Consider the following 72,089-nt stretch of genomic DNA (forward strand, 5'->3'; position numbering starts at 1 on the left):
TTTTTTTTTTTGTTGCAGTCTACTTGAGATTTGAATATGATTCATTTTTGGGCTCATATCCTACAACGAGTTGGCAAAACAAATGGACCATATGGATATACAATATATAAATCAGAGTGGGCCCACACCACTGTTTCACGTGCCATGGTCCACTGGAGTTTTGGATTTACTAAAAATTTGGGATCAACCCGCACCATTAGGGCTGTTCATGAGTCAAGCTAGCTCGACTAACTCACTCGACTCGGCTCGAGTCAGCTCAGATTGACTCAACTTGAATGGCCGACTCGGGCCGAGTCAAGCTGTTTTTTTTTTTAGCTCGTGTTGAGTTCGAGCCAAGTTCGACCAGGTGGTATTTCAACTCAACTCGACTCGGCTCGTTATTAATTATATATATGAGAAAAGGTTCCATACAGTCAAGCTCATGGGAACTTCTCATGAGGTTGAGCTGTGTGGGCCCCACCGTGATGGGTGTTGAACATCTACCCCATCAATCAGATGCACCATTCCATGGTGGGCCTGGGGCTTAAAAATCAAGTCAATCCATGACTTTTTTGGGCCACACCACATACAAAAGTTGAAAGGGGTTACCCTCCATTAAAATATTCATAATCATTTGTTGGGCCTACTGAGATGTGGTTCACAAATCCAGCCCATCCATTATGTGTGTTCCACTTGGATGAGGAGTCAGACCAAGTTTTATATGCATCAAAATTTCAGGTGGGCCTCACCAAGTGATTTTATATGTTTTAGGCAATTCTTCACATGATTTTAGATGGTATGGCCCACCTAAGTTCCGTATATGACTGATTCTTGGGATATCCCATAATTTAAAGGGGGCCCATCAAATGCACGGTGTTGATGGTCGACACGCATCACTGTGGGGCCCACACAGCTCGACCTTGTGGGAAGTTCCCATGAGCTCGACCGTACAAAACCTTTTCCCTATATACCCGACCCCACCCAACCGTAGCCCCCTTTCCCTTGCTTCTCTTTCTCTACCCACTACACGCCTACCCGACGCCCGACCACCTAAAATCCCTCTTCTCTCTCTCTCTGTCTGTCTCGCACCCTCTCCCTCTTCTCTCTCTCTCTCTGTCTCTCTCTTCCTCTCTTTCTCTCTCTAATCTCTCCAACCTACTGTTGCTGCACGCCCTCTCTCTGTCTCTGAAGCTTGGTTAGGTATCTCTCTCTCTCTCTCAATACCGATTTAGGGATTTGGGGATTTAGCAATTTGTGGATTCCTGATTCAATGTGGACCCTCATTTAGGGATTTCTTCTTATAGAATCCATGTCCTGTTTTAAAGATGAGAGATCTTTGTTTATCATTGTCTAACAAGCTTGAAACTGTCTTACTTCTTGTTTTTGGTTGTATCCACAGATAACTATGATTTCTTTACTGATATATGGTTTTGGACTTTTGGTTGGATGTCAGCACATAAGTGCTTGATGAAATGTGTCTACATCTGAAATTTGTGGTTGACACTTTATTGCCATTTCAATGATGAAATTAATGCAAGTCCAAATCCATGATACACTCACTAAGTGTGATGTGAACTCTTCAATCTTTTATTTTTCCTTTCTTTTCTTTTTTTTTTTTTCGTCATTATCATTATTTAGAGTGTGATAGTTGTACATATCGGCACTCAAGTTCTGCATGAATGCACCATAGTTAAGTTTCATTCTTGAAACTTTCTCAATTGAGGTTCTCGAATGTGATTTTCAACTGGAAAAATCTATAACTGAACTGGTGAGAGGATTATCCATGTAGTTAAGACTTCACTGTTATCCATCGTAGTTTTTTCTACATGATTTTAACAACGTGTGTCATTATTATTACTAATTTGTATGATGTGGTCCACTTAAATCTTGAATCCCTGAAATGATTTGGAAAAAATAGATGGTCAGAGTGGATAAAACACAAACATGAGGCCTAAAAGCCTCTGCCTGCACGGGTTCGGTCCAGGCAGGGGCAGGACACCATCCAAGTCAGCTGACTCCACTGTGGAAGAGTAAGTTTTGAGTAAATAACAGTTCCCCATCTAATGGGGAGCTTCCACCACGTTGACCGTTCACATGGTACAGACAATTTTTATTTTTGAAGCGGGCCACACATGTAACCTAACTTGTCCATGGAAACAACGGGAGTGAAAGAGATGATCCATTTAGGATATTAACTACTGTCTTGTTTGCAATTTGCTTTTTGCACGTGTCAGAATCTGGCCATTTTCACTTTTCCTTGGTTCTGTTTGATTTTTTGAAAATATAATAATAACTGAACTGGAAAAGTTTCATTTTTGATATGATTTCTCTCAAATTTATAGCATGTACTTCTTGTTTTTTCTACATGTAGTTTTTTTATGATAGTCAATATCCGTAGAGAAATTCTAAAGAGATTCATTGAGTGCCTTTACATTGTAAGCCTATCCCAAAACACTACACTTAGTTTTTTTCTAATAATCTCTTCCACCATAGGGCTCCCGTTCCGAAAACATTGGCCATTCCAATCCCATCAAATTTACCAAAAATTGCCATAATAAGGAGTATCCACACTGATTTCCCATGGGGAAGTTAATTGTGGCTAGTTGATGAGACTAGACATCCATATCCAACATAATCACATTTTTGTGGAGACTAAGCATGTAGGTGGAGGTCAGACTGGAGACCTTCAAGGTTTTCAATGTATTGGATTTTACTTTACAATCATCACACAGTGAGCAGTCTCAACTCTGCAATTTACTTCTTGCAGAAAGGATATAGTGACTACCATCACAAGGAATCCATCTCTATTCGTGGTTATTAAATTGTTAGTGGGAAAGGTTACAATTGCTCAAATTTTATTGAATCCAGTGATGTTGTGAATTACTTGAATGGAAATCTGACTTTGTGAAAATTTGTATAATTATAAGCTGTGAAAAAAAAACTTTGTTCAATGGTTGGAATTGGATAATCAAATAATGTTTTCATGTTTTATTTGTGAATCAGATCATCCTCATCTATCCTACCCTCTTTTTTCTTAATCTTGTAATCAAGTATGGAATAGTCAATTGTTCTTATTATTTTCCTATTTTTTGCAAGTTTCTGGTTCTCTCTCTTTTTTGACTTCTTAACATGTTTCTTCTCTTAAACTTGCATATGGAAACTTTGGTAGTGACCATTATAGATGGGTACTAACATTGCTTGGTTGAAATGATGTGGTTGAAAAAGCAAACAGTATCATAATGCATGATTAGTTGTGTTTTCCCTTAATTCATGTCTGTGTGAGCTTATGAATGCACTACAAGAAAACCCACTTTTACTGACGAAAATTTTCGTCGCTTAATGTGATTTTTTCGTAGGTAAAAAGTTTTACTGATAAAAAATTTCATCGGTAAATTTGTCGATAAAACAGCATCGCAAAAGGTTTTTACCAACGAAAATTTCAATCGTTGGAAATGGCAAGATTTTTACCGACGAATTTTTTATCAGTAAAAAATAAACAAAAAACTTTTACGATGATCATTTTCATTAGTAAAAATATTTACAAAATTTTTACTGGCGAATTTTTTTATCGGTAAAAAATAATTGTAAAACTTTTACCGAAGATTTTTATCATAGGTAAAATTATTTACAAACCTTTTACCGATGAATTGTTTCGTCACTAAAAAATAAGTGTAAAACTTTTACCGACGATTTTTTTCGTAGGTAAAAATATTTACCAAACTTTTACCGGCGATGTTTTTCATCGGTAAAAACTGAGTAAAAAACTTTTACTGACGATATTTTTCATAAGAAAAAAATATTTTAAAAACTTTTACCGAGGAAATTGTTCGTTGGTAAAAAATAATTGAAAGCGATCGTTTTCGTAGGTAAAAATATTTTAATAACTTATACTGACGAATTGTTTCGTCGGGAAAAAATAAGTGAAAAACTATTACCTATGAAAATGTTCGTAGGTAAGAATATTTCTCGATACTTTTACCCATGAAAATCTTCGTAGGTAAAAATATTCACAAAACTTTTACCTACGAAAATTTTTGTAGGTAAATGTCTCATCACAAAATTCCTGATATACACCTGTTACAATATATTTCATCATATTCTTCCTGATATACACCTGTTATATAATATATTTCATCATATTCACATTCACATCCATCTAAACCCAAACTACGTAAATCCATCCAAACATAAACTACATTCATCCAAACATAAACTACATCTATCCAAACACAAACAATCTTATCCACATCACATTCATCCACGCATAAATACATATAAGTTTAACATCATAAATAAAATACAAAAAATTATTCATAGCCTATTTCCTCGTGGTTCTCACAAAATTCAGTGTGGTGAACGCATTGCTGACTGTGCACACACACCTAGGTCCTTACTCATGCCTTCATGGTAGATTCAACATAGTTTCAATACAAGGTCACGAGTTCAAGTACCCATTGTGGCCATAAGCGACTCTGGTGTGTGAGTGTGTGTTAAAAGAAAAAGAAAGAAAGAAAATGCTGATTTATCTTTGGGGTTGAGCTTAATGGTACTTGGTGATTTCTCATCAGGTAGAAATTATTATTAGTTGTTTTTAGAAAGGTGAGATTAGGCTACTTATAATTATATTAACATGATAAAATGTTGTACGTATATTTGAGCAAACACCACAAAATAAAAAATCTTATGGAAAAAGATAAATAAAAAGAGAGCACATATGAGAGGTGATCCTTATCTCCTTTGATGGATTCAAGCTGCATGTGCCCTACCCAACTTCCTATAAGGAAAAGTTATATGGGTCTTGGAATGATGTTGGTGACAAATCCACCTTGTCTATTAATATTATCATATTGTGTTAGGACATGACTCTAAAAATGAGATAAATCCAAATCTCAAATAATCAATGCTATAAGAGATAGTGGAGATGGAAATAGATGCATTGTGATGCTTGAGTTCGAGTATGCTTGCCAACAAAGTAAGATTTTCTTGTTTGTTGCCATATGATTGGGCTATACATTATTACATCAATCGGGTTCGGGTTCGGGTTCGGGATCGGGTTTAGGTTTGGTTTTTCAAATTTAAGTTTAGGTTTAGGTTAGGGAGTTGAGATTAGAATTAGGTGTATGTTAAAGTTTAGGGATTTGAGAATACATTTAGGTCTTAGGTTTAGGTGTAGGTTTTAGGTTATAGGTTTAGGTTTAGGTTTTAGGTTTAGGTTAAGGTTAGGTTATAGGTTATAAGTTTAGGTTATAGGTTATAGGTTATAGGTTAAGGTTTAGGTTAAGGTTAAGGTTTAGGTTATAGGTTTTAGGTTATAGCTTTAGGAAATTGAGAATAGGTTAAGGTTTAGGTTTAGGAAATCGGGTTCGGGTTTGGGATCAGGTTTAGGATTGGGTTTTCAAGTTTAAGTTTAGGTTTAGGTTAGGGAGTTGAGATTAGGATTAGGTGTAGGTTTAGGTTAAGGGATTTGAGAATATATTTCGGTTTTAGTTTTATGTTTATGCTTTAAGTGTAGGTTATAGGTTTAGGTTTAGGTTTGGTTATAGGCTAAGGTTTAAGGAATTGAGTTTAGGTTATAGGTTATAGGTTTAGGTTATAAGTTATACGTTATAGGTTAAGGTTTAGGTTATAGGTTAAGGTTTAAGTTTAGGTTATAGGTTTAGGTTTAGGTTATAGGTTTAGGATTTGAGAATAGGTTTAAGTTATAAGTATAGGTTTAGGTTAATGTTGTAGGTTATAAGTTTATGTTAATGTTGTAGGTTACAAGTTTAGGTTATAGGTTTCGGTTATAGGTTTAGGTTTAGGGATTTAAGATTGCATTTATGTTTTAGGTTTAGGTTTAGGTTTTACGTTTAGGTTAAGGTTACAGGTTTAGGTTTAGGTTTAGGTTTAGGTTATAAGTGTAGGTTATAGGTTTAGGTTTAGGTTAGGTTATAGGTTAAGGTTTAGGGAATTGAGTTTAGGTTATAGGTTAAGATTTAGGTTATAGGTTAAGGTTTAGGTTTAGGTTTAGGTTTAGGTTTAGGTTATAGGTTTTGGTATTTGAGAACAAGTTTAGGTTATATGTATAGGTTTATGTTAATGTTGCAGGTTATAGGTTTAGGTTATAAGTTTATGTTAATGTTGTACGTTATTGGATTAGGTTATAGGTTTATGTTTAGGTTTAGGGATTTGAGAATACATTTAAGTTATAGGTTTAGGTTTAGGTTTTACGTTTAGGTTAAGGTTATAGGTTTAGGTTATAGGTTTAGGTTTACGTTAGGTTATAAGTTAAGGTTTAGGGAATTGAGAATAGGTTAAGGTTTAGGTTTAGGAAATTGGGTTCGAGTTCAGGTTTAGGTTTGGGTTTTCAAGTTTAGGTTTAGGTTAAGGAGTTGAGATTATGATTAGGTGTAGGTTTAGGTATAGGGATTTGAGAATACATTTAGGTTTTAGGTTTAAATTTAGGTTTTAGGTTTAGGTTTAAGTTTAGGTTTTAACTTTAGGTTATAGGTTTAAGTTTAGGTTTAGGTTTAGGTTATAGGTTATAGCTTTAGGGAATTGAGAATAGGTTAATGTTTAGGTTTAGGAAATCAGGTTCGGGTTTGGGATTGGGTTTAAGTTTGGGTTTTCAAGTTTAGGTTTAGGTTAAGGAGTTGAGATTAGGATTAGGTGTAGGTTTAGGTTTAAGGATTTGAGAATATATTTAGGTTTTAGGTTTAGGTTTAGGTTAAGGTTTTAGGTTTAGGTTATAGGTTTAGGTTAGGTTTAGGTTTTAGGTTATAGGTTATAGGTTATAGCTTTAGGGAATTGTTAATAGGTTAAGGTTTAGGTTTAGAAAATCGGGTTCGGGTTCGGGATCGGGTTTAGGTTTGGGTTTTCAAGTTTAGGTTTAGGTTTAGGTCAGAGAGTTGAGATTAGGATTAGGTGTAGGTTTAGGTTTAGGGATTCGAGAATACATTTAGGTTTTAGGTTTAGGTTCAGGTTATAGGTTTAGGTTTAGTTTATAAGTGTAGGTTATAGGTTTAGGTTTAGGTTAGGTTATAGGTTAAGGTTTAGGTTATAGGTTATACGTTATAGGTTAAGGTTTAGGTTATAGGTTAAGGTTTAGGTTTAGGTTATAGGTTTATGTTTAGGTTAAGGTTATTGGTTTTGGGATTTGAGAATAGGTTTAGGTTATATGTATAGGTTTAGGTTAATGTTGTAGGTTATAAGTTTATGTTAATGTTGTAGGTTATAGGTTTAAGTTTAGGTTTAGGTTTAGGGATTTGAGAATACATTTATGTTTTAGGTTTAGGTTTAAGTTTTATGTTTGGGTTAAGGTTATAGGTTTAGGTTTTAGGTTTAAGTTATAGGTTTAGGTTTAGGTTATAGGTTTAGGTTATAGGTTTAGGTTTAGTTTATAAGTGTCGGTTATAGGTTTAGGTTTAGGTTAGGTTATAGGTTAAGGTTTAGTGAATTGAGTTTAGGTTAGAGGTTATAGGCTTAGGTTATAGGTTATACGTTATAGGTTAAGGTTTAGGTTGTAGGTTAAGGTTTAGGTTATAGGTTATAGGTTTATGTTTAGGTTTAGGTTATAGGTTTTGGGATTTGAGAATAGGTTTAGGTTATATGTATAGGTTTAAGTTAATGTTGTAGGTTATAAGTTTATGTTAATGTTGTAGGTTATAGGTTTAGGTTTAGGTTTAGGTTTAGGGATTTGGGAATACATTTATGTTTTAGGTTTAGGTTTAGGTTTTACGTTTAGGTTAACGTTACAGGTTTAGGTTTAGGTTTAGGTTAGGTTATAGGTTAAGGTTTAGGGAATTGAGTTTAGGTTATAAGTTATAGGTTTAGGTTATAGGTTAAGGTTTAGGAAATTGAGTTTAGGTTATAGGTTAAGGTTATAGGTTTAGGTTATAGGTTTTGAGATTTGAGAATAGGTTTAGGTTATAAGTATAGGTTTATGTTATAAGTTAAATCGGGTTCAGGTTCGAGATCGGGTTTACATTTAGGAGTTTAGGTTTAGGTTTATGTTATAGGTTTATGTTATAGGTTATAAGTGTAGGTTTAGGTTTAAGTTTTAGGTTTAGGTTATAGGTTATAGATTATAGGTTTAGGTTTAGGTTATCGGTTTTGAGATTTGAGAATTGGTTTAGGTTATAAGTATAGGTTTGGGTTATAAGAATAGGTTTAGGTTATAAGTATATGTTTAGGATTAGGTTTTATGTTTATAAGTTTTGATTTAGGTTATCACTATAGGTTAAGGTTTAGGGAATTGAGTTTAGGTTATAGGTTAAGGTTTAGGTTATAGGTTATAAATTTTGAGATTTGAGAATAGGTTTAGGTTAAGGTTATAAGTTTAGGTTTAGGAAATCGGGTTCGGGTTCTGGATCGGGTCTTGGTTTGGGTTTTCAAGTTTAGGTTTAGGTTTAGGTTACAGAGTTGAGATTAAGATTAGGTGTAGGTTTAGGTTTAGGGATTTGAGAATATGTTAAGTTGTAGGTTTAGGAAATTGGGTTTGGGTTCAAGATCGGGTGTACATTTGGGAGTTTAGGTTTAAGTTTATGTTATAGGTTTAGGTTATAGGTTATAAGTGTAGGTTTAGGTTTAGGTTATAGGTTTAAGTTATATGTTTAGGTTTAGGTTAAGGTTTAGGTTTATGTTATAGGTTTTGGGATTTCAGAATAGGTTTAGGTTATAAGTATAGGTTTATGATTAGGTTTTATGTTTATAGGTTTTGGTTTAGGTTATACGTATAGGTTTAGGTTAGGTTATAGGTTAAGGTTTAGGGAATTGAGTTTAAGTTTTAGGTTTAGGTTATTGGTTAAGGTTATAGGTTAAGGTTAAGGTTTAGGTTATAGGTTTAGGTTTAGGTTAAGGTTAAAGTTAAGGCTTAGGTTTAGGTTATAGGTTTTGGGATTTGAGAATAGGACTAGGTTAAGGTTATAAGTTTAAGTTTAGGAAATCGGATTCGGAATCTGGATCAGGTTTAGGTTTGGATTTTCAAGTTTAGGTTTAGGTTTACGTTATGGAGTTGAGATTAGGATTAGGTGTAGGTTTAGGTTTAGGGATTTGAGAATACGTTAAGGTTTAGGTTTAGGAAATCGAGTTCGGGTTCGAGATCGGGTGTACATTTGGGAGTTTAGGTTTATGTTTATGTTATAGGTTTAGGTTATAGGTTTTAGGATTTGAGAATAGGTTTAGGTTATAAGTATAGGTTTAGGTTAACGTTGTACGTTATAAGTTTATGTTAATGTTGTAGGTTATAGGTTTAGGTTTTGTTTTAGGTTTAGGGATTTGAGAATACATTTACATGGGCCTGCTCCTATAAATTCTAGTTAATACATAAACACAGCCTATCCAAATAGTCAGGCCACTCCAATGCTGTCCATAGGAAATTGACAGCTTCATAATGGTCATAACAACAGTTCCCACCTTCCATGGACCCCCACTCAACATCTGGATAGCTTCGACGCACATCCGGGTTTACTCCAACAAGTTCGAGCTAATACATAAACACGGCCTATCCTAATGGTCAGGCCACTCTAATGCTATCCATAGGAAATGGACAGCTTCATCATGGTCATAACAGCGGTTCCCACCTTCCAGGAAACCCCGCTCAATCATATACCCAAAGGCATGAAATAAAGATACCTCTAATTTCTTGTGATGGTTGGAAGCTTGCTTGCGAGAGTAAGCAACGTTAGTAGAGATCTAAGAGTTTAAAAAGAAATAAAAATAAGAACTTTACCTGTAGTGGCAACAAAACCAGAAAAACTGATTTTTGTTGCACCTTCAATGGAGACAACAGTAGATATCTTTTTTAATATAATAAAATTACCTGCTAGAGATATCATGATATTTGGTGCAACCAAACACTTGCTAGAGATATCTTTTTCACTATAATTAAAATTACCTGCTAAAGATATCATGATATTTTCTTTTTCTTTTTTTCAACACCTAGTTTGTCGACTTTTTGGGAAATGATACAAAGAAAGATGTCTTTGTGTATGGCAGAATTTTTAACATCACATTCACAACCTGTAACCAAAATCAGGTTGGGCAAAGGATGTAATACAACTAAACAAAAACTGAAAAATGAGTGATATAGTTTTAGAAAAAGGCACTAAATTACCTGAAAATGTTGAGAAAAGAGACAACCCCTTGAGATGAGATTGAGCACGATCTCACTGTTGATTTAGCTCTTTCATTTCTTTCTATACATCTACACAACAAAAGGTCAGGTCATCTATGTAAACACTTTTAGAGAAAGGAATTCATTGGAGAGCCAAATTCAAAGAAACAAAAAGGAATTCATCTATGTGCAATAACAATATTTAAAACCTTGTTAACACTTTGAGAAAAAGGAATTCATCAGATCACATTATATTCTTTCTGAGCACTCTACTTAAAAGACCTTATGGTTTTGAGGAAATGCACATTATCCTTGAGTTCTCAGTCTCAAATTATAGAATTTACAATAAAATCATGTTTTTAGCATGTACAAGTGAGTCACATGGATTATTGATCCAGACCATCTGTGTTGGGCCCCACTGGAAAGAAAATGTCCCAAAATTCCTTGACAAAATAATCTTAAACTTTCAATTTCTAGCCTAAAAATGGATGGCCAAGAAGAGAAATACATCAATGGTCCACATTCAGCTCAGAGAATGCAAAAACTGGTGGCTAAGATCTTACAATTCGGGCCTTCATGGTGGGGCTGAGCAGATCAATTGTCCAAATAATTGAACCATGGGTCCCACTGGTACAAATTGAAAACCTTAGTATGTTTGCATATTCCTTGGGTCAAGGATCTTATTATTCCTCATGCATGAAAAGGGTGTTAATCATGCTTTACCTAGTGCATGTGGTTTGCTGATGACCCATGTCAGCTATACATGATTGAATCAAATCATATTCCCAATACTAGGACAAATATCAAAGGGGATAAATATGACAAAATGAGCACTTACCCAAAGCAATCCACAAATTCTCAATGCAAGTTCTCAATCGACATTGTAATATCATGATTTTCAAAACAAAGACTAAGAAACCGGAACAAAGTTCAAGAGCATCTCAATGCAAGTTCAAAAATAAGGGAATATGAATGATATCACACAATCAATGCAAAAATGGAGAAGGAAAACCAAACAGCTATCAGGCCTTTGTGATATTTGTAGAGCCGCCCCCATTCACAAATGACAGTGGTGAAATACTATGATGACCACCAACACTTTGCAAGTGCAGATGTTGGGAACTGAGAATTCATTCGGCAAAGGTAGGTATTGCTAAAATAGGTTGGTAAATAGCAGTTGACAACTGCTTCAAGTGCACAGGTTTTCAGGTGCACAATAGTTCAAATTAACAAATCCAGTGATCTACACACAAATTACATTGATGAGTAGGACTCAAATTTTAACTCTCTCAAGAGGCCTTCACCTCTCCTAAAAAATTAAATGAAAATTTTATTTGGACACATCATAGAAATCAGCCATATATACTCAACAACACAATCAACATTTTAAAATAAATCTCAAACATGGGAAAGAGTTATTACTTCCAAAGTCATTAGGATGAATTCTATTTACCTACTTGATTTGTAATCTTTTTTAGGCCCAAGTGCTTCGGTGTTGAGATATTCCACCATGAGAAGTATAGATTGTGTGAACGGAAGAAGGCTCTAAATTGCAAGGCTGATCTAATTTCAAAAAATAGAAATGGCCTCACTGCTAAAACCCGTCAAGTTTAGTGATAGCTTCCCCACTGCAAGAGCTTCCACTCTAGCATGCACCTGAACACAACTTCCAATATAACAACTAGATTTTGGGGGGAAAAAAATCAAAACAGAGACATCTACACTGACCCATGCTGATTTGCTTATACCCAATTCCTTTTTAGGTTTCAAAGAACATGATTTTTTACTATAACCCAAGTGACATGGTATGCTCACCTCCACCGCATTTAGAGATCGTCAGCTAGCCTTTATGTGTCCAACAGTTACCTGTTTCTCAAATAGGTAACTAGGGTGCATTAGCCTAGATTTTGAGTCATGCATTAGCCTAGATTTTGAGATGTATGCTAACATGGGGTGTAGATCTAATGGACAGCTTAGATGACCCTCACACAACACGGTGGGCACTCCTTTCAATATTCCCACTCCATAAATTTCAGAAATGGAGAGAAAGAGAGAGAGTAATTGATGTCTAGATTTCCTCTCCTTCTTCTCCTTTTTCTTCTTCTTCTTCTTCTCCTTCTTTCGAGTGCTCTCCAAGTCTCTCTCACGGATCAATGGTGGGTTTGGGTGAAAGGGGGTTTTGAAAACCCTAGCGAGAGAGAGAGAGAGAGAGAGAGAGAGAGAGAGAGAGAGAGAGAGAGAGAGAGAGAGAGATTGGGAAATAGAGAGAGGGGAATGGGGCCAAGAGATAGAGAGAGGGTAAGGGAGTGCAGGAGACAAGAGATGGTGAGGGAAAGGGAGAGGCTGAGTGCGAGAGAGAGAGAGGGTTTGGGTTTTGGAAGATGGACGTGGGCACGAGAGAGAAAAGGGGATTTTTATTTGGAGGTGCGCGCACGGGAGGATTAAAAGGGATTTGGTTTTTAGGGCCGGTGACGGACGGAAAGTGCTTAGATTTGTGGGGCCCACCGTGATGTATGTTACTGATCCACTCCGTCCATTCATTTTAATGGATCATTTTAAGGGTTGATCCAAAAAAGGAGTCATATAGAAGCCATAAGCAGAGTGGAGATCACCGTCCATCCATTTTGAGATATCATTTTAAGTCATGAGCCAAAGAATGAGGGAGATAAAAATCTGTAGTGGAGACCACCACAGAAAACAGTGGGGAGAGTGATTCCCATCGTTGAAATTATCCTAATGCCCATCATAATGTTTATTTGAAATCTCCACAGCGAGGAGAGTTGTGTGGGCCCCGCCATGATGCTTGTCAAGCATCTACCCCATCAGTCAGATGCACCATTCCATGGTGGGCCCAAGGATTAAAAATCAAGTCAATCTGTGACTTGTGTGGGCCACACCACATACAAAAGTTGAGAGGGGTTACCCTCTATTAAAACATTTATAATTATTTTTTGGGCCCACCGAGATGTGGTTCACAAATCTAGCCCATCTATTATGTGTGTGCCACTTGGATGAGGGGTCATACCAAGTTTCAGATGCATCCAAATTTCAGGTGGGGCCCACCAAGTGCTTTTATATGTTTTAAGCATGTCTTCACATGATTTTAGATGGTATGGCCCACCAAAGTTCCGTATACGGCTGATTTTTAGGATATCCCATAATTTAAAGGGGACCCATCAAATGCACGGTGTTGATGTTTGACACAGGTCATGATGGGGCCCACACAGCTTGACCTCATGGGGACGGCATAGATTAAACACATACATCATGGTGGGGCCCATATAGCACCAACCACCAGCCATTGGATGGTGTAGGGAGAGTAGCCAATCCGTTCCCCTTATTTGTGGTGTGGTCCATTTAATCTTTGGATATGATTCATTTTTTGGATGATTCTATAAAATGATCTCAAAAAATGGATGAACGGTGTGGGTTGATGCCAAATTTTCGGTAAATCCAAAACTCAAGTGGACCATGCCACACAAAACATTGTGGAATAATGATTTCCACTGTTGATACCTTCCTTGGGCCCACAATAATGTTTATTTGTCCAAGTTAAGAAAATCAATGAGTTCAGTATATTAGTTTTATGAGTAGCTATACATTAATGAGTTTAGTATATTAATTTTATGAGTAGCCTTATAACTTTAATTTATGTTAACATTTTTTAATTATTTTCCATTTACTTACTAGGTTAGAATCTTTATATGTTCTTAGATATTATTAGGAAAACATTAGAAGCAGACTTTTAGACCAAGAGAGCATTTGTTAGATAAAAGAGCAACATTGTTTTAATCTAAATTAGCAATTATATTTTTTTGGCAAAGATATGTGATAGCATTTATTTTATATAGATCGCTTTTTATGAATTCATGGATTGTTGAATTAATGAGTTTATTTTCCACATGGAGACCCCTTGATGCAAATTCATGCAAATTCCAAAATTTTCTAAGTGAAAAATATAATACTTTTACTGACGAAAATTTTCCACTGTTTTTTGTGCTGGGGTCCACTGGAGCTTTGGATTTAACTTGTCAATCTATTTATTAGGTTATACAGGCCTAGATGAAGGGGAAAAACAAAAATCATCTCGATCCAAAACTTTTATGACCCCCAAAATGTTTTAAATGATTGTGCTCATTCAACATTGAAAAATTCTATAAATGTTATTTTTAATAGTGGGCGTTTAATACCCACTTTGTCGGGACTATTTTTTATCCATCCTGGCTTTGAAAGTGTCAATATGACCCATGATCCATTCGGTCCATCAGACAATAAATCATTTTTTCACCATGTATCTGAAATTTCATTCAAATATAATAGTTATGTAGATCACATCATAGTGAAAAGTGTGAAATCATGTATAAAACATCTAAATTCATGTCATGAACATTTGAATACAATTGATTTTAGGAAACTCAATCTTCGTTTTGTCTAGGATCGGATGAATAGATTGGATTGTGTGTATATAGTATGGTGATATTATGAAACTCAAAAATCATCTATATATGAAACTCAAGTGGGCCATACCATCTAAAACTATATGAAGACTCCTAAAAAAATATAAAAGCACTTGGTGGGGCCCACATGAGTTTTGGATGCGGATGAAACTTGGTCTGACCCCTCATCAAAGTGGGACACACATAATGAGTGGGTTGGATATGTGAATCACATTTAGGCAGGCCTAATATATGATTATGAATGTTTTAAGGAAACCCTTCTCCACTACATTTAGGTGAGTTACTCGTTACCCTTATCAGAGTAAACTCTATGGGGTCCACTGTTATTTATTTATTTTATCCACTCCATTCATCCATGTTAACAGATAATTTGACGTCTAAAGAACAAAAATGAATCATACCCAAAGCTCAAGTGGACCACACCGCAGGAAATAGTGTGATTAAACCTCTACTATTTAAAATTTCTTAGAGGCCATAGAAGTTTTAGATCAAGCTGATGTTTGTGTTTTCTCTTCATTTATATTTCTTTGATATTATGAACATGTTGGATGTTAAATAAACATTATTGTGGGCCCAAGGAAGGTATCAACGGTGGAAATCATTATTCCACACTGTTTCGTGTGGCATGGTACACTTGAGTTTTGGATTTACCGAAAATTTGGGATCAACCCACACTGTTCGTCCATTTTTTGAGATAATTTTAGAGAATTATCCAAAAAATGAATCATATCCAAAGATTAAATGGACCACACCACGAATAAGGGGAATAGATTGGCTACTCCCCATGACACCATCCAATGGCTGGTGGTTGGTGCTCTGTGAGCCCTATCATGATGTATGTGTTTAATCCATGTCGTCTATCTATTTTTAAAGATCATCTTACGGTATGAGACCAAAAATGAGATGTATCCAAATCTTAACTGGACCACATTCCAGGAAATAGTGTTGAATGAGCATAAACCATTAAAAAACATTTTGGGGCCATAAAACTTTTAGATCAAACTGATTTTTGTTTTTCCCCTTCATTTGGCCCTATATGACCTAATCAACATATTGGATGTCAAATAAACAGTATAGTGGGCCTTAGGAGGATTTTAATGATGGATATATAATAATTTTATAATTTATTATATATATGTGTGTGTGTGTGTGTGTGTGTGTGTGTGTGTAGGAAAAGGTTCTATACGGTCGAGCTGTGTAGGCCCCACCGTGATGGGTGTCGAACATCTACCTAATCAATTAGATGCACCATTCCATGGTGGGCCTGGGGCTTAAAAATCAAGTCAATCCATGAATTTTTTGGGCCACACCACATACAAAAGTTGAGAGGGGTTACCCTTCATTAAAATATTCATAATCATTTATTAGGACCACTGAGATGTGGTTCACAAATCCAGCCCATCCATTATGTGTGTCCCACTTGGATGAGGAGTCAGACCAAGTTTCATATGCATCAAAATTTTAGGTGGGCCCCACTAAATGATTTTATATGATTTAGGCATTTCTTCACATGATTTTAGATGGTATGGTCCACCTAAGTTCCGTATACGGCTGATTTTTGGGATATACCATAATTTAAAGGGGGCCCATCAAATGCACAGTGTTGATGGCCGACACGCACATAGTGGGGCCCACACAGCTCAACCCCGTGGGAAGTTCCCATGAGCTCAACCGTATGAAACCTTTTCCCTATATACCCGACCCCACCTAACCCTTTCCCTTTCTTCTCTTTCTCTACCCACCACACGCTCGCCCGATGCCCGACCACCAGAAATCCCTCCTCTCTCTCTCTCTCTCTCTCTCTCTCTGATCTCTCTCTCTCTGATCTCTCCACCCTACCGTTGCTGCATGCCCTACCTACACATGCCCTCAATCTGTCTCTGAAGCTCGGTGAGGTATCTCTCTCTTTATCTCTCTCTCTCTCTCTCTCACAATCACAATACCGATTTAGGGATTTGGGGATTTAGCAATCTGTGGATTTGGGGATTTAGCAATTAGGGATTTGGGGATTTAGCAATTAGGGATTTGGGGATTTAGCAATAGGGATCCACCCATCTCGGTGGATCCGACAATCCGTATAGGTCTGGCTTGTTGTTTACATACTGTATAGGATTTAAATAATGGGTCTGGCCTATTTTTTTACATACCATATAAGATTGGGATAATGGGTCTGGCCTGTTGTTTTACATACCATATAGGATTAGGTGCTACTCATGTGATACTAATCTGGTGGGTATTGTAAATGAATCAACTTTAATCCAAAAGTACCTATCCATGGTATATTTATATCTTGTGGGTATTGTAGATGAATCAACTTTAATCTAAAAGTACATATCCATGGTATATTTATAGGGGATTGAATTTAATTTACTAAATCAACTTTAATATTTGTAATTGGTGGGAATATAGCAAATATTTGTAGCGATGTGTTGGTTGTAGTTGGTGGTAAATGAATCTATTTACTATTGATTTATTTATTTTGAATTCACTAAGAGGTGTGATTTCATATCCTATTATTTTAGTTTTGAATTCATCAAGGGGAGGCATGATTTCATGTTTGATTACGACTGATTTCCATAAATGGAGTTTAACAGGAAAATTGTGAGAGTTTAACTCTAAGAATTGTTTCAAGGATTTCATATCCTATTATGTTAGTTTTGAATTCATCAAGTGGTATTTTCTGGAACCAATGTATCTATGTATGTATGCATTCTATAGCCCAAGAATTGGGTTAGGCACCTGTGTTGAATAGGGGCTGTTTGCCAATTGATTTAAATCGTCCATTTTGTTTGCACTTTGGGGATCACCTAATGAATCCACCGACCTGATTCTTGGGGCCATGGCATTTACAGTTAGGGTCAAGACAAGGGCATGCAGATGGTCCCAATGCGCTTGAGCCCAAAACTTGAGTGTTGTTAAAGCATAAGACACTATTCAGAATTTTGATCAGGATGTAATGCCTCTGATTTAATGTGCTTTGCATCCATAATGAAACAATCATCAAACGAGTTTTACTGATAAAGTAATCCAAATGGGTTCTTTTTCAGCCATAAAAACTCTTGGTTGCATTGTGCTTGTCTTGAATGTGTACAAAACTTCCCATTATATAAAAACTTCAACACTATTCAACACAGTATGTGACATCATGTAATTACATTTGTGTTTTCTCTTTTTATGGTGTGAGCTTGATATTTGATCTTCAGGTTATATTTTAAGAAAAATTCAGTTATTAAAGAAAATGCTCTTGAGAATAAATTATCTTTATAGGAAGAGTAGCTTGGAGACTTGGAAATATGTACTTCTACTAATGTTTGAAGAACGCTAGGCTATGTTGCTGAGAGATTTGCCTTTATGACCATTTATCTGAATAGTGCCTTATGCTTTCTAAAGTTATTTTTAGCATCAATGGTACTTTCTGATGAATTATATCTTAAGCATTAATGGTGCTGTCAATTTTGACTATTCTGGCACTCATATTGTCATTCCTATGTAGGTGAATTTTTAGGAGTTCATTCCCAGTGTTTTGGATGGATCCTTTCTTATTATTTTTGGTCTGTCTAGTGACTCTTATCAACTAGTTATAAATGTATTAGCTCAAAATTAATGGAGCAGACCTGGATGTACGTTAAAGCTATCCAGATGTTGAGCGGGGGTCCCTATAAGGTGGGAACTACTGTTATGACCATGATGAAGCTGTCCATTTCCTATGGACAACATTAGAGTGGCCTGGCCATTTGGACAGGCCGTATTTATGTAATTGCTCGAAATTGATGGAGCAAACCCGGATGTGCGTCGGAGCTATCCGGATGTTGAGTGAGGGTCCCTAGAAGGTGGGAACCGCTGTTATGACCATGATGAAGCTGTCCATTTTCTATGGATAGCATTGGAGTAGCCTGGCCATTTAGACAGGCCGTGTTTATGTATTAGCTCGAAATTGTTGGATCAGACCCTATTATAACCCTAAGCCTAAACTTACACCTAAAACTAATACCTAAAACTAAACATCATGGTGGGGATAGTGCCCCCGACCGTTGATTCCTTCCTAGGACCCACCATGGTGGTTATTTGAGATCCAACTTGTTGGTAAGTTCACACAGACCTAGACCTGAAGAAGGAATAACACAAATATCAGCTTGATCGAAAACTTGAAAACCTAAACCTAAACACGAACCCGATTTCCTAAACCTAAACCTTAACCTATTCTCAACTCCCTAAACCTTAACCTATAACTAACTTAAATCTAAACCTATAACCTACACTTATAACCTAAACTTAAACCTATAACCGAAACCTATAACCTTAACCTAAACATAAAACTTAAACCTAAACCTAAAACCTAAATGTATTCTCAAATCCCTAAACCTAAACCTAAACCTAAACCTATAACCTACAACATTAACATAAACTTATAACCTAAACCTATAACCTACAACATTAACCTAAACCTATATTTATAACCTAAACCTATAACCTATAACCTAAACTTATAACATATAACCTAAACTCAATTCCCTAAACCTTAACTTATAACCTAACCTAAACCTAATCCTATAACCAACACTTATAACCTAAACCTAAACCTGTAACCTTAATCTAAACGTAAAACCTAAGCCTCAACCTAAAACGAAAATGGATTCTCAAATCCCTAAACCTAAACCTAAACCTAAACCTATAACCTACAACATTAACATAAACTTATAACCTACAACATTAACCTTTACCTATACTCATAACCTAAACTTATTCTCAAATCCCAAAACCTACAACCTAAACCTAAACCTTAACCTAAACCTAAACCTTAACCTATAATGTATAACCTATAACCTAAATCTATAACCTATAACCTAAACATAGTTTCCTAAACCTTAACCTATAACCTAACCTTAACCTAAACCTAAACCTAAACCTATAACCTACACTTATAACCGATAACCTAAACCTATAACCTGAACCTAAACCTAAAACCAAAACCTAAACCTAAAACCTAAATGTAATCTCAAATCCCTAAACCTAAACCTACATCTAATCCTAATCTCAACTCCCTAACCTAAACCTAAACCTAAACTTGAAAACCTAAACCTAAACCCGAACCCGATTTCCTAAACCTAAACCTTAACCTATTCTCAATTCCCTAAAGCTATAACTTATAACCTAAACCTAAACCTTAACTTAAACCTATAACCTAAAACTATAACCTAAAGCTAAACCTTAACCTAAACCTAAACCTATGACCTAAACCAAAACCTATGACCTAAACCTTAACCTATAACCTATAGCCTATAACCTAAACTTATAACCTATAACCTAACCTTAACCTGAACTTAAACCTAAAACCTAAACCTAAGCCTATAAACTAAAACCTAAACCTAAAGCTAAAACCTAAATGTATTCTCAAATCCCTAAACCTAAACCTACACCTAATCCTAATCTCAACTCCTTAACCTAAACCTAAACTTGAAAATCCAAACCTAAACCCGATCTCGAACCCGAACCCGATTTCCTAAACCTAAACCTTAACCTATTCTCAATTCCCTAATGCTATAACCTATAACCTATAACCTATAACCTATAACCTAAACCTAAACCTAGACCTAGACCTATAACATAAACCAATAACCTTAACCTAAACCTAAAACCTAAATCTATTCTCAAATCCCAAAACCTAAACCTAAACCTAATCCTAATCTCAACTCCTTAACCTAAACCTAAACTTGAAAACCCAAACCCAAACCCGAACCCAAACCTGAACCCAAACCCGATTTCCTTAACTTATTCTCAATTCCCTAAACCTTAACCTATAAACTAACCTAAACCTAAACCTATAACCTACTCTTATAACCTAAACTTAAACCTAAACCTAAACCTGTAACTTTAACCTAAACGTAAAACCTAAAACATAAATGTATTCTCAAATACCTAAACCTAAACATAAACCTATAACCTACAACATTAATATAAACTTATAACCTAAACCTATAATCTACAACAATAACCTAAACCTATACTCATAACCTAAACCTATTCTCAAATCCCAAAACCTATAACCTAAACTTAAACCTTAACCTATAAGCTAACCTTAACCTATAACACATAACCTATAACCTAAACCAATAACCTAAACATATAACATATAACCTAAACTCAATTCCCTAAACCTAAACCTACAACCTAAACCTATAACCTAAACCTAAAACCTAAACCTAAACCTAAAACCTAAATGTATTCTCAAATCCCTAAACCTAAACCTACACCTAATCCTAATCTCAACTCCCTAACCTAAACTTAAACCTAAACTTAAAAACCCAAACCTAAACTTGAAAACCCAAACCTAAACCCGATCCCAAACCCGAACACGATTTGCTGAACCTAATCTTTAACCTATTCTCAATTCCCTAAAGCTATAACTTATAACCTAAACCTATAACCTAAACCTAAACCTAAACCTAAACCTATAACCTTAACCTAAACCTTAACCTATTACCTTAACCTATAACCTATAACCTATAACATAAACTTATAACCTATAACCTATAACCTAACCTTAACCTTAACCTAAACCTAAAACCTAAACCTATAACCTAAAGCCTAAATGTATTCCCAAATCCCTAAACCTAAACCTACACCTAATCCTAATCTGAACTCCCTAACCTAAACCTAAACCTAAACTTCAAAACCCAAACCTAAACCCGATCCCGAACCCGAACTCAATTTCCTAAACCTAAACCTTAACCTATTCTCAATTCCCTAAAGCTATAACTTGAACCTATAACCTAAACCTAAACCTTAACCTAAACCTAAACTTATAACCTTAACCTAAACCAAAACATATGACCTAAACCTTAACCTATAACCTATAACATATAGCCTAAACCTAAACTTATAACCTAAAACCTAAACCTAAACCTAAAACCTAAATGTATTCTCAATTCCATAAACCTAAACCTACACCTAATCCTAATCTCAACTCCCCAACCTAAACCTAAACCTAAACTTGAAAACCCAAACCTAAACCCTATCCCGAACTCGAACCCGATTTCCTAAACCTAAACCTTAACCTATTCTCAATTCCCTAAAGCTATAACTTATAACCTAAACCTAAACCTAAACCTAAACCTATAACCTAAACCTAAACCTTAACCTAAACTAAAACCTATAACCTAAACCTAAACTAAAACCTCTGACCTAAACCTTAACCTATAACCTATAACCTAAACATATAGCCAATAACCTAACCTTAACCTTAACCTAAACCTAAAACCTAAACCTAAACCTATAAACTAAAACCTAAACCTAAACCTAAAACCTAAATGTATTCTCAAATCCCTAAACCTAAACCTACACGTAATCCTAATCTCAACTCCCTAACCTAAACCTAAACCTAAACTTGAAAACCCAAACCTAAACCCGATCCTGAACCCGAACCCGAACCCGATTTCCTAAACCTAAACCTTAACCTATTCTCAATTCCCTAAAGCTATAACCTATAACATATAACCTATACCTTAACCTAAACCTAAACCTATAACCTTAACCTAAACCAAAACCTATAACCTAAACCATAACCTATAACCTATAACCTATAACCTAAACTTATAACCTATAACCTAACCTTAACCTAAACCTAAAACCGAACCTAAACCTATAAGCTAAAACCTAAACCTAAAGCTAAAACCTAAATATATTCTCAAATCCCTAAACATAAACCTACACCTAATCCTAATCTCAACTTCCTAACCTCAACCTAAACCTAAACTTGAAAACCCAAACCTAAACCCGATTCCGAACCCGAACCCAATTGATGTAATAATATTGTAGCCCAATCACATGGCAACAAATAAGAAAATCTTGCTTTGTTGGCAAGTATAATCGAACTCAAGCATCACAATGCATCTATTTCGATCTCCACTATCTCTTATAGCATAGATTATTTAAGATTTGGATTTATCTCATTTTTAGAGTCATGTCCTAACATAATATGATAATATTAATAGACAAGGTGGATTTGTCACCAACATTATTCCAAGACCCATATAACTTCTCCTTATAGGAAGTTGGGTAGGACACATACAGCTTGAATCCATCAAAGTGGATAAGGATCACCTCTCATATGTTCTCTCTTTTCATTTATTTTTTTTTTCCATAGGAGTGTTTATTTTGTGGTGTCTGCTCAAATATACGTACAACATTTTATCATGTTAATATAATTATAACTAGCCTAACCTCACCTTTCTAAAAATAACTAATAATAATTTCTACCTGATGAGAAATGACCAAGTACCATTAGGCTCAACCCAAAAGATAAATTAGCATTTTCTTTCTTTCTTTTTCTTTTAACACACACTCACACATTGGAGTCGCTTACGGCCATAGTGGGTACTCGAACTTGTAACCTTGTATTGAAACTATTTTGAGTCTACCATGAAAGCATGAGTAAGGACCTAGGTGTGTGTGCACAGTCGGCGATGTGTTCACTACATTGAATTTTGTGAGCCCCACCAGGAAATAAGCTATGAATAATTTTTTATATTTTATTTATGATGTTAAACTTATATGTATTTATGCATGGATGAATGTGATGTGGATAAGATTATTTGTATTTAGATGGATACAATTTATGTTTGGATGAATGCAGTTTATGTTTGGATGGATTTACGTAGTTTAGGTTTAGATGGATGTGAATGTGAATATGATGAAATATATTATATAACAGGTGTATATCAGGATGAATATATTATAACAGGTGTAAAAAAAAGACTTTTACCTATGAAATATTTCGTAGGTAAAAGTCTCATCCACTTTTTTACCTACGACACATTTCGTTGGTAAAAGTCTCATCCACGTCTTTTACCTACAAAAATTTTCGTAGGTAAAAGTAAACTTTTCAAATTTTTTTCAAAAATTTAAAACCACCTTTACCGATGAAACATTTCGTTGGTAAAAGTAAACTTTTCCAACTTTTTTTCAAAAAATCAAAAAATCCTTTACCGACGAATATTTTCATCAGTAAAAGTAAACTTTTCAATTTTTTTTTTCAAAAAATCAAAACAACATTTACCGACGACACTTTTCGTCGGTAAATGTAAACTTTTCAAATTCTTTTCAAAAATTTAAACCAACCTTTGCTGACAAAAAGTTTCATCAGTAAAGATGGCTTTTACCTACAAAATTATAATTTCATCGGTAAAAGTAAACTTTTTGAAATTCTTTTTCAAAAATTGAAAACAACATTTACCGACGAATATTTTCATAGGTAAAAGTAAACTTTTCGAATCTTTTTCAAAAATTTAAAACAACCTTTACCAACGAAAATTTTCGTCAGTAAAAGTAAACTTTTCAAATTTTTTTCAAAAATTGAAAACAAACTTTACCGACGAAAATAGTCGTAGGTAAAAGTCTCATCAACATTTTTTTACCTACGAAACTTTTCATAGGTAAAAGTAAACTTTTCAAAAAAAATTTCAAAAATTTAAAACAACCTTTACCGATGAAAATTTGTGTCGGTAAAAGTAAACCTTTCGAATTTTTTTTCAAAAATTGAAAACAACCTTTACCTACGGTAAAAGGAACATTTGCCTACGAATTTACAATTATGTCGGTAAAAATAAACTTTTCAAATTTTTTACCAAAAATTGAAAACAACCTTTATCGATAAACATTTTCGTAGGTAAAAGTCTCATCCACGTTTTTTACCTACGAAACATTTTGTAGGTAAAAGTAAACTTTTTGAATTTTTTTAAAAAAATTTAAAACAACCTTTACCGATGAAAATTTATGTCAGTAAAAGTAAATCTTTCAAAAAAATTTTCAAAAATTTCAAACCATCTTTACTGACAAAAATATTCGTCGGTAAAAGGGACTTTTACCTACGAATTTACAATTACGTCGATAAAAATAAACTTTTTGAATTTTTTTTTTTCAAAAATTGAAAACAACCTTTACCGACGAAAAGTTTCGTAGGTAAAAGTCTCATCCACGTTTTTTACCTACAAAAATTTTCGTAGGTAAAAGTAAACTTTTTGATTTTTTTTTTCAAAAATTTAAAACAACCTTTACCGACGAAAATTTTTGTCGATAAAAGTAAACCTTTCGATTTTTTTTCAAAAATTGAAAACAACCTTTACCGACGCAAATTTTCATCGGTAAAAGGGAATTTTACCTATGAATTTACAATTTCGTTGGTAAAAGTAAACTTTTACCGATGAAAATTATTTTCGTCAGTAAAAATCCTTTTTACCGACGAAAAAAATTTCGTCGGTAAAAACCATATTTCTTGTAATGATGGATCTAAGATAGTAGTTGTGTTTTCCCTTCATTCATGTTTGTGTGAGCTTATGAATGGATTTAAGCTGGTAGTTGTGTTTTCCATTCATTCATGTCTGTGTGAGCTTATGAACAAGTTAGATAACAAATAAACATCATTGTGACCCTTAAGTAGGATTCAATAGTGGAAATCATTATTCACATTGTGTCGTGTGCTATTGTCTACTTGATCTTTGAATATGCCTTATTTTCGATCTCAAGCCCTAATAAAATAGATGGTTGGATTGATAAAAATAACTCAGTAAGCAATCTGCTTCGGAGTGGATTAGGTGCGCCCCAACCTCATCCACAATGGTGCGGCCCCTACCATGGAGCCCACCTTGTTGCATGTATCTTATATCTAGGTTGTTTATCCATTTTCCATAACATATTTGGTTTTTTTCTATCATCAAGGTTTTATGGCCTTATCAAAAACTTCATTTCTATTAGTGAAGCCTATCATAGTTAGTCCTCTCCCAAAAAACTAAAAACATAAAACCCATTGGCGAAAAGCTTTTTACCTCTTAACATGCTCATCTACAGCCTATCATAGAAAACCTTTAGAAAATCCTAAAAAAACATACTTTCTCTAACTTTCAAGGTATTTGTAGGCCTATTAACATGACAAACTTTTTCATCTCTTAGCAATGGGCATCCTTGTCTTCATTTTACATTTATCATTCGCATATGAATTAAATCTCTTGTTTTAGGTAGCTGCAGTAGCATTATTCATGAGGACTTTCTCATCTTCCAGTACTATGGACAAGACCTGTGTAAGGCTTGCTTTAGCAAAAGTTGTCCTGCGCCCATCAAAGTACGGGGATAATAAAATATCAATTAAAGTCTTTTATTTGACTTTAAGATATTGCATTCTAGAGCTTTTCTTTCACATAAAAGTTTGTTAGAAATGTTTGTTTACTTAGCATTGTATTTCTGTTCTCAGTATGAAGATAAAATGTGTATATTGTTTTATTGCCTTCTGTTGCCTAAAATGGTCCTTGCAAACCTTATGGATAGACTCGGATGTGCGTCAGATCTATTTGGATGTTGAGAGGGAGTCCCTGGAAGGTGGGAACCTCTGTTATAACCATGATGAAGCTGTCCATTTCCTATGGACAGCATTGGAGTGGCCTGACCATTTGGACAGGCTCGTGTTTATGTATTAGCTCAGAATTGATGGAGCAAACCCGGATGTGCATCGGAGCTCTCCGGATGTTAGGTGGGGTCCCTGGAAGGTGGGAACCACTGTTATGACCATGATAAAGCTGTCCATTTTCTATAGACAGCATTGGAGTGACCTGGCCATTTGGACAAGCCCGTGTTTATGTATTAGCTCGAAATTGATGGAGAAGACCCTAGTATAACCCTAAACCTAAACCTACACCTAAAACTAATACCTAAAACTAAACATCATGGTGGGGACAGTACCCCCAACCGTTGATTCCTTCCTAGGACCCACCAAGGTGATTATTTGAGATCCAACTAATTGGTAAGTTCACACAGACCTAGACTTGAAGAAGGAATAACACAAATATTAGCTTGATCGAAAACTTTTGTGGCCCCCATTCATTTTGAGGTCCACTTGAGCTTTGGATCTAACCCAAAACCTAAACCTAAACCTATTCTCAAATCCCAAAACCTATAACCTAAACCAAAACCAAAACCTATAACCTAAACCTTAACCTATAACTTATAACCTAAACTTATAACATATAACCTAACCTTAACTTAAATCTAAAACCTAAACCTAAACTTATAACCTAAACCTATAACCTAAAACCGAAACCTAAACCTAAAACCTAAATGTATTCTCAAATCCTTAAACCTAAACCTACACCTAATCCTAGTCTCAACGACCTAACCTAAACCTAAACCTAAACTTGAAAACCCAAAACTAAACCCGATCCCGAACCCGAACCTGATTTCCTAAACCTAAACCTTAAGCTATTCGCAATTCTCTAAAGCTATAACCTATAACCTAAACCTATACCTAAAGCTAAACCTATAACCTTAACCTAAACCTAAAACCTAAACCTAATCCTAAAACCTAAATGTATTCTCAACTCCCTAAACCTAAACCTACACTTAATCCTAATCTGAACTCCCTAACCTAAACCTAAACCTAATCTTGAAAACTCAAACCTAAACCCGTTCCCAAACCCGAACCCGATTTCCTAAACCTAAGCCTTATCCTATTCTTAATTCGCTAAACCTAAACCTATAACCTATAACCTATAACCTTAACCTTAACCTTAACCTAAACCTAAACTTAAAAATCCAAACCTAAACCCGATCCCGAACCCGAACCCGAACCCGATTTCCTAAACCTAAACCTTAACCTATTCTCGATTCCCTAAAGCTATAACCGATAACCTATAACCTATAACGTATAACCTAAACCTATAACCTTAACCTAAACTTAAAATCTAAATCTAAACCTAAAACCTAAATGTATTCTCAAATCCCTAAACCTAATCCTACACCTAAACTAATTTCAACTCCCTAACCTAAACCTAAACCTAAACTCGAAAACCCAAACCTAAACCCGATCCCGAACCCGAACCCAATTTCCTAAGCCTAAACCTTAACCTATTCTCAATTTCCTAAACCTATAACTTATAACCTATAACCAAAACCTAAACCTTAACCTAAACCTAAACCTAAACCTATAACCTTAACCTAAACCTTAACATAAACCTAAAACCTAAACCTAAACCTATAACCTAAACCTATAACCAACAACATTAACCTAAACCTATACCTATAACCTAAACCTATAACCTATAACCTAAAACCTAAACCTATAACATACAACATTAACCTAAACCTATACCTATAACCTAAACCTAAACATATAACCTAAACCTATAACCTATAACCTATAACCCAAACCTAAACTTAGAACCTAAATGTATTCTCAAATCCCTAAACCTAAACCTACACCTAATCCTAATCTCAACTCCCTAACCTAAACCTAAACCTAAACTTGAAAACCCAAACATAAACCCGATCCCGAACCGAAACACGATTTCCTAAACCTAAAGCTTAATCTATTCTCAATTCCCTAAAGTTATAACCTATAACCTATAACCTATAACCTATAACGTATAACCTTAACCTATACCTAAACCTATGACCTACAACATTAACATAAACCTATAACTTAAACCTATAACCTACAACATTAACCTAAACCTATACCTATAACCTAAACCTATAACCTATAACCTAAACCTTAACCTATAACCTAACCTAAACCTAAACTTATAACCTAAACTTAAACCTATAACCTTAACCTAAACCTAAAATCTAAACCTAAACCTAAAACCTAAATGTATTCTCAAATCCTTAAACCTAAACCTACACCTAATCCTAATCTCAACTCCCTCACCTAAACCTAAGCCTAAACTTGAAAACCCAAACCTAAACCCGATCCCGAACCCGAACCCGATTGAATGGGCCCACACGTAATCTTAAAGAATCATCCTTATACAAGTAGATTATTCATACCCTATTTCCTGTATGATTTCAATTGCATACCGTGTTAGGACATTAGTTATTGTCTCTTATTATGATTATTTTTATCATCTTCTGTAGGCATGGAAGGTGGTTAAAGGGGGATTCGAATTGCGTGTGTTCCCCACTAAGGTGGAATCCAGGTGGGGCTCACTTTGATATTCTTGAGAAATTCATTGTCTTTTAATTTTATAAGCTTATGTTAGGACATGTGCCCAAAAATGAAGTAAATCCATACTCAAGTTAATCACATGGCAAATAAGAATAGAGATAAGAATAGAGATTGAACGCCTACATTCAAACCTTCTTTGGGATAAAAGAGTTTAGGATTAGCAAAATTTTATGTTTTTTCAGTTTATTTTAGTGGTAATGACTTTATAGACAATTTGGATGACATTTGAGTATCACGAATCTATATCCTCTGCTTACCATTGATATAAATAGAAATTTCTCATTTTCTTGCATTGTGACTGTAAGTCCTAGTCATTATTAACATTGCCAGCATTGCTGCATCAAACGTAGTATACAATAATGTAGCCCAATCACATGGCAAAACAAGAAAATCTTGCTTTGTTGACAAGCATACTTGAACTCAAGCATCACAATGTATCTATTTCTATCTCCACTATCTCTTATAGCATAGATTATTTGAGATTTGGATTTATCTCATTTTTAGATTCATCTCCTAACACAATATGATAATATTAATAGACAAGGTGGATTTGTCACCAACATTATTCTAAGACCCATATAACTTCTCCTTATAGGAAGTTGGGTAGGGCACATGTAACTTGAATCCATCAAAAGAGATAAGGATCACCTCTCATATGTTCTCTCTCTCTCTCTCTCTCTCTCTCTCTCTCTCTCTCTCTCTCTCTCTTTTCATTGTCTTTTTTCCATAGGATTGTTTATTTTGTAGTGTTTGCTCAAATATACGTATGACATTTTATTATGTTAATAAAATTATAAGTAGCCTAATCTCACCTTTCTAAAAATAACTAATAATAATTTCTACTTGATGAGAAATCACCAAGTACCATTAGGCTCAACCCAAAAGATAAATCAGCATTTTCTTTCTTTCTTTTTTCTTTTAACACACTCACACACCAGAGTCGCTTACGGCCATAATGGGTACTTGAACTTGTGACCTTCTATTGAAACTATTTTGAATCTACCATTAAGGCATGAGTAAGGACCTAGGTATATGTGCACACTAACCTCGACGATGTGTTGACCAAACTGAATTTTGTGAGCCCCACCAAGAAATAGGCTATGAATAATTTTTTGTATTTTATTTATGATGTTAAACTTATATGTATTTATGCATGGATGAATGTGATGTAGATAAGATTGTTAGTGTTTGGATGGATGTAGTTTATGTTTGGATGGATGTACATAGTTTTTGTTTAGATGGATGTAAATGTGAATATGATGAAATATATTACAACAGGTGTATATCATGAAGAATATGATGAAATATATTGTAACAGGTGTATATTAGGAATTTTTTTTGGAATATTATAAAAAAAAAAATAGAGAGACTTTTACCTACGAAATATTTTGTAGTTAAAAGATTCAACCACATTTTTACCTACGAAAACTTTCGTAGGCGATCGCTTGTACCTACGAATAATTTTGTAGGTAAAAGCCGTACCAATGCCAATAAAAACAAACTGCACAGTTTTTACCTACGAAAACTTTCGCAAGTAAAATTTTGTAAATATTTTTTACCTACGAAACATTTCGTTGGTAAAAGTTTTGTGAACATTTTTTCCTACCAAAAATTTCGTAGGTAAAAGTTTCGTGAACATTTTTACCTACAAAAAAATCGTGACAAATTTTTTACCTACAAAAATTTTCGTAGGTAAAAGTTTCGTGAACATTTTTACCTACGAAAAAATTCATTGGTAACAATTTTGTCAAAATTTTTTACCTACAAAAAATTTCGTCGGTAAAAGTCTTACCTTTGCCGACAATATAATTTTTTGTCAGTAAAAGACTTTACCCTCAGTTTTTTACCAATGAATTTACCGATGAAGAGATTCATTGGTAAAGCCCATTACCTATGAAAAATGGTCTTTTAGCGATGAATTTTTTTGTCGGTAAAAGTGGATTTTCATGTAGTGGCTTAATAAAGTGACAGGGTTTCCCTAAATAAAGTGATAGGGTTCTATTAGGTAAAGTGATGAGATTGCTCAACAAAGTGACAGAATTCTAGAGGATTAAGTGATAGGGTTGGCAGACAAATTGACGGGGTTCCACAGGATGAAGTGACAAGGTTGGCGAACAAATTGATGGAGTTCCACGAGACAGTGACAAGGTTGTTGGAAAAAGTGACGGGTTCCATTAGATAAAGTGATGAGATTATTGGACAGAGTGATGAGGTTCTGCTAGACAAAGTAACGGGGTTCCATAATACAAGTGATGAGGTCGTTGAACAAAGTGATGGTGTTTCAATAGGCAAAGTGATTGTGTTTCAATAGGAAAGTGACGAGGTTGTGGGACAAAGCGATGGGGTTATTCGAGAAAGTGATGAGCTCTGCTAAACAAAGTAATAGGTTATTGAAAAAAATAACATCGTTCTACTAAACAACATGATTGTCAGACAAAGTGACCTAGTTCCATTAAACAAAATGCAAGGATTATAGGACAAGTGATGGGGTTTCACAAGACAAAGTTATAGAATTATTAGACAAAATGACAGGGTGATTGGACACCCACCATATAAAAGCTTCTTGGTTGCTACAAAAGTTTTGGATCGAGTTGATATTTGTATTTTCTCTTCATTTGGGTCTTTGTGACCCAAAAAAAAACCTCACCGACAACCAAAAATATATGATTCCTATCTTAGATAGAATATTTAGTAAAAGAAGCCTAAGACTTTACCACCGACATTCTTTCTCCTCACCTCCTCATGGTCCATGATGCCTACAGATGTCGTCAACACGATATAGCCGAACTGTCTGGAGCGGAGAAACCTTGCAGTCCAAGGCTCTATCTGTTTGATACCAACATCAAAATGGGAACTGATGACTCCACATTTGTTCAATCTCCCGTTCAACTCAACCACTATTTTACCAGACCTATGGTCATCAACATACTCGAACTCACCAATATAACCATGCTTCTGCATGACAAGAAAGAACTTAATTATCACTTTTGAGGACGACTTGATCATGACTTGTCTCTTTCCTCGCTTCTCAGCATTGTACATGCTTTTGAGAGCATCATTTAAGATGTTAACTCTCACCATCCTTGTTAATCCTCAAAAGCTCCTGCCGATGCGGAGAGAGAGCCAAAAGAGGAGAGAAAATCTCAACTTGGCTCAACTTTAGGAGGAAGTGTGGAATAGGTGTCCCATAGTTAAATGAAGGGTTGTCCCAAGTTTGGTGGTAAACGGATGAGTCAATTGATCGCATGAGCCCAATTTATGATCAATGGTCACTGATGTTCGATTAGGGTCCCAATTATATGGATATAAATAGGGAAATATCTCTGGCTCATGGCCCAAGTTTGATTACAATTCAACGATTGGAATGTCACGACTTCACCAAAGATTAGAAGGTCTATTTCACTTAAGTTTTCAGATTTTAGCATAAGGGATTCACATATTTTAAGCACTTGGCTTTTGGCCCAAGTTGACTAGTTCTGGACACTTTCTTGGTTCGCCACTCGCGATGGAGTTAACCCTAGTGAGACGGATATTATTTTATAATTTCGAAACTAGTGGGCCACTAACGAGTGTTCTGGAACTCATTCGGGTAATCAGGGAATTTTTTGAATGAATTAGGTAGGAAGATTTCTTGAGCGCAGCTGTTAGGGTCTGGATTAACTAAGTTCACAGTGTGGCCTATTCAAAATTAGCAAAAATGATGTTTGGTAATGATCACTCTAAGCTATTGGTTCTTAGGCTAAAGGAGTAAATAGGTTGACTTGGTCCATTAGTTAAGATCCGAGTCATAGCTGGCTCAGCTTTGGGTAGATCTTTAATTTAATTATGGTTATCTTGATTAGTCAGTGATGGGTCGGTTAGATTTGGGCCCTAGATAAACAATTCATGAGTTTAGACTAGAGGTTTAAGTGATCAGGCAGGTTAATTGGCTTCATACGATTGGTTAATCGAATTTGTACAGTTCTTTACTGGTATAACCTACGTATAGGCTCACCTCGAGCGTCAAGGGTTAGTAAGTGATGACGTGGGTTATTTCTAAAAATAAAATTAAATTAAGGATTGTTAACAATCCAAAATAGAAAAAATCCAAGATGTTACACCTGACTCGATTTGATTTTGAAATAAGCCTAACCCAAACTTGACCTGACTCGGTACCAAGTCCAGCATGCCTAACACAATCCGAGTTTGGGTCTGTCCTGGACTAATCTGTACTGAATTTAACTCGATCACAAGTACCAATTCTGGTCGAGTCTTAAAATAATATGAGAAAACGAATAGATGGTGTAGATATACAATGCATAGATCAAGGTGGGCCCATGATGAGGATTCTACGGACATCACTCATCCTGGGTCGCAGCTAATATTCCTTGTTAATTAAGTAGATTTTGTAAATATATTTTTGTAACACCCCGAGTTTTCAGGGGCCGTGTAAGAACTCCGCTCCCAAATTCCCAGGTGCAACGGGTGCCCTAATGGGCTTCAAATTTTAATTACATTTGGATGATCTCATAAACAATGGAGAGTTTAACAAGGCATGAAGCATAAGTGAGTCATAAAGCAATATCAAGTGCCATTAAATATAAAATATCCAAACCACAAATCCCAAGTCATCTAAGTAGGGAACTAGTCCCACCTATACATGTCCCAAAGTAATTAGAGCCCTGACCCATATCCCACAATAGCCTGAACTCAGACTAAAAGGATCCACCAAAAGTTTGGAAGTAGGGAAGCTCCCCAACCTCATCCATGCTCACCTCACTCGGCTCGTCGAACTCCGCCTCACTTGCATCTAGTAAAGGGTCTGGTTAGTGTTTTAAAACACCGTCCTAGAGTGGGAGTGAGTAGCTAACTCAGTGATTACTATTACCCTTAAGTTACAATAAGCATCAATTATATGATGAATTTAATGAAAGGCATACATTCACAGATCTCTAACTAGTCATGTTAATGCATATGCATGTATTATGATATAATGCATGACCTCGCAACAACACTCCCTCGAGCGACTCCGTCTAACGAATACGCATGATTAACACTCCCTCATTGTGACCTCAACTGCCAAGTTGCCAAATCTTAGCTAATGCGATGCGTGAATAATGTTGGCCGAGTATTTAGTTAATTCCATTCATCCAGCAGATTAGGGAAACTAGTACACCCCACGTATCATTGCCCTCAACTGGTTGCGAGGCTAAGGCCCCTCAACATGCAAGGCCATGACCCCACCATCGTTAATCCTATTGGGTTCTCCATCCCTTATTTCAAGCACATGGGGACTGCTGAGAAGAGGGATCAATCGTGGTCAATACAGGGAGGCTCATCACCCCAGCGTAGGCCGACAGCTCGGACATAGTATCTCATTCGACCATACCCAGCTCTCAAGTTAGTGGATCGGTTTCAAATGGTTATCAATAGGCTTCAGTGGTTGAAGGGTATTCTAAGTTCCATATAGGCATGAGCAAACATGGCTAACAAACATGGTTGGTCAGTAAGCGAACTAAACCATGCGAGTTCAGGTGAGTACGTGATGGACAACATCGAGTACAAGCGACCTATATAGTCCAACTACATCGCCCATTCGCATCCGCCCAAATCCGCTGGTTTAGACGCAGGATGGTCCTACCAACGGGATCACCCTCTCGCACCTCAGTTCCTTGACCAACCCATGGATTTAATGATGTTCAATAATATTCCAACAATTCAGGATTTGTTTTGTAACCCAAGTGAAGTCATGCACTCACACATTAAACATAAAACTTAGATTTTTCTACAATTACACCTACTAACAATAATATGAAATAAATGTGTATGTGTGTTGTGTGGAGTTAAATAGGAGAACACGAGGTACACATCATTCAAAGGACAAACATACAACAAGGATTAATGCAATCATGCATGCCACAAGAAGGGTTATACTAGGATCGCATATGAGATGAACATACCATACCAAATCAAGCCTAATCATGTTGAAGAGCAAATAAACAACACTCAATCATGTCATGAAATTTAGTAAAATCATAGATAGGGTGAACATGCCACACCAAAATCAAACCCAATCATGTTCAAGAACAAATAAACAACACTTATTCATTTCATGGGATTTAGGGGGACCTACCATGTAGGGTCTTGGCTAGGTTCTCTCTAGAATACTCAAGCACATTATCCTAACATTTATAATCATTAAACTCATAGTAAAATTGGTACTAGGCCACCTAAGGATAATAGTCCGCACCTTGTGACGAACCGCTCGATTCACGGTGCCCGTAGGGTTATGGTGTTAGGAAATCATCGTTGAAATGCCTAAATAAGCATACAAGCTTGTAAGACTTGGAAGGAATTTAACATAAGACCTAAACCTATAAACATACTCCATACTTACCTTTAATTGTCGCCGAATCGACACTAATGAAGGACAATATTGTTATAAAGGAGATGAAAGGTTGAAGGTGCATAAACCCTCATGCTTCCAAGCTCTCCCTCTCTCTTTCTCCTCTTTTCTCCTCTTTCTCTTCTCCCTTTCTCCCTTTCTTTCTTCTAGGAAAAATTCGTATGGGGAGAGGGGTGCCCAAATAAAATCCTTATATAGTGGTAGATTTGGTGTAAATGGTCCCAAAAGCTAGGTTTTTACTACACTAGCCCTATGAGAGGGTCTTTCTAACCTCTAGGGCCCACTATGGGGTATACATATTAATATATACCATAGGATATTTAGCCCAAATGATGATTTACGTATGGATATGATTGGTCCACCATTTGGATGCGTCGATCAACAAATATGATTAGTAGTCTGTTCGATGGTCACCGATGGTCGATCGGCACCACAACTATACAGATATGAGAAGGAAAATATCCTTACTCCACATGTGAAGTTTGGTCGTAAACCGATGGTTTGAAATCCTCAACTTTGCATAAGTGTGGATGACCCAATTCACTTAAGTTTTAACTTATTTCTTTAGGGTATTTGCACTTCTCATGTGCTCGTCCTTTGGCTCAAGTTGAGTGATTTTGGACAGTACCTAGGTCTGACTCCCGCGATGGACGTCGAGCCCAGTAAGACGGATATTATTCTATAGTTTTAAAACTAGTGGCCTACCAACGAGCGGTTTAGAGATTGTTCGGAAAATCGGAGCATTTCTAAAATGAATTAGGTACTGAGATTTCTCGTGAGCAATTATTAGGGTTTGGATTAACTGTGTTCGTAGTGTGGCCTATTTATAACTAGTGAAAATGGAGATTTGGTCATGATTACTCTAAACTATCGGTTTTAGACTAAAAGAGTAACGGGGTTGATTTGGTCTATTAGTCAAGATCCAGGCCTTATCTAACTCGGCTTCAGTTAGATCTTTAATTTAGTTATGATTGTCTTGATTAGTTAGCAATGGGTCGGTTAGATTTAGGCCCTATGTGAGTAAATCATGAGGCTAAACTTGATGTTCAAGTGATTGGACAGATTCGTTGGCTTCATACGGTTAATTAATCGGACTTGTGTGGCTCTTTACTAGTATCACCCATGTATAAACTAACATTTAGTGCTAATGGTTAGTAAGTGATAATATAAGTTAATTACATTAACAAAAAAATTAAGAATTTTTAGAAATTTAAAACAGTGAAAATCCAGGACGTTATAATTTTTTTCTCTTATAAAATTGTTGTGAGATGACATGACCTAATTAAATTTTAGAAGAAAGAAATTGGAGGCGGATTAGCTACCGACACTTGAGTAGCTAGAATCGCTACTGAAGTGATGCCACCAAGTTTTGTGGGGCCCACCATGATGTATTTGTTGTATCCACACTGTACATCCATTTGGAGAGATCATTTTAGGGCATGATCAAAAGAATGAGGTAGATCCAAAGCTGGAGTGAACCTCACCATAGAAAATAGTGAGGAGAGTGACATCACTGTTGAAGCCTTCCTAAGGTCCACTGTGAGTTTTATTTGAGATCTAACCTGTTCATAAGTTAACACAGATATTAAAGAAGCGAAAACACAAATATCAGCTTGATCTTAAACTTTTGTGGCCCTTAGAAGTTTTTAATGGTGAGCGTACTCTCTTCACTGTTTTCTGTGGTAGGGTCCACTCAAGTTTTGGATCTAATTCATTCTTTGGCTCCTGCCCTAAAATGATCTCTCAAAATGGATGGACTATGTGGATACAAAATATATATCATGGTGGGAGTGACATAACTACATAACATCACTTCAGTAGCGAGTCTCGCTACTCAACCTGTGCACTGAATCCCCATATGAAAACTTAAATAAAAATCACAGTGGACCTTAAGTTAACATAGACATTCAAGAAGGGAAAACATAAATATCAGCTTGATCAAAAACTTTTGTGACTCGTAGAAGTTTTTAATGGTGGGCGTGACTCTCTCCACTGTTTTATGTGATGGGGTCCACTCGAGTTTCGGATCTGATTCATTTTATGGCCCACAGCCTAAAATGATCTCTCCAAATGGATGGACAGTGTGGATACTAAACATACATCATGGTGGGACCTACGTAACTAGGCGACATCACTTTAGTAGCAAATCTCGCTACTCACCCCATGCGATGAATCCCCAGATGGAAGGAAGTTGATTGCATGGTGAGTAACTCACTACATTAGCATACCGAGTAAACTCTATGGGGTTCACCATGATTTATGTATTTTATCCACTCCATCCATCAATTTTACTAGATAATTTTAATGCTTGAGACCAAAAAAGAAACATATACAATGTTCAAATGGACCACACCATAGGAAACAGTTGAATTGAACGTTTACCGTTGAAAATTTCTCGGGGGCTATAAAAGTTTTGGATGTAGCTTATATTTGTGTTTTCTCTTCATCCATGCCTATATGATCTTATGCATAGGTTGGATGACAAATAAACATCACTAAGGGGCCTAGTAAGGTTTCAACGTTGGAAATCATTATCCCCACTGTTTACAGTGGTATGATCCACTTGATATTTTGATATACTTGAATTTTGGGCTCAACCCCTTAATTTAGATGGAAAAATGGATGGACAGCCTAGATAGACCACATACATATACAAGGTGGGCCCAACTGAGTTTACTCAGTACAGTAAGAGCAAGTGCGCACCGATCGACATGCAATCTAAGTTCCAAGCGAAACCGTCTAACGACGTTAGAGTTTTCATAAAAAAGAATTAATATATTAAAAAAAAAAGGAGTGCGGATCCTCTATTTCCTGGAGTTAAGAACTCCCTGACTCTAGCGTTTTCATTGGTCAACATCACTGTAAGTGCCACATCATCAGATTTTTTAAATATATTGAAAAAAATTATATTTCAGAAAAAGTATAACGCTGTTAAATACATTAAAACAATTTCGCTTGGAAATCGGATTGCATACTGATTACTGCAAGCTCTTGCTCTCACAGTAGTTGGGTCCACCTTGTATGTATGTTGTCTATCTAGGCCATCCATCTGTTTTTCCATCTAATTTAAGGGGTTGAGCCCAAAATTAAAGTATATCTAAATATCAAGTGGATCATACCGCTGTAAACAATGGAGATAATGATTTGCACTGTTGAAACCTTACTAGGCCCCACAGTGATGTTTATTTGTCATCCAACCAGTTCATAAGATCATAAAGGCATGGATGAAGAGAAAACACAAATATAAGCTTGATCCAAAAATTTTGTAGCCCCGAGAAATTTTTAATGGTAAACATTCAATTCAGTTGTTTCGTATGGTGTGGCCCACTTGAACATTGTATATGCTTTATTTTTAGTCTCGAGCCCTAAAATTATCTGGTAAAATTTATGGACGGAGTGGATAAAATACATAAAATCATGGTGGACTCCATAGAGTTTACTCAATACGCTGACATAGTAAGTTACTCACCACACAATCAGCGGAATTGGATTCGCTACTCCCCTTGCCACCAGCCAATGGCTGGTGGTCGGTGCTCCATGGGCCCCAACATGATGTATGTGTTTCATCCATGTCGTTCATCTATTTTTCTAGATCATTTTATGGTTTGAGAAAAAGAATGAGGTATTTCACAATCTCAAGTGGACCACATTACAGAAATAGTGTTGAATGAGCGTCGACCATTAAAAACCTTTTTGGGGCCATAAAAGTTTTGAATCAAGTTGATCTTTGTTTTTTCCTTTCATCTAGGTCTGTCTGACCTAATCAAAAGATTGGATGTCAAATAAATAGGACAGTGGGCCTTAGGAGAATTTTTATGGTGGATATCCAATTACTATTGTTTTCCTATGGTGTGGTTCATCTGAGATTTATATACCTCTAATTTTTGGATAAAACCTTAAAATTATATGTAAAAATGAATGACCACCAGCCACCGGGCCAGTGGCAGGGGGAGTAGCCAATCCGTTCCCACAATTAGCTACCTTCTATTCGAGGATTCAACGCATGGGTTAAGTAGCGAGATTGCTACTAAAGTGATGTCACCTACTTATGTGGGACCCACCATGATGTATGTTTTGTATTCACACTATCCATCCATTTGGAGAGATCATTTTGAGGCATGAGTCATAAAATGAATCGGATCCAAAACTCGAGTGGACCCTAACACAAAAATAGTGGAGAGAGTCAAGGCTGCCATTAAAAACTTCAAAGGGTCACAAAACTTTTCCATTAATTTAATATTTGTGTTTTCCCTTCTTCAATGTCTATGTTAACTTAAGGTCCACTGTGATTTTTATTTAAGTTTTCATTTAGAGATTCAGTGCATAGGTTGAGTAGCGAGACTCGCTACTAAAGTGATGTCACGTAGTTATGTCGGTCCCACCATGATGTATGTTTTGTATCCACACTGTCCATTCATTTGGTGAGATCATTTTAAGGCACGAGCCAAAGAATGAATTAGATCCAAAACTCGAGTGGACCTCACCACAAAAAAAAAAAGAAAAACAGTGAAGAGAGTACGCTCACCATTAAAAATTTCTAAGGGCCACAAAGTTTAAGATCAAGTTGATATTTGTGTTTCCACTTCTTTAATATTTGTGTTAACTTATGAACAAGTTATATCTCAAATAAAAATCACAATGGACCTTAGGAAGGCTTCAACGGTGGACGTCACTCTCCTCACTATTTTTTATGGTGGGGTTCACTCCAGCTTTGGATCTACCTCATTCTTTTGATCATGCCCTAAAATGATCTCTCCAAATGGATGTACAATGTGGATACAGCACGTACATCATGGTGGGCCCCACAGAACTTGGTGGTGTCACTTCGGTAGCGAGTCTAGCTACTCAACGTGTTGGTAGCTAATCCACCTCTAATTTCTTTGTTCTAAAATTTAATTAGGTCATGTCATCTTACGACAATTTTATAAGATAAAAATATATATATATATATATACAAAATCTTCTTGATTAACAAGGAATATTCGTTGTGGCCCAGGATGAGTGATGTCTTTAGGATCCTCACTGTGGGCCCACCTTGATCTACGCGTTGTATATCTACTCCATTCATCCATTTTCTCATATTATTTTAAGACTTGACCTGAATCGATACTTCTGATCGGGTCAAATTTAGTCCAAATTAGTCTAGGACAGACCCGGACTTGTATCGGGTTAGGCATGTTGGACTCCGTACCAAGTCAAATCGAGTTCGGGTCAGGCCTATTTCAAAACTAAATCGAGTGGGATCGGCCCTAACTTGGTTTGAATCGACTCGGTACCCACCTCTAACCTACATTATAGAGGGCACAATTCAAAGTAGGCCTTAAATCATGTGGGGCCACTGACAAAATGACAAGATTCATTAGACAAAGTGACGAAGTTATTCAACGAAGTGACAGAGTTATATTAAATAAAGTGACGAGGTTACCCAATAAAGCAACATGATTCCACTAAACAAAGTAATAAGGTTAAATGAGACAAAGAAAATGGGGTTCCATTACATAAAGATTCTTGAAAAAAGTGATGAACATTGCCAGACAAAGTGACCCAGTTCCACTAAACGAAGTGACGAGGCTGGGAGACAAAGTGATTGGGTTTTACTAGACAAAGTTGTGAGGTTGCTGGACAAAGTGACGAGGCTGTTGGACAAAGTGATGAAGTTCACTAGACAAAGTGATTGGGTTACTGGACAAAGTGATGAGGTTTTACTAAACAAAGAGACTATGCAGTAAGACAAAATGACAAAGGTCTACTATATCAAGTGACGAAGTTCTACTAGACAGAGAGTGACAAGGTTGTGAGACAAAGTGATGAGATTTCACTAAATAAAGTGAAAGAGGTGATAGACAAAGTGACAAGGTTCTACTAGACAAAGTGACGTGATTATTGGACAAAGAAACAAGATTCCATTAGACAAAGTGACGATGTTTCACTAGATAAAGTGATGGGGTTGCTAGACATTGATAGGGTTTTGCTTGATAAAATGACGAGTTTTCAAATAAAGTGACTTAGTTCCACGAGACAAAGTGAGAGGATTTCACTAGATAAAGTAGCAACTTGTCAAATAAAACGACGAAATTTCAATAGACAAAGTGACAAGTTCATTTGACAAAGTGATAGGGTTGTAGCACAAAATGATGGGGTTGCAGCACAAATTGACGGGATACACTATATAAAGTGACGAGGTTGCAGTACAAAGTGAGGGTGTTCAGTAGATAAAGTGACGGGGTTGTAGCATAAAGTGACGGGGTACAGTAGACAAAGTGACAAGGTTGCAGTACAAAGTGATGGGGTTCAGTAGACAAAGTGACGAGATTACAATACAAAGTGACGGGATTCACTAGACAAAGTGACAAGATTGCAGCATAAAGTGACGGAGTACAGTAGATAGTGACAAGGTTGCAACACAAAGTGACAAGGTATAGTAGACAAAGTGACGATGTTGCAGTACAAAGTGATGGGGTTTAGTAGACAAAGTGACGAGGTTGCAGTACAAAGTGACGGAGTTCACTAGACAAAGTGACGAGGTTGCAGTACAAAGTGATGGGGTTCATTAGACAAAGTGACGAGATTGCAGTACAAGGTGACGGGGTACAATAGACAAGGTAACGAGGTTACAGTACAAAGTGATGGGGTTCCGTAGACAAACTGACGAGGTTGCAGTACAAAGTGACGGGGTTCGGTAGACAAAGTGACGAGGTTGCAGTACAAAGTGACGGCGTTCACTAGACAAAGCGACAAGATTGCAGGACAAAGTGACGGAGTACAGTAGACAAAGTGATGAGGTTGTAGCACGAAATGACGGGGTACAGTAGACCAAGTGACGATGTTGCAATACAAAGTGATGGGGTTCAATAGACAAAGTGATGGGGTTGCAGTACAAAGTGATGGGGTTCACTAGACAAAGTGACGAGGTTGCAGTACAAAGTGACGAGATACAATAGATAAGGTGATGAGGTTTCAGTACAAAGTAACATAAATGGTGGGCGTGACTCTCTCCACAGTTTTCTGTGGTGGGGTCCACTCGAGTTTTGGATCTGATTCATTCTTTAGCTATGCCCTAAAATGATCTCTCCAAATGGATGGACGGTGTGGATATAAAACATACATCATGGTGGGACTCATATAAATAGGTGACATCACTAACCAGTGGTGGTGGTGGATTGGCTACTCGCCCTACCACCAGCCAGTGGTGGTGGTGGTCAGTGCTCTATGGGCCCCACAATGATGTATGTGTTTCATCCATTCCGTAAATCTATTTTTACATATAATTTTAGGGGTTGATCCCAAAAATGACAGGGATATAAGTCTCATATGGACCACACCACAGGAAAACAATGGTGATTGGATATCCATCATTAAAGTCCTTCTAAGGCCCACCGTACTGTTTATTTAACATCCAATCCATTGGTTTGGTCATAAAGACCTAGATGAAGGGAAAAAACAAAGATCAGCTTGATCTAAAACTTTTATGGCCCCCAAAAAGTTTTTAATGGTCAACGTTCATTCAACGTTGTTTCATGTAATGTGGTCCACTTGAGATTGGGTTATACCACATTTTTGGTCTCAGACCATAAAATGATCTAGAAAAATAGATGGACGGCATGGATGAAACACATACATCATGATGGGCCCACATAGCACCGAGTGGTAGGGGAGTAGCCAATCCGTTTCCAATGGAAACCGTGGATGTGGATTCACTTGGGAAAGCCTTTTGCATGAAGTTCCAGCGTTGGGATGTATGGTGGGGTCTATCGTGATGTTTATAAGAATTCCAATCCATTCATCCATTTTTTAAAGCTCATTTTAAGACATGTAACCAAAAATTAGGATGATTAAAAACTCAACTGAGCCAAACAAGATGAAACAGTGGAGAAAGAAATTCCTACCGTTGAAACCTTCCTAGGTCTCTTGATATTTATATGTCATCCAAACTATTTATAAGGTCATTTTTACTAGGATGAAGTGAAAACACCAAAATATTAGACCGATGCAGAACTTTTGTAGCCATATAAATATTTCAACGGTGGACACTAAATCCCCACTGTTTCCTCTCGTGTGGCCCATTTGAGTTTTGTATACACCTTAGTTTTGGTATGATGTCCTAAAATGATATATAAAAATGGATGAACGGGTTGGATTTATCATAAACATCGCAATGAGCCCATCTGAAATCCTTGCACAGGATCTTACTGCAAAAGGCTTTGATAGGAAATCCGCGTCCCCGTTAGGCACATGAAATCGGATTGTATACCGAGTCTTATCGTACTGAGTAAACTCTATTGGGCCCACTGTGAATTCATGTGGTTTATCCACGCCGTACATTCATCCATTTTTTCAAATCATTTTAGGAGTTGAGCCCAAAACTGAAGTATATCAAAAGCCCAAGTAAACCATACCAAAGGAAACAGCGGAAGTATTGATTTTCACCATTGAAATGTTTCTAAGCCCCCAATGATGTTTATTTTTTATCCAAACTGTTCTTAAGATCATAAAGACATGAATGAATGGAAAAAAAAAATCAACTTGATATTAAACTTCTGTGGACCCCCAAAAACATTTCAACGGTATAATTCAATTCATACTGTTTCAAGTGGTGTGGTCCACTTGATCTTTTGGATATGATTAATTTTTGTTGTAAAACCCTAGAATTAGATGATAAAAGAGATGGATGGAGTTGACACAATGCACGAATGACGGTGGCTCCATAGACTTTACTCAGTATGCTTACCATGCTGAGTTAGTCAGCACGCAAACCGCTTTCATTTAACGTGTCCTTTATACTTCTTATTAAATGTACTTTTTTAATATATTTAAAAAATCTAATGATGTGGCGCTTACAGTGATGTTGACCAATGGAAACGCTGGAGTCAGGGAGTTCTTGGCTTCAGGAAACAGAGGATCCGCACTCAAAAGGAGCTGGTGATGTGGCACTTGCAGTGATGTGACCAGTAATGATATTAGATGCAGGTGGTTGGTGTTTCCAGGAAACACCGGATCCGCACTCCTATAAAAACCCCTCCCGATCTACAACAGTATCGTCTCTTCCTAGTTCTAATACAACACAATCACCCCTAAAAAATTAAAAAAAAGAAAAAAAACACCCCACAAAAATACAATCCAAAAAAATCCCCTTTCAACCCTTACCAATCTCATCAAATCACTCACACGTCGACCTAGGGAACGAGGACTCCTTTCTCCCACCACCACTCAAAATCTCCTTCCTCTTCCATCACCTCCTCTCCTTCCCATACTCGGTCCTCCTCCCCTTTTCACACCCATACTCGTCCCTCCTCTCCACTCCATCTCTCCCTCTCAGAAACAATGGTGGACGGAACCATCGCCACCGCTGAATCTATCATCACCAAGTGGGACCCGGAGTCATCTTCCAACTCTAAGATCACCTGTCTCTTCTACGAAAACCGCAATGAAGCGAGAGAATTCCTACAATCAGTAAAAGACCTCCAACGATCCATGCATTTCTATATGAACCATAGATCCAGCTCTCAGAAGTTCGTCCACGCTCAAACTCTCATGCAAACTGCGATGAAACGGCTTGAGAAGGAATTCTCTCAGATCCTGGCCATTAATCGCAATCAACTGGACCCAGAGTCTGTGTCTGGCCCCAGATCGACTAGGGTGAAATTGAGCCTCTCAGATTTTGAAGACGATGTGGGGTCCAAGAATGAGATCCAGATTGCCAGGAACTCAATCCAGGAGGTCGAACGGGAGGCATCAATTGCCATGGCGGATCTCCAGGCCATTGCGAAGTGCATGATCTCATCTGGGTATAGCAAGGAATGAGTGAGGATATACAAAATCATTAGAAAATCGATCATGGATGAAGGACTCTATCGGCTCAGATTGCAACATATGAGTTCCAATCATATACAGAAGATGGACTAGGAGGTCTTAGAACATGTTGGGATAAAAATAGAACAAGTCCAGAGACTCGGTTATGGAATGGACCAACTCTACCGACACCGCCCGGGACCCCTAGGCAACAAGCCTGATCGAGGCAAGCATGTCAAAAGCTTAAAGGGACTTAGTTCGGATTGTGGGAAATGAATCCCAACCGAGACTTACAAAGTTTAGAGCCATAAGACAGTATACGAGATGTATAAAGTTGACAGGTAAACGAGGCAGCAACATCCGAAGAGGTCGACTAAGGCCTGAAGCTCAGAAGCCATTCGACCAATCATAAAACTGACCCATATTTAGGTCGGTTATAGAGTTGGCTATCAGATTAAGGGAGGATATTGATTACAGATCGGTTTCGTCTCATCCGACAGATGGCAAACAGCCCTACCCTTATAGCCAGCCGAGACTCACTCATCAGTAGAATCGGCTTGGACCGATCCGAGCAAGATAAAAAGGGTATAAAATGAAATACCTTGCCGAAAATTTAGTAAAAGGATCCCCGATCCTGAAGATCTCGGTATCGGCTGGAGTCCAGAAATAGATTGACACCAAATCTCCAAGATATCAAGAAAAGAATCCTGACACGATGGGATCCTCCCCCTCCTATAAATACAAAAGATCTCTAAGGTAAAAGGTACGAAAAAACTCTCTTAGAAACCCTCTGATACGACCATATCCCTGACTCTAGCCAGGGTCTCCATTGTCTCCTTCGTGTGTAGGTGATAGGACGAAGGTGGACGTAAAGGAGGACGTACCAATTTTTTGCATCAACAGATTGGCGCCGTTTGTAGGAACGATACGAAAAGTCGTTGTCCAAGCTCTATCGAAAAGCTTCAAACAGATTTTCAATGGCGAGAACTAGAAGAACCAATCAAAACGAGCCTAATGAGGTCGCTGTCACTGGACCTTCAACAACAGAAGGCCCACCAGGTATGAATGGTGCCCAATGGGCCCGGAACTGATCAAATAACCGATAGGGTTCTATGGCTCGTCCAGCAACCTCTATTTCAACCAAGCATACTCAGAGGAACCGAGGGAATGGGCGATCAGATAGGGAGGTCTAGGAACTCAGGACTGATATAAACTTTATGAAGCAAATGCTGGAACAAATTCATCGTCAGCAAGTTCAGCTGCCCCAGCCCCACAATAATTCGCTGACCCTCAACCTGTTGCCCTGCGATTTACTCCTCAACAAAGTTAACACCAGGGTTTGGCCGAGCCTACACTTACTCATTCCATGATCGCCCCGCTGCCTGCCACCGATCTTCGTCATGAAATATCAGAGAAGGCACAGCAGGCCTCCGGTTAAGGGTACGGCCGATAGTGACGAATCCTGAAAAGCTGACCTTCAAGATTTCAAGAGGGAAGTGCAGGAAGAGATCGTCAATATCAGGTGAAACTGAAATCTGAGTCAGATGAGACCCGAGGCAAAGGCATCCCCGTTTACAGAGGAAATAATGCAAGCTCGGTTACTGGAGCAATTCCGTCTATCATAGATTACGCCCTTCACCGGCAAAACTGATCCAACCGAGCATATCGAATCATTTCGAACATATATGAAATTGCATGATGCCTCGGATGCCGTTATGTGCCGAGCTTTCTCCCTTACTTTAACCGACATGGCTCGGCTTTGGTTCAAACAGTTGAAACCAAAGTCCATTAGCTCGTTTACAGAGCTCAGCGATGCCTTCCTCACCAATTTCATCGGTGGGAAGAAAAAATTAAAGCCGTCTACGCATCTGAACAGCATAGTTCAAAAATAAGGAGAGCTGTTAAAAGATTATATCAAGCGCTTCAACTTCGAGTCACTCCAAGTCTGAAAACATTCGGACGAAACAACACTTAACTCGATCATGCAAGGTGTTAGAAACAAGTCGTTTCTAGCATCATTGGACAAGAACCCACCTACCACTCTGATAGAATTTATGGCTCGATCGGATAAGTATGCGGATGCCGAAGAAACCCGAATCCTGCGTGAGGCCGCTCAAAATTCAAAAATTCCGGCCAAAGAGTCAGGAAAGAAAGAAGTTGACTCGGCTAGTGGAAAGAAACGTAAAGATGATAGGTCTCGCAATGAACGTAGATCAGGTAAGTGGCCTGACCACAAATTCTTAACATATACCCTGCTCAATAAACCACAGGAGTAGGTTTTAATGGATATTAAGGGCGAAGGGTTTATCAACTGGCCAGATAGACTCCGAAGCAATCCGAACTGACGAAATAAAAACAAATACTACCATTACCATCGTAATCATGGGCATAATACGAGTGACCCCTATCACTTGAAAGAATAAATTGAAAGATTCATTCGAGAAGGTCGTCTTAGAGAGCATGTCAAAAGAACCGGGACAACGGAAGAACGTTCGGGTGACAACCAACCCACGGGGGAAATCAGGACCATTGTCGATAGTCCCCGAGGCGGGGGCGACTCAAACAATGCTCGAAAAAATCACGTCAGGAGCATCAGTCGGCCTAAGTCCAAAATTCTGATTGTAGCTCGGCCTTCGAAAGAAAAGAAAATGAAGAAGTACTGCATATCGTTTACCGATGAAGACGCTCGGGGCATTCATCATACACATGATGACGCATTAGTCATCACCCTCACTATAGCGAACCGCAAAGTATTTCGCATTCTCGTTAATACAAGGTCGTTCGCAGACGTATTGTTCACTTAAGCGTTCAACAAAATGGTTGTTGAACGATCGACGTTACGGCCAGTTCACACCCCATTGATCAGATTCTCCGATGGACGAACACTCCCCGAAGGAGTCATCTCATTACCACTTACCACTGAAAACCCTCCACATCAGGCGACAATATTGGTCGACTTTCTGATAGTCGACCAACCATCAATCTACAACGCTATACTCGGTCGACCCTCTCTGTATCTTATTCAAGCTGTAGTATCGATATATCATCTCTCCATGAAATTCCCAACTGAGTCGGGAGTTGGAGTTGTCAAAGGTGACCAATAGGACGCAAGGCGCTGCTATGCGACAGCCGTAAAAACTCCAGCCGAGGTAACCACGATTGAATCGTTGGACCCTCGGGCCAAGACCTATGAGCGAGGACAACTGGTAAAAGATCTTATCCCAATACCTTTGGTCAAGATAGACGAAGCTAAGACAGTTCGGATTGGCTTGTCCCTGCAGTCGCCCCTGAAAGATAAGCTGGTATCCTTACTCCAACGATACGCTGATGTATTTGCATGGGGTCATGAAGATATGCTTGGGATCGATCCCTTGGTGATGACTCATCGCCTCAACATCGACCTAACCTACCAATCGATCCAATAGAAGCAATGACCACTCAGCCCCGAAAGGTACATCATCATCGAAGAAGAGGTCAGCAACCTCCTTAAGGCTAAATTCATCGAAAAAATATACTATCTGGAATGGGTAGCCAATGTCGTACTCGTTAAAAAAGCCAATGGGAAGTGGCTAGTCTGTATTGACTGTACCGACTTAAACAAAGTCTGCCCAAATGACAGCTTCCCTCTTCCAAGGATCGATCAGTTGGTGGATAGCTGGACAGGACATGAACTTCTTAGTTTTATGGATGCTAATTCCAGATACAATCAAATTGTAATGCATCAGTCAGATAAATCTAAGACTACCTTTGTTACTGACAAAGGTCTTTACTGTAACTGTATGATGCCATTTAGTTTAAAGAATGCAGGAGCAACTTACCAGCGATTAGTGAACAAAATGTTTGCTCGACAGATCGGCCGAACCATTGAGGTATACAATGATGACATGCTCGTCAAAAGTATACACGCGGCCGATCATATTGCCGACCTAGAAAAAATGTTTCTTATCCTTTGTAAATACCAGATGAAGTTGAGCCCGAGCAAGTATGCCTTTGGGGTAAACTCGGGTAAATTCCTCGAGTTCTTAGTCAACCAGTGAGGTATCGAAGTGAATACAGAGAAAATCAAAGCATTGCTTAACATAGAATCTCTAAAAATGATCAAAGATATATAAAGGCTAACTGGACAAGTAGCCGCACTCAACCGCTTCCTCTCCTGAGCTACCAATAAATGTCTCTCATTCTTCAAACAATTGAAGGGACAACAAATGGTAGATTAGATAGAAGAGTGCGAATCAGCGTTCCAGCAGTTAAAGTTGCATTTCGGATCTCCACCCCTCTTATCGAAACCCGAGCCTGGAGAAGCTTTGCTATTATATTTAGCAGTTTCTAATGCAGCCGTAAACTCGGCTTTGATGCACGAACATGAAAGGAAGAAATTGCCAGTGTATTACGTTAGCAAGGCGTTATTACTAGCAGAAACCAGATATCTGCCTCTGAAGAAGGTGGCCCTAGTCTTAATTGTCTCCTCACGACGACTTCGGTCATACTTTCAAGCTCACACTATTATAGTCATGACCAACCTCCTACTGCGTTAGATCCTTCAAAAACCGAAAGCTTCCGGCCGACTAACGAAGTGGGCAATGGAGTTCAGTGAATTCGACATTCAATACAAGCTAAGGGTAGCAATTAAAGGACAGGTTGTGGCAGACTTATAGCTGAAGTTACACCGCAAGCTAATTCACCTACCAAGTTTATAGATGAACTAACCAACCAGTCGACTGCTTCTCTCGAGTCATCGCCCGACTCAACCCCCTGAAGGCTTTATGTCGATGGCTCATCCAACTCTAAGGCAAGTGGGGCAAGAGTCGTCTTGGAAACTCCCGATCAAACTTACATGCAATATGCCTTAAGACTTGGATTTCAAGCCTCGAATAATACAACAGAATATGAAGCCTTGTTGCTCGGCCTCCAATTTACACATAGACTGGGTATTACTCATCTCAATGTATTTAATGACTCACAGCTGGTCGTCAAACAGGTCACCAATGTGTATCAAACACGTAAAGAGCAGTTGAAAGCCTACATGAAGAAAGCTAAAGAGTTGATTGATGGTTTTCAACTATGTATCATCACTCGAATCCCTCGAACAGAAAATGTCAAATCCGACCTATTGGCAAAACTTGCCTCTGCTGACGAAAACGATATACCCAAGTTCGTTCTAATCGAGTATGTCGCTAAGCCGAGTGTTGAAGACCCGCTTAGGTCGACCGTACACTCAATCGATTTGGAACCGACTTTCAAGCTCACACTATCATCATCGTGCCGAGGCCCGACGGTTGAAGATCCGAGCCTCTCGTTATACCATACTCAATGGGGTACTGTACAAAAAAAGGATTTTTTCTTTACTCCTTTGTTATGCTGCCTAAATTATGATGAGGCTAATTATGCACTACGAGAAATCCATGAAGGGATTTACAAAAATCACTCGGGAGGACGATCGCTTACACATAAGGTCTTACGGCAAGGGTATTACTAGCCGATCGTTTAACACATTGTTCGCAAGCTCGTCTAGAGTTGTGATAAATGCCAACGATTCACAGTCGTTTCGAAACAGTCACCCGAAGAGCTAGCCCCTATGACCGGTCCTTGGCCCTTCGCATAGTGGGGAATCGACATCATCGAGCCACTCCTTTTGGGGAAAGGCCAAACCAAATTTATCATTGTCGCAATGGATTACTTCACAAAGTGGGCCAAAGCTGAGCCATTAGTTAGGATAACCGAACAAAAAATCACAGATTTTGTCTGAAAAAATATCATCTGCTAGTTCGGCATACCTCGGACCATCATTATCGACAACGGAAAGCAATTTGACAATAGGCAGTAATGAGAGATGTGCGACAATCTCGAAATAAGGAATGTCTACTCATCTCCCCATCATCCTCAAACGAATGGACAGGTCGAGGTAGTCAACAAAATCATCAAATAGCATCTTCGAACCAAACTTGATCGAGCTAAGGGAGCATGGGCCGAAGAACTTCCTAAAATACTATGGGCATATCGAACTACTACCCGAACGGCCACGAGAGATACCTCCTTCTCCCTTGTATATGGATCAAAAGCCGTCACATCGATCAAGGTCGGACTACCTTCAGCCTAGGGTAGCTCGTTCAATGAACGAGACAACAAAGAATGCTAGCTCTCGGACTCGACCTCTTGGAAGAACAAAGAGAAATGGCTCAGCTACGGATAGTGGCTCGGCAACGACAAGTATCTCTGTTCTATAATGTCCGAGTCAAGGTTAGACGATTCTAAGCGGGGGACATGGTCCTCTGAAAAATTTTCCTGAACACAAAGGAGGTTAGCGCAAGCACACTAAGACCTAATTAGGAAGGACCCTATGTTGTCTCAAGCACTATCCGACCTGGGACATATCGGTTGGAAGACCTAACTGGGCAATTACTCCCTCATCCTTGGAATGCCGAGCATCTAAAAATCTATTATCCCTAAGTCGGCCGTCGGACAAGGGCAATTAATTGCATTCATTTGTCAGATGAGCAAGTTTTAGCCAAAAGAATATGAATATTAACATATTCATTCATCAATGCAAGTTTTATATCGAATTACACTAGTTCCTACTTTGGAATTACATCGACAACATGACAAGGACAAATGTGAAGAAGAGTCGGCTGAGACACGCGATGTCCCCTCTCGGTAGCAAGTGCTCTCGAACCCGACTGAAGCTTGGTGTGTATGAAGTGCTTAAAGCTTGGTGTGCTTAAAGTGCTTAAAGTTTGGTTTGCTTAAAGTACTTGGCATGCTTTGCAATCCAAAATCGTCTTCAAGGTTCACCAGGAGATAACTCAGGAGGTGGATTGGCTTCACCTGCTGTCGCTGCTTAGACTAACCTCTAGCGCCACCTCAGGAGCAGCCTCGGAAGTAACCTCGAGATCAGCCGCCAGGTCGAAAGACCCAGCTGTCTCAGCCTCCGGACCTTCAGACCCAGAGCCACTTTCGTCAAATCCCGAAAGATCAAGGTCGGGGAAGGATTGTTCCATCAAGTCCACACACTTAATGTAACCTCCTGATATAAGCGGTCCTGCTCCTCCAAATACTCTCGGGACTTGAGAAAGGCCTTTATGGCCTGGACTTTGGCTTGCTTGATGACAGCCTTTGTCTCGGTCTTTAGCTGAGACAACTTCTCTTCGGAAGAAGTATGAGCCTGACGACTTCGCCGACTCTCCTCCTGGGCCTCTTGCAATTGCGAGGCCAAATGAGCACTCTCGGCTTTGGCTTCCTTAACGGCCTTCCTAACAAGCCCTAACTTGCCAATCATTATGTTGAGCCGAGTCACGGTAGCAGTGAGTTGTGGTTCCGACTCCCCTACTCATCTCTGAGCATCGGACAGATCCGAGCCAACCCTGAGCGCACAAGGGGCGGACTGTAAGGGAAAAATGTAAGGTCAGATTAAGTTTGAAGAAATCAACAGAACAAGCGCAAAGTTCAGTTCTTACCTCGAGGAGCATCTTCGTTATATAAGAGAAAGTCCGCCTCAGGGGAGCTTCGAAGAGAGTAGCGAAGTCCTTTTCACTCCCATGGGAAATCGCCTAGGGGACCATGTCCTTCATGGCCCGTTGGAAGGCCAACATTTCCTATTGAGTCATCTCCCCTCCTGAAGATTCTCCTCTCCTCTGCTCCTTCCTCTGCTCCAGAACCTTCTTTGCAATGGGTCCTGGCTCAGGATCCACCGCATCAGCCACTTTCGCCCCTTCTTCTGTGTCGAGAACTATCACGGTCGGGATGGTCATTGCGGCTTGTCCCTTAGCCTTTAAGACCATCTTCGACTTCTTTGGAGGCCAAGTATCTGATCTCAGAGGAGCCTGTATCTTGGAAGGCGGACGGAGGAAAGGTCAAGCCTCAACTATCTCTGTATCAAAAGCAAGACGAATTAAAAAAAATTCAAAAGGGATGCAACAGGACAGCCAGAAAGTACCTGTCAAAGTCGAGTCCAAATCCGAATCGAAAAGATGCTCCAGTTGAAGAAGTCTCTTCTAAGACCGCTGCTTCAGACTTAGTGCCTTTAGATCTTTAATCCGAGCTAAAACGCCGACTCCGAGTTTTGGCCTTCGCTCAGGGATATCTGCAAAACGCATTCGGTCAGACTCAAAAATGTAATAGTGTAAGAAGGTAAAGAAAAGAGCAGACGCTGAGTCACCTGCTTGGGAGAACACCCGATGAATACAAGATTCGATGAGCCCTAGCTCGGCAGTCTCCCAGTGGCCACACGCCCAGAACTATCTATCTCTCCAATGCTTGTTGGAGGTAGGAGGATCAGTTATCAAAGGACTGCCCTTATTTCACCAAGCGCACAAAAAGTACTAGCCGGGCTGTTGTGGCTTTGGCCATACTTGGAACAGATAAAGAAACTCGTCGATAGTCAGTGGGGGCTGCTCCATCTCAGCCCACAAAACCAAGCATCCGAACAAGTTCCTCCACCCATTCGGAACTATCTGCCCAGGTGCTATCTGGAGTCGAGAAAGCAGATCTCGAGCAATCCCTTAAAGGGGCAAACGCAAGCCACATTACAAAGCAACTTCAAAGATAAACCATCCTGGCAGGAGGGTAGTCGAGTAATTTGTTTGGGAGAGGGAGGAGAATAATGACCGAGTCCGGGACATAGTACCCAGCTCTGATCCTATCTAGATCCACCTTGGTTAAAACCGAGGGAACGAGACCCTTCTGTTCATCTCCGGCCTCCCCTCCCTCGGCCGCCGACTCAGCGGCATTTGCCAATCTCCTAACAGGGATCGACTCACTGAATCCTTCGGCTGTCTCATCCTCTTCTTCCGTTTTCTCCTCAGGAGGGTTGGGTCTGCTAAGGGCAATCACTAACAATGCCCCTTTACAAGAGGGACCTGCCGAATCAAGGTGCAACGTAAAAATTCTAGACACCCTTTCGGAATACTAGAAAGTTGAATTGACACCTGCAGCTATCTCTGCCAGTAGCGAAGGTGATTCCGAAATGTTTTAAAGACGCCTCGCTTCACCCTTGTCACAGGAAGCTCCCTCCCGGGGGCTCTGGAAACCTTGCATTGCCATTGAAATTGAAAGCGAAAGGGAAGCAGAGAGTTAAAAACTCACCGGAGATAGCGAGAAAGAGACGGACGTGGAAGCAAAAATCGAAAATGAAAATGGAGGAGAGTGCAAAACTAGTGAAAATAGAAATTGGGGAAGAGGAAAATGCGCGGGCAAAAATGGGAGAGGAGCGTCCCGCTTCCCTTTTTATAGTCCCGCCACGTGGCAAGGGCAATTAAGGAGGAGTCGAGTCGATGGCCGCATCGACTCCCCTGCCCGACACGTGGCACACTTCGGACGACGCAAGCGCTACCTTCGTCACGTGTCTAGCCTCGTAAGCTGAAAAAACATTCCAACGGCTTCTCGCTCGTGCGACCTCGATCAATGAACCGACGCATGTTCTGGATGATGCATGACTCCTGCGAGCATTAAATGCTTCATCATAACATCAGCCCCAGTTCAAACCACTCAAGAACTCTTTACTCCTTAGCATCATCATAGTTGACACAAGGAGTAAGGAGGCTTACTGTTGGGGAAAAATTGAACAAGTCTAGAGACTCGGTTATGGAATGGACCAACTCTACCGACACTGCCCGGGACCCCGAGGCAACAAGCCCAACCGAGGCAAGCATGTCAAAAGCCTAGAGGGACTTAGTTCGGATTGTGGGAAATGAATCCCGATCGAGACTTACAAAGTCCAGAGCCATAAGACAATATATGAGATGTATAAAGTTGACTCGGTAAACGAGGCAGCAATATCCAAATAGGCCGACTAAGGCCCGAAGCTCAAAAGCCACCCGACCGATCATAAAACCGACTCATATTTAGGTCAGTTATAGAGTCGGCTATCGGATTAAGAGAGAATATTGATTACGGATCAGCTCCATCTCATCCGACAGATGGAAAATAGCCATACCCTTGTAACCAGCTGAGACTCACTCATCAGTAGAGTCGGCCTGGACCCATCTGAGCATGATAGAAATGGTATAAAATGAAATACCTTGCTAAAAATTTAGTAAAAGGATCCCCGATCCCGAAGATCTTGGGATCGGCTAGAGTCTAGAAATGGATTGACACCAAATCTCCAAGATATCAGGAAAAGAATCCTGGCACGATAGGATCCTCCCCCTCCTATAAATACAGAAGATCTCCAAGGTGAAAGGTATAAAAAAACTCTCCCAAAAACCCTCTGATACAATCCTATTCCTAACTTTATCATCGGAGGGTCCCTGGCTCTAGCCATGGTCTCCATTGTCTCCTTCGTGTGCAGGTGATAGGACGGAAGAGGACATAAAGGAGGACATACCAGTTTTTTGCATCAACAGAACACAAGATCAAGAACTGGGTGAACATGATGAAGACTGCCGTTAAAACCATCTTCTACTGCGAACAGATCCTATGCGATCACGTCTTCATGACCTCAAACACGGTCAAAGAATCCTGCTTCTCCGAGATAGCCAAGGAAGCTGCGACCCACCTCTTTGAATTCCCGGAAACCGTTGGAAAATGCAAGAAACAACCTGAGAAGAATTTCCTATTCTTGGACCTCTACGACACAATCTACGAGCTCTGGCCCTATATGGAGTCCATCTTCTCCGATGAATCAGCATCCACCATCAAAACGCAGGCCATCAACTCTCTCATCAAACTCGGCGATGGAATCCGAACCATGTTAGCTGAATTCGAATCAGCAATGCAGAAGGATTCATCACGATCACCCGTCCCAGGCAGTGGGCTCCACCCACTGACCCGTTACGTAATGAACTATCTATGTTTCCTCAGCGTCTATAAAGAAGCCCTTGCAGAGATCATTGCTGAGTATCCATTACAAGTGCAGCATCCAATGCCGGAGACAATGCTCCAAAATTCACTCACAGCAGACAATCCGCTGTCAGCGATATCGACCAGACTCGAATAGTTGATCTTGGTCCTTGTTTGCAAGCTGGATGGAAAAGCCGAGCTATACAAAGATGTTGGGTTGTCGTATCTCTTCCTCGCTAACAATTCACAATATGTTGTATCAAAAGTATGCGGCTGTGATATACGTTATGTAATTGGAGCTGACTGGATTTCCAAGCATGAGTCGACAGTCCGGCAGTACGTGGCGAATTACGAGCAGATGGCATGGAGCAAGTGGCTTCCACATTGCCACAGAATCTGGCCACCGAGATTGCACCCCAGATGATAATAGAGCGTTTTCGGGAGTTCAATTCGTCTTTGGAATCCGCATATCGGAGCCAATCTGGGTGGGTTGTGCCGGATGGAAAATTAAGGGACGAGATTAAAGTTTCGGTGGCCAAGAAGATCGTGCCAGTGTATCGGGCATTTTATGAAAAGTATCGGGTTCTGTTGAGAGGTGAGAGTGGCAATTTTGTGAGATTTGAACCAGAAGATTTGGAGAATTATTTATCGAATTTGTTTCATGGGAAGGAAATTTCGGGTTCCGGGTCTGGATCTGTTTTGTCTTCACACTCGCAGGGGTCGATGTGAGGGGTATTTTATACTGTTTTTTATACGTATTTGTACGTAATCTTATTGTATAATTATACGGAAGGTTGGCCAGTTTTTGTGGGGTGAGTTACCTCTTCAATTTATCCTTATTAGCATATGATCGCCAGCTATTTTCTTTCTTCATCGTTGCTTTGATGGCCACTGATTAGATGGATAGGATTGTTTAATTAGTGTGATGTTTCATGTAAAATCCTTACAATTAGTGTGATGTTTCATGTAAAAACCATACATGTTAGGTAAGGATATGCATGAACCATCCATGCACACGTCACCCTGACACATGTATTAATAACACTTTTTATGGTACTATTCTAAGATCACAACGAGAAATGCAACGGTGGCCACACTTGGATATTGGCCATTGGTGATTTTTTGGAACAACTCTCTCATTCCAATGTATACTGACAAAAGAGCCTTACAGAATATTTGATGTTGGGCTACTTAATGATTGGTTTGAATTCACCCAAGTATCACTTTCGTGCGTAGAGCCGAGGTTGGGCTAAAATATTAGCTTGACCCACATTGGCCCGGTCTTGGAGTGAAACAACGTTGGTGTGGGTTGGGTTGGGTTGGGTAGGGTTGAAGATCAATCAAGGTCCAACCCAACCTCAGGAGAATCCAACTTTTAACCCGATCCAATCAGAATTTCAACCCAGGATGCCGAGCTCAACCAAACTTGAAGTCCTCAATGCTAGCCTAAATACATGTACTTATTTCCAACCCAACCGACCAGTATTTACTCAACCCAAATCCAAGTTGTAGCCCTAACTGAAATATTAGCGTGTGGGCTAATCGGGGCCTAAATTTAAGCCCATCTATTAACTAGCCCGGCTATGTAACTCCCTGTTACCTCTCTCTGGAGCGGCCCAAACCCATTTAGGATTTCAATGGTATTTATGTCATGCATTGTGCCATAATTCCAGAACCCAGGGACTCAACCCAAACGAATTTCAGACAAGTTACTACGAAACTTTCACTTGACTCTAAGACTCACCAATCTGGTTCAATGACTCAGCCGACACAACTTGAATCAAGTCTGCCTCAAGCAGTCACTCAATGGGTAAATTTGTTAGGGTTTTTTAAGACATTGAAATTGTAAACTTTTCAAATTTCAAATTGTTGTTTAGATTTTCTAATGGCTCCTTATCTAGATGTAACCAAATCTAAAAAGCATAAACATATACCATCCCTCCACACCATTGATAAATGCTATTGACACTCGCGGGCCAATTTCTTTTGGTTGGTCATAGGCCCATCCCAGGCTATCTCCTAGCGTCGTTGTTCAATTTCTTTGCCCTTCTTAAATGGGCCGTTCCAATGCTTATCCAAGCTCAGCCATGAACCAAATGCTGTGTCAAGCTCCACCCAATTCACTAGCCACTGACCAGCTGGGCTAGGTCCTGTTCACTAGCCATCTATTCAACTAAGGGTGGGAAATGATCGGGCCCTAGCTGAATTGAGGCATGTTCAGGTCAGCCTTCGTGGAAAAGTACTTTAGTCCAAGACCACGAAGAGTGACTCGAGCTCACACAAAATTACCCCCGGTGTTCAAATATTCAGCCCATCAATCTTAAATAATGTTGGGTTTAAAGCCCCAACTCTTGTTGACGTGTGGCTGCAGCTACCATGAAAAAAAAACTGAGACTTTAAAGAGGAAGAGAGACCTGCTGAATTGCTGTGTTTTTTTGAATAAATTGGAATGATTACAGTGGTACCTTTTATAGGCTTTTCTAATTAGGTGAAATGACTAATTTATCCCTATCTAGATACATACTAGGGGCAGCTAAACATAGAAGAAATCCAGAATAATATCTACTGTTATCTTAACCCAACTAGCAAACTAAACTTAGAAAAAAAATCTCAACACTACAGCTAGCGTACACGGCATTCACACGTTATCAATAGCCAGCACAAGAGATCCTTACATGGTTTTGGATTTTCACAATCCACCACTGTGTTCAACACTCCCTTTCAAACCAAAACCGGCTTCATTCCGAGTATCCTTCTTAGTCGTTTGAATGCATCTGTCGGCAATGCCTTTGTGAAAATATCCACCACCTATTCCGTAGTATAACAATACTCTAATTTCATCATTTTCTGCTTCACATGATCTTTCAGAAAATGGCATCGGGTATCAATGTGTTTGCTTCTTCCATGCTCCAGATTTTTTACTAGCTCGATTGCCGACTTGTTATCCACTTATATGACTCTGGATTCTTCCTGCGGATGCTTCAGCTCCTTTAGCAAGTTTCTCAACCAAATTCCCTCACATATGGTGAACGATGCTGCCATGTACACTGCTTCACATGTGGACAGGGCGACCACACTCTTCTTCTTCGAATTTCATGTGAAAGCAGTCGTTCCGAGATAGAATACATAGCCAGTGGTGCTCTTTCTTTCATCTTAGTCACCTCCTCAATCACTGTCTAAGTATCCATACAGCATTGCTTCATCATCGTATGGATAGAAAAGACCGAATTCCATTGTTCCTTTGACGTACCTAAGGATTCTTTTTGCGGCTTGCCAGTGTGATTCTTTTGGTGCTTCCATGTACCTACTTAGAAGCCCAACATTGTAGATGATATTTGGCCTTGTGATTGTAAGGTACTTTAGGCTTCCAATCAGACTCTTGAATATAGTCGAGTCAATGCTTCTCCCTTCTCCGTCCTTTATTAGTTTTAAGTTTGTTGCTACAGGCGTGTTTACGGCATTGCAATCAGCCATCTTGAACTTTTCAAGTAATTCCTTAGTATACTTTTTCTGAGATATATAGATGCCACCATATTGTTGCTTCACTTCAATGCCAATAAAAAAGGACATCAGACCTCCGTCGGTCATCTCAAACTCCTTAAACATGGCCTTCTTGAATTCATCAAACATCGATCGGCTGTTTCCTATAAACATCGATCGGCTATTTCAAATCATCAACATACAGGCACGCTATAAGCATATTGCCATGTGCATTCTTCTTGATGTAAACCGCATGCTCATATGGGCATCGGGCGAAACCGTTCTCTTTAAGATAGTTGTCGATGCATGCATTCCAAGCACGTGGAGCTTGCTTCAACCCATAGATGGCTTTCTTTAGTCGATACACCTTGTGTTCCTCCTCTTGCATAACAAAGCCTTCAGGCTGGTCAACATAGACCTCTTCTTCTCAAATTCCATTTAGAAATGTAGATTTCACATCCAGTTGGTAAATTATCCATCTGTGATGGGCTGCAAGGGAGATAATCATCCTTACAGTGTCAAAGTGAGTAACAAGAGCGAAGACTTCTTCATAGTCCACCCCATACTTCTGTTTATAGCTATTTGCTACGAGCCTTACCTTGTAGCAATTGATCTTACCATCAGCATTTCACTTAATCTTGTACACTCATTTGACGCCAATAGTTTTCTGACCATTAGGAAGCGTAGTCAGCTCCCATGTGTTATTTTTCTCAATAGCATGAATTTCTTCTTTCATAGCGATTCTCCAACATTATTCTTTTATGGCCTCCTGAAATGTCAGGGGCTCGTGATCTGCATACAGGCAGAAAAGATTGACCTCTTCAGTTTGTTCATAAATGTCACTTAAGCTTCTCATTTTTATAGGTGCCATGGGTGAGGACGAGCTGGCCGAATTTTGACTTGATAGAGTACTTCCAGGAGTGATGGAATATACTCCTGGACTTCAGTGTACTGATGATGCAGCTGAAAAAGGTGTTGTTGGCGTTTGCTCTTGACAGTCATGCCTTTCTTCATATTCTTCTGTTTCAACTTGAATATCTTTGGTCGATTCTTCATCATTCCATTTCCAAGCTTCTTCCTCACTAAAGACCACATCTCTACTTACCACTACTTTATTAGTTAGCGGGTTGTAGAGTTTGTACACCTTCGATTCTTTACTGTAGCCGATGAAGATACACTTCTCACCATGATCATCAATCTTTTTTCTTCTCGCTTCTGGAACTTAAGCATAGGCGACACACCCAAAGATCTTAAGGTACACCACGCTCGGCTTGTATCCACTCCATGCTTCCTGTGGTGTCATGAACCTGACACTCTTGGTCGAACACCTATTGAGCAGATAGGTGGTACATGCAATTGCCTCTACCCAGAAATTCATTGGCACTCTTCTCCTTCAGCATGGTCCTCGTCATGTCGAGGATGGTATGGTTTTTTCGTTCCGCAATTTCATTCTGTTGTGGTGGGTAAGCTGCAGTATGTTGTTGCTTAATGCCATATTCCTTGTAATATTCTCGAAAAACATTTGAGGTGTACTCCCCACCTCTGTCAAATCTAAGGATTTTGATTTTAAGACCACTTTCTTTTTTAAGAAGGGCCTTAAAATTTTTAAAAACCGTAAAAGTAGCAGACTTCTCTTTGATTACATACACCCACAATTTTCTACTGAAATCATCAATGATGGTAACAAAGTATTTATTACCTCCAAGAGAGATTGGCTCCAATAGTTCACGGATGTCAGTGTGAACCAGTTGCAACGGTTCTTTTACTCTACGAGATACTCCAATCGAAAATGAGTTCCTTTGCTGTTTTCCAAGTGTGCACGCCTCACACACATGTTATGGAGCTTCAATAGCAGGCAAGCCATGCACCATGCTTGATGAGGATAGAAGTTTTAGGCCACAGAAATTTATATGGCCAAAGCGAAAATGTCACATCCAAGAATCATTCTTTGCTTTTCCATAAAAACATTTCTTGAGCATTGTATTTATATGAAGAGGAAGCATACGATTCTTCGCCATTTGGACTTTCGCAATGAAACGTCCATGCATATCTCTTATGGAAAGAGAAGAGTTCTGTATGTGTACGACATACCCCTTCTCAAGGAGTTGGCTGATACTGAGGATGTTATTTTTCATGTTTAGTACGTAATACACATTAGAGATGTAATTTGGCTCACCATTCTTCTGATAGAGTTTAACTTTTCTTTTACCTATCTCGGGTACCTTTAATGAGTCGCCAAAACTCACGTTGCCACAAACTCCTTCTATGAGTTCCACGAATAATTCTTTGTTACCACTCACGTGGTTACTTGTACCAGTGTCGAGATACCACACATCTGGTCGTTCACATACTTTTGCTTGTACGAGGAGTGTGGAGTCTTCTTGTTCATGGTGTGACACTTAGGCATAGTTGGATACTCGTCTTAATTCACCGGCTTACTCCAACAATCAGATGCATAGTGGCCAAGCTTGTTGCAATTATAGCACTAAATGTTATTTGTACTTCCCCGTCCACGCATCGATCTGCCTCTACCATTTCCTCTTCCACGAAAATTGGTATTTTTCTGCTAGTTTTGTTGATGGCTTGGATTATATCCACGCCCTTTGCCTCTTGCACGATTGCTAGTGCCACAACCCCCTCGTTGTGTATGGTCATTCTTTTGTTCATTTAGAGTCAACTTAGACTCTAAGGTATGTTCAAGCATTGAACCAGCATTTTTTTACATTCGTTGCTTATACACTTGCAACGATCCCATCAACTCTTCAATGGAAAAGTTTTCCAAGTCCTTTGATTCTTCGATCGCCACAACCACATGTTCAAACTTGGTTATGAGAGATCGCAGTGCCTTTCCCATGACATGTATGTTTTCAACTTTTTCACCATTTCTTTTTAAATTATTAATAATAACAATTAAACGTGAGAAGTAGTCAGAGATACTTTCACCTTCCTTCATGTGCGCCGCTTCGAACTCGGCTCATAGTATTTGAAGGTAAACCCGCTTCACTCGATCAATACCCTTGAAGATGGTGCCAAGGGTATCCCAAGCTTGCTTGCTTGATGTTGCTTCGGCAATTTTTTTAAAGGTTGATTCATCTAACCCTTGATACAGGAGGAACAAAGCCTTGTTGTCTCTCTTCTTTTGATTTTTTAGAGCGATCTTTTCTTCATTTGTGAAGGCGGCTTCTTCTTCCATAGTGGGTTCTTCATACCCATCGGTGACGATCTCCCATAGTTCTTGCGACCCGAACAATGCCTTCATTTGAATGCACCAGTTTTCATAGTTGTCCTTTGACAACTTAGGAACCTGCGGTTGGATTGTGTTAGCCATCTTTTTCTATTTTTTAAAAACAGAATAGAGGGATGGACTAGAAGAACAAATTTTGAAATCTGATGTTTTTTGTTTAAAATCTGGTTTTTTTTTTTTTTTTTTTGGCTGAAAACAAACTATTGGCTTTGTAAGCTGATTTTTTTTAAAACAAATTTTTTGAAAAGATATGCACTTGCAATCTGATTTTTTAAAAAACAGATTATTTATTTATTTATTTTCGAAAAGATATGCACTTGGCTGAGAAAAAAAAAACTGTTGGAAACTTATTCTGGAAGAACGAACCTGAAGCTCTAATACTAGTTTGTTGGGTTTAAAGCCCCAACTCTTGCTGACATGTGGCTACAGCCACCATGAAAAAAAAAAAAAAAACTGAAACTTTAAATTGGAAGAGAGATCTGCTGAGTTGCTATGTTTTTTTAAATAAATTGGAATGCTTACAATAGTGCCTTTTTTATGTAGAGCGGGTCGCAGACAGTTTCATGGCCAAGATGGATCAGAAAAAGCCCGGTCGACGACAGAAGTGATCCGGACCATCGGACCTTAGATCGGGCGTATCTGACGTAAAATATATGATTTTGGGGTAGAACGAGCTACTTTAGCCAACCAACCCTGCTATGCCGGGTTACGCAGCCCGGAATTGCGAAAAACCCCTTGATCGATGGTCGTTTCCCTGTTTTAATTTCGTTTTTACTATAAATAGTAAGTTTAGTTTGATTATAACTCTTCATCTGTCGGGCTTTAGGAGTTGCGCCCAACGTGAAAAGAGCTTAGAATAATTAGGGGAACGGTTTGGTGAAGCCAAATAGGACACTTACTATTTTTGGCCGAAAACCTTGCACACTAGTAGACATCACGACCGTCTATAAATAGTAAGTTTACTATTTATAGTAAGTCGCGGATTCTAAGAGTTTGAGTTGTAGTTTGATTATGATTTCTTTCCCACTGCTTGATACCCTTATTTAAAGGGTTGTGAACTCGTTTTTAATAATTCATCAATCAATTTCGAATTTATTAGAATTTATTTCTATTTTCTGCTTTCTTTCCTCGTGGATTCGAGAAGTCTCTGTGAGGAGTCCAGAGAAGTTCCGTGAATTCGGAATAGTTATCCGCTTGAGGAAGACGGTGCTTGACCTCACGTCCTCCCCTGCGTCACTTTTATAGGCTTTTCTACTTAGGTAAAATGACTAATTTATCCCCGTCTAGATACATCCTAGGGCAGCTAAACATAGCAGAAATCCAGAATAATATCTACTATTATCTTAACCCAGCTAGCAAACTAAACTTAGAAAAAAAATCTCAACACCACAGCTAGCATACACGGCATTCATAGATTATCAACAGCTAGCACAAGAGATCCTTGCACGGTTTTGGATCTGCACAATCCACCACCGTGTCCAACAAATAAGTCGATGCAGATAAGGTGCAATTCAACATTGAGGCCTTAGGATCGAGCCCAGGTTCTCTTTTACCTACTACTACTATTATTGTTGTTAAAAAAGTCATTTGGGCCTATGCTGGAAGGGCTTGGTATGTTGGTCTGCTGACATATAACTTTCGTGGCCGGATTTAATTTCTTCTGAATTCTGAGCTCTGGGATTGCAGAAATTAGTTTTCTCCTGCGTGGATGAGGATGAAGTGCACCTGTATTTTTACCATGTGCAAGAGGGGTTCGTGGTTCGATGATCTAGACCGTCAATATGATGGTCCCCACTGTACGGATCGATTGTGTACACTAGAAATTTTCCTTACTGGATTAATCCATCTGATCTAAAACCCTTATTTCAAATCTTCGTTGTATATCACTCATAAAGATTTCCATTTATATGTCAGTAAATGATCCAAGGGTTAGATATTCCTAATCCGCGTAATATTTAATCATAGGGAGCACCTGGATAAATATGCATCAGCAGCTAATAATTCCTAATTGATCATGTATTCAATATCCAAACCTGCACGTGTACAAGATCTGGACCTTTCATCTATTGAGACCTATGGTTGATTGGATGTACCCAAAAAATAACATCACTTAGCTGGTCCTAGCCACTGATTTGAAGACTCGGATAACAAACGGTTGAAGTTAGTGAACATGCTTTCTCCAATCAATGGATAGAATCACATACGGCTTATCCATGGTAGCTACAATGGATAAACGGCTGGGATGTTGTTCGCGAAGAAGCATCATTGATCCCTTAATCCAATCCGTTAAGTTCATTGGCCTGGGCCCAAACGTGTGGAGAACAAACCAAAAACTACACTTGGTGTACATCAAATGGATGATCAAAAAAGACAAAAGAGGCCAAATTCAAGGGCTCCACTTGTTAGATCATTTGTCATTTTCATGTGTCGTTTCAGAGGCAACCAACGAAAGAAAATGATGTAAAAAGGCCAACTACTATCATTTGTTTAAAAGTGGGCCCTAAACTTCAAAATCAGTAATCAACGGTATGAGGTTGGGAATACAAATTCGCAGTGGACAGACTGACAATCTTCCCGATGGCTATTGTGACCGTTACTTGAAGTAGAAGAAAATGAGCTCAGTTCCCCCTTTAGGCCCGTTTGATGAGACTCGAATCCGCAGTAACCTCTATTCTAGGCAATTAGGTAAAACATCAGGTTTTGCCCTGAACTATAAACCATCGAGATATATATATATATATATATATATATATATATATATATATATATATATATATATATATATATATATAAGTTGTGTTATGGGAAAATCTAAAGTCAATTCCACCTGAAGAAGTCGTAGTACGATTGGGTGAACGAACTCACTGAGTAGCAGGGCTTATCGAATCGACACTTAGCTTGGCATGCCCAAACTGAGCTCAGACTCAGCCCCGACTCTTAGTGCCAACGTTAAATCTACCTGTCAGTATGGGCAGCAGGAGCATGGTTGCTAAAGCCAAGAGGTCGGCTAGGATAGAGACGTGACCTACGATTATACTAGAGAATCATCTCCAGTAACACACGAGGAGTAACTGCCGACGCACGATGTCGAAATAACCGCCAATATCAGCAAGCACGTCGTTCGTGATTAGAGGCCAAGATCATACCAAGAATGATGGATACGTTCACTCCAGTTGAAAGGTATAAGTAGGAATCAAACCCACAGGAACAAGGACGCAAAATCTCTCACCTAAAACCTACCCACACCACTTAGACCCAGATTCCTAGCCTGACTCTAGCATCGGAGGGTCCCCTGATCTAGCTAGGGTCTCCTTTGTCCTTGTCCTATGTAGGAGTACAAGGCTCGGCGCGAGTGCTCGGAGCTCGACGAGGGTGAACCAGATTTTTGCATCAACATTTTGGCGCAGTCTAAGGGAAACGAATAAAAAGTCTTTATAACTTTACTAGAAATGGCTAAGGGAAAGAAGAAAGCACCCCGAGTAGCAGTGGCAAAACCCGAGCTCACTGGACAACGACACTCATCTTCTGTACTCCATGCTGAATCAGTTCTAATAGGACCGTCTCAACGAACTCGGAGCTAAGGAGGCAAGTACCATGCACTGCAGAACCAAGTGCTGGCATTGGTCAACAAGATCAATCAAATAAAGAAGCAAATGGCAAGACAGCAGCCACCCCCAGATCAAGGGGAGGTCGCTCCAGTGGCAACAGAGCAACCCATTCTCGTAGGTTCACAAGCAGGAGCGTCCCGAGGTATATCAGCTCGAGCCCCAACTCACACACGAAATGCAGCAACCCAGGCACCGAATTATTTATCTGAGACCTCGGCATTAACCCTGACTGACCTCCGCCATGAGTTGGAAAGGAAGAGAAGGGGTAGAACGCTCGAGGTCGAGGCACCTTGTCAAACTGTCGCTGAGAATAGAGACCCATGGGAAGCTCATCTTGAAGAACTCCAAAACCAGATCAAGAGCATGCACTGGGATCACCAGACATGGGCTCCAATTGGAGTAGTAGCGACGATGAAGGAGACCGAGCCTCCGTTTAGTAGTGAAATCGTGGACGCAGCAATGCCTTCAAGGTTCAGGATGCCCCCTATCATTCAATATTCGGGTTCTAGGGACCCGACAGAACACATGGAGTCTTATCGCTCCTGGATGCAGATCCAGTTGGCACCCGAGACGATGATGTGTAGAGCATTCTCTATAACCCTCATGGGGGCTGCGAGAAGCTGGTACCGATAACTCAAGCCGAAGTCAATCAGCACGTTCGCCGAGCTCAGTAGAGCTTTCTTGACACAGTTCATTATTGGGAAGAAGAGTCGAAAGTCGTAAACTCATTTACTCACCCTCAAACAAAAAAGCGGAGAATCGTTGAAGGACTACATTTCTCGATTCAACGAGGAGGCTTTACAGTTCAACAATTACTCCGACAAAATGGTTCTAACTGTAGTGATCAGTGGAGTCAAAGACGAGAAGCTCCTCTTCTCGATAGGGAAGAACCCCCTGACCAATCTGATTAATCTCATAAGTCGAGTCCAGAAGTATACTAACATCGATGAGTTCTTTATCTCGCGAAAAAGTGCCTAAGGCTTAGAGCATTCATCCAAAGACAAGAAGCGCAAGGATGCCCTATTCCAACCTACCATGAGCATGAAAAGGTCAGATGATCCCGTTACCAAAGACTGAATAGAAAAATCGAAAGCCGATTCAGCTCGTATACTCCTCTCAACACATCGCCATAACAGATCCTTTTGGATTTTTGAGATAAAAAGTTGTTATATTGGCCGAGCTGCATGAAGACGAAAGCGGGTCAGCAAGACAAATGCAAATATTGTCGCTTTCATCACGACTATGGACATAACACTAGTGATTGTGTTGACTTGAAGGAAGAGATCGAGACCCTCATCCGCAAGGGTCACTTACACCAGTACACAAAAGAAGAAATGACTCGGAAGGACAAATAACCAAGCAGAGCTACGGATGATGGTACTGAGATCCGAATGATACATGGAGGTCCGTCAGGAGGTAGTGACTTAAACCAAACCTGAAAAGCTCATGCTCGAAGCATCGACCCCGAGCACTACATCAACTTAGCTGACGGGCCTAGAAAGGAGCTCCAAGTGAGCCTGTTTAGTCTTACATTCACAACGGATGATGTGAGCGGAATTCAGCATCCTCATGACGATGCCTTGGTAGTCGCGATGATGATAACCAATCATAAGGTGTACCGCATCCTAGTTGATACTGGGAGCTTAGACGACGTCTAATACTCCGAGGCGTTCGACAAGATCGATGGGCATCGATAGGTCATGCCTCAGACCTATTCGGACCTCGTTGTATAGCTTCGTAGGTGATAAAGTTAATAAAGTTATCTCTAAAGGGGCGATATCTCGCCTGGTCACAATAGAAGGACAGAACCAAGTCACCCTGTTGGTGGATTTTCTGGTGGTAAACACACCGTTGACACACAATGTCATCCTTGGACGACCATCTCTTAACGCCATGAGGACGGTGGTATCCACGTACAACCTGATGATGAAGTTCCCTATTGTTGGGGGAATCGACCATGTCAGAGGTGACTAACAAGAAGCTTGACGATGTTATTCCATAGCAGTCAACAAGAGCTCAGCAAAGCAGGCCCTCACAATTGGTATGCTTAACCTCAAAGAAGACACCTCAACAGAGAGTTCCCCTTTAGAGGACCTCTTGATCTTCCCACTTAACGACGCTGATCTGACCAGAACAGTCCAACTCGGATCATCCTTGATTGCTGATCAGTGGAATCAAATACTGAATTTTTTACGACAGCACAAAGATATCTTCGCATAGTCCCACCAAGCCATGCTAAGCATCGCTTCTGAAGTTTTGGTCCATAAGCTGAATGTGGATCCGAAACACAAGCCAGTCAAGCAGAAGAAAAGGGCTTTTGAGCCCGAGATATATGCAGCGATTGCCGAGGAGGTTGCAAAACTCCTCGACACTGGCTTCATAGAAGAGGTCCACTACCCTGACTGGATCACCAAAGTTGTGCTCATCAAAAAGGCCAACGGAAAGTGGCGAGTCTGCGTAGATTATCCGACCTCAATAAGGCTTACCCTAAGGATAGCTTCTCCCTCCCAAGGATCGACCAACTGGTCGGTAGCACAGCCGGGCATGAGCTGTTAACATTTATGGATGCATACTCCAGTTATAACCAGATAGTTATGCACCCCTTAAACAAACAGAAGATGATATTCGTCACAGATAAAGGACTCTATTGCTATCAGGTCATGCCCTTCGAGTTAAAGAATGTAAGGGCAACCTATCAATGACTGGTGAACAAGATGTTCGCCTAACAAATCGGTAAGACGATGGAAGTTTACATGCTGGTGAAAAGCATCAGAACAACTGACCACACCTCAGATCTGGTCGAGACCTTCTTCATCCTTTGGAAGTACCAAATGAGACTGAACCCGACCAAATGTGCATTCAGTATGGGTTCAGGCAAGTTCCTCGGTTTCCAAGTTAGCCAGAGGGGAATCGAGGCCAATTCGGAAAAGATAAGAGCTCTCCAGGACATGAGCTCACCTCGGACTATAAAAGAGATCCAATGCTTCACGGGAAGAGTAGTCGTGCTCAACCGTTTCATCTCTAGAGTTATGGACAAGTGTCTCCCCTTCTTTCAATAGTTGAAGGATAGTAAGAAGGTAGAATGGACTCTTGACTACGAGCAAGCTTACCAACAACTGAAGCAGTATTTGGGATCACCCCCGTTGCTGTCTAAACCAGAGAAAGGAGAACCATTGCTCCTCTACTTAGTTGTTTCCTCCTCGGTCGTCAGCTTAGTGCTTGTTAGAGAGTCTGGAGGAAAATAATACCATGTCTACTATGTCAGCAAGGTGTGGGTCCCGGCAGAAATAAGATATTCAGATATGGAGAGGCTCGCCCTAGCACTAATCGTGTTAGCTCGTCGGCTACGCCCATACTTCCAAGCGCACTCCATAATTGTCCTCACAGATCAACCCCTTCGATGGGTACTATGAAAACCTAAAGTGTCTGGACGGTTGACTAAGTGGGTAGTTGAGCTCGGCGAATTCGACATTGAATATCGACTAAGGACAACCATTAAGGGTCAGGCAGTGGCCGATTTTATAGTGGAGTTCACCGCTCAAAATAGTGAGACCGAGTTGTCTAGCTCAGACACACCCATGTGCTCGACAGAGAGCCGTGCGATCCTCCCTATCCCCCAGCCTGTCGAGGAGACCAAAGTAGAGGATAAATGGACGTTGTTCGTAGATGGTTCATCAAACTCAAAGCGAGGAGGAGCAGGGATCGTTCTAATCGCGTCTGATACGATGACTGTTCAGTACATGATAAGTCTCAGATTCCGAGCCTCAAACAATGAAGTAGAGTATGAAGCCCTGTTGGCTGAGCGCAGATTAGTAGCTGCCTTGGGGGTTCGAATTTTGTATGTCAAGTACTCAGCTCGTCGTAAACTAGGTATTATCAGAATATAAGGCGAAAGAAGTCAGAATGATAGTTTACCTGAGTGAAGCTCGGAAGCTAATGGAAAAGTTTCAGGAATGCAATATCGATCAAATACCAAGGGCCAAGAATTCCTGGGCTAATGAGCATGCGAAACTCGCTTTAACGACTAAAGGAAGAATCCTGAGATACGTCCTAGTGGAGTTCTTGAGCAAGCCGAGTATCGACTGCCACGGTCAGGAAGTCGTCCGTCCTGTACAGACGATCCCGAGTTGGATACCTGATAGTCGAGTTCCTCAGGGACGATAAGGTTCCTGAGGACAAATTGGAAGCCCGACGTCTAAGGATTAGATTGGCAAAATATACTATCATCGGGGATATCTTATACAAGAAGTGATTTTCTCAGCCATATCTGAGGTGCCTGCGACCTGATAAGGAAGAATATGTGATTAGGGAAATTCATGAGGGGATATGTGGAAATCATTCCAGAGGCAGAGCCTTAGCACAGAAGATCATTCATCAAGGATACTTCTAGCAAACGATTCAAGGTAACTCCAGAGACTTCACTTGGAATTATGACAAGTGTCAAAGATTCGCAGCCATCCCTAGATAGTCGACAGAAGAACTGACCCCTATGAGTGGGCAATGGCCGTTCGCTTAGTGGGGAATCGACATCATTGGCCCTCTAAGGGACAAACCAATTACGCGATCGTAGCAGTGGATTACTTCACCAAGTGGGCTGAAGCCGAGCCTGTCACCAGGATTACCGAGCAAAAGATAACAGACTTCATCTGGAAGAATATATATCATCTATTGATTTGGCATCCCACACACCATTGTTTCGGACAACAAGAAGCAGTTTGACAACGATAAGTTTAGGAGCATGTGTCACAAGCTTGGCATCAAGAACGATTCATCACCTCGGCATCCTCAGTTAAATGGCCAAGTGGAGGTAGTAAATAAAATAATAAAGAGTCAGCTCAAGACTACGTTGGAAAAGGCAAAAGGCGTGTGGACCGATGAACTCCCATTTGTGTTATGGGCATACAAAACTATAGCTTGGTTAGCAACAAGGGAAATACAATTCTCCCTTTCCTATGGTGCTGAAGCGATCATTCTGGTTAAGATAGGACTCCCCACCGCCCAAGTGCGATCATATCATGATAGGCAGAAAGCCGACCAAATGGCGATGAGCCTCGACTTGATCGAAGAACCGAGAGATACTATCAAGCTACAAATCATAGCTTGACACCAACAGGTCGCCCGCTTCTACAACTCCAAGACCAAGACGAGGCATTTCTGACTGAGTGACCTAGTCCTGCGCTGTGTGTTCCAAAACAAAGGATTTAGGAGCTGCAAAATAAATCCTAGGCATGAGGATAAAGCGTGATAAGGAAAACAAGAAACTAGTTTTGTCATAAGCAGAGTACATAGCCAAGGTACTTGATCGATTCAATATGGGAGGTGCTAAGTCGGTTAGCACTCCATTAGCCAACCACTTCAAGCTATTTAAGGAGCAAGGTGCAAAGACACAGGAGGAACAGGACTACATGGCTAAAGTCCCATACGCGTCAGCGATAGGGAGTCTCATATATGCTATGGTGAGCATGAGGCCAGACATTGCTCAAGCAGTGAGAGTTGTTAGCAGGTTCATGAACAACCTCGGGAAGGAACATTGGGAAGTTGTGAAGTGGATCCTTAGATACCTGGTAGGTATTAAGGATGTAGGGCTGTGTTATGGTGGATCGGAAATCAAGTTACAAGGCTACGTGGATTCAGATTTGGTAGGAGCCGTCGACAACAGAAGAAGCACTACAAGTTATGTTTTTTCTCTCGGTAGTGTTGCAGTAAGTTGGGTCTCTCAGTTACAGAAGATAGTATCTATCAGTACGACGGAAGCAGAATATGTTGCGGCTACAGAAGTGTGCAAGGAGATGGTGTGGATGCAAGGTTTCATGAAAGAGTTGGGTAAGAAGCAAGTAGATTGCAAGCTGTACAGTGACAGTCAGAGTACAATACACTTGGCTAAGAATTCAGCCTTTCATTCAAGGACCAAGCATATTGCCATCAGATATCACTTCATACGTTCGTTACTGGAAGATGGATCGATTGCCCTGGAGAAGATTCATACAAGTGAGAATCCTGCGGATATGCTAACCAAGGTGGTCACATGGGAGAAGTTGAAGCTTTGTTCAGCTTTGATTACTCTTCAGGCTTGAAGACAGGGAGGTGATGCACTCCGGATGAAGAAGACAAAGGTTTAAGGCGATGTGTCTCCAAGTGGGAGATTATTAAGATGTGGAGCCACATCTGGGACCGTCCTCGACTGGTCGTGAGCCATGCTCGACCGGTCGTAGGGTTCGGCTCGACCAGTCGTGGACCGGCTCGACTCAAAGTCCAGCGAGCACTGTTTTTTGATCCTGAGGTGTTTGACCGGTC

The 72,089-nt window shown here is 39.3% G+C and overlaps 1 protein-coding gene, 1 long non-coding RNA gene and 1 pseudogene across 2 annotated transcripts; 2 read left to right on the forward strand and 1 right to left on the reverse strand.

Moving 5' to 3' along the window:
• Window positions 1-6,245: 6,245 nt before the first annotated feature.
• Window positions 6,246-6,501, forward strand: LOC131254059 (uncharacterized). Its single transcript, XR_009175467.1, has 3 exons — window positions 6,246-6,277; window positions 6,336-6,423; window positions 6,469-6,501. It is a non-coding gene; the product is annotated as an uncharacterized LOC131254059 (long non-coding RNA).
• Window positions 6,502-31,151: 24,650 nt separating this feature from the next.
• On the reverse strand, window positions 31,152-31,671 carry LOC131253894 (small ribosomal subunit protein uS8-like). The gene has a single exon (XM_058255009.1). It carries the CDS (start codon window positions 31,595-31,597, stop codon window positions 31,205-31,207), a length of 393 nt encoding a protein of 130 aa, XP_058110992.1. The 5' UTR covers window positions 31,598-31,671; the 3' UTR covers window positions 31,152-31,204.
• A 12,082-nt stretch (window positions 31,672-43,753) lies between these two features.
• Window positions 43,754-56,250, forward strand: LOC131254158 (exocyst complex component EXO70H1-like; annotated as a pseudogene).
• Window positions 56,251-72,089: the final 15,839 nt, after the last annotated feature.

This window comes from Magnolia sinica, chromosome 8 (assembly GCF_029962835.1).
Source record: "Magnolia sinica isolate HGM2019 chromosome 8, MsV1, whole genome shotgun sequence".
Lineage (NCBI taxonomy): Eukaryota > Viridiplantae > Streptophyta > Magnoliopsida > Magnoliales > Magnoliaceae > Magnolia > Magnolia sinica.

Bases quoted from the DNA above. Each gene is read 5' to 3' on its own strand.
- LOC131253894 (XM_058255009.1), bottom strand. From the start codon at position 31,597: ATGGTGAGAGTTAACATCTTAAATGATGCTCTCAAAAGCATGTACAAT.